The sequence below is a fragment of the Protopterus annectens genome, chromosome 14.part0 (assembly GCF_019279795.1).
Source record: "Protopterus annectens isolate FY-2018-M chromosome 14.part0, PAN1.0, whole genome shotgun sequence".
Lineage (NCBI taxonomy): Eukaryota > Metazoa > Chordata > Ceratodontiformes > Protopteridae > Protopterus > Protopterus annectens.
The window spans coordinates 980,636,257-980,708,345 of NC_056748.1; positions in this window are offsets into that span (position 1 = coordinate 980,636,257).

Below are 72,089 nucleotides of genomic sequence, written 5' to 3' on the forward strand. Positions count from 1 at the left end.
AGGAAGTACACGGGGCTACAAATGTGGTTGCAATAATACGTAAGTACTGTTTCTTCTTTTATTTAGATATGCCATCTGGCATGTAACCTTTTTCTCCTGTTATAATATACCTAGTTCTTTGCAAGGTGTCTACGTCATATATAGTCAGGCTGGTGGGTATTCTTGTGTGTGTGTGTGTGTGTGTGTGTGTGTGTGTGTGTGTGTGTGTGTGTGTGTGTGTGTGTGTGTGTGTGTGTGTATGTGTATGTGTGTATGTGTGTGTGTGCACTCATGTGTGTTTGTATGAGTATAACTTTTGGTATGTGAGTGTGTGCATGAGTGTGGATGTGCATGTGCTGGGGAGGATACAAAACCAGAGATAACATTAGACTATGCTACTAGCCTGTGGAAGACCTTTGTTTTGAAATATTTTCCATTAACTACAGCTCTTCTTGATTATAAAACAGATGCAGAATTCTGTTGTGGTGCAGGAAGTACTATGGTTATACTTCAAAATCTAGGAAACAGGTACATTTAATGTTTTCTTAAAAGGATATTTGATCTTAGCAGTGCTTTGGGGTGTTTAACAAAAACTTTATATGGAAACCTTAAGCTCTGTTAAGCTCAGGTGTCACACTAGGGTCTAACATAGACAGTGTTGTCCGGCAAAGAACAGCAGCATGAACCAAAACAGCTTTTAAAAACTATTACAACTTCAGTCTACAATGGTTACAAACAAAAACTGTGAAAGAACAGCGTCTGAAAGGTTTTAGAACTGATTTACCTTTTGCCAGAGAAGAACTCCTTTTCTACCTGCTGTACCTGTCACCTGTCCCTGATTAAGCATAACGGCCCTGATTTCTTCTTTCTTTTATTGTGCTTTGACCCTCACAACTTTTTTGATTTTCTGATAAATAGTTGAGAATTACTGATTATCAATAATGCCAGACATTAGAATTGTATACTTCTTCTTGTTATTCAAAAATGCATGTTGTTCCAAAACCTTTTGATCTATTAACATTTAAGTGAATTAGAGCAATATTTAAAATCTGTCCTGTTTTCATCCTTTGTCCTTCCCCATTATTTTCAAATTTGTTTTGAATTCTTAAACAAAGAAGCTGTATTTTATGCTGTTGCCTGTTTGACAGCACTTACTAAGTGCTCTACTGGCTTTCAAAATCAGTAAAACAGTTTGCACTCCTTCACTTTCTCTGATTTTTCTGTAACTGGTGGTATATAGAGAAGATAAAGTTCCATGCCTCCATGCAATACAAAGAATTATGATTAGGTCTCTGATAATAACTCTTTATTATGTGTTCTCAACACGGAAGCCAAAAAATTCATCTATCAAGCTATGCTCATGAGATAAATTTCTTGGTATCTATGTCTCCAACACATAATAAGCTGGTTATGATCTGAGACCCAATCATAATTCTCTATGTAGATTGAATTGCTTGCCATTTATGTAAATTAACCCAACTAGTCAGCAAATCTTAGACTGTCTCATCTGGGCACAGAGTAGTGGAGATCATTGCAGCTGAGACCATTTTGCATTATTCTGCACAAAAATATATGTTTTTTTTTCCTAAACAATACATGGGGAGCTAGAAAGGGTTAGCATTTGTCTAACTGTAAGAGATGGAGGACATTCTCATCCTACGGATCTGCCTTAACCCCCACAGACAGGGGTCATCTGCATTCAAGGTTCAGACTCTTAGTGACCAAGTCTAGAGACATTTTAGTCTTGATCTCCTGTACTGCAAATGAATACCCAGATAAAGACTGTGAAGTCTATAAATGGAAGTATACAAGAGAAAAGGCAAAAGATTTTGGAAAAGGGGAAGGTGAAATGCAATTTCATCTCTTGAAAAGGTGTGTTGCAAGTATACATGTTATTGTCCTTCATATTTTTGTTGCTACTTTGAGATCATCACAAAAGATGAGTAAAAGGTGAGTCTTCTTCCTTTGTTATTACATATAACTGAATAAGAGTGACTTATGTTCTGCACAGTGGCTTGACTTTAGAAGGTTTAAATAAGAAAATGTGTATCCATGAATGATCCTAGTTACACATTCTAGAAGTGGCATAAAGATAGGAGTAAACTTAGGAAAAGGACTTTAGGTCTCTTCATCAAAATCCACATTCCTGAATGTAACTACATTGGGTCCATATAGATGAAAAAGCATCAACATCAAATATAATTTTGTAAACTATATGAATGAACACACACAAAACACAATCATAAATCCATTTCTAAACATTTCAACAGTTCCCTTTGTAGGCGATATTCATACATAATTATAACACTAACATGTGGGGGTCTGCACCCCCACACACCCCCCCTACTTAAATATACTAACTCCAAGGTCGCACTACACAGACAAACACACAAAAATACCACTACACAAGCTACATTCCCCTTGTACACACACATCACACTAACAAAACAAATGGACATACACTAAAGCCCCTAACCAAAACCCATAAAACACAAATACTTACCTAAATCTCCAACCATCCACTTACACACTGCAACACCAGAACCGCTATTTCAAAATCTCCGAACTTCGGGATTTTGAATTTCGTGCTTCTGGGGTTTTGGTATTCTGCACTTTCCCCTTTCTGGTTTTGGGCTACTGAAATTCGGGATTTCGGTAGTTCGAGATGCTATATATACTTTTTTTTTTTTTTTGCATACATCTCCTGCTGCCATGAAACTCGACCCCGGTTTTTTCCCTTCAAAGTGGCAGCCAGGGCAAGATTAAAAATGAGGAAACTGTCATCAGAAAGGCTGCCCATACCCTGCTCCATCTCACTGCATCTGTCTAACTATAAGAGAAGGAAAGCATGCTTATCACAGGATCCTGACAGGCTGCCCATACCCTGCTCCACCTCACTGCAGCTGTCTAGCTTTAAGAGAAGGAAAATATCCTTGTCGTAGCATCCTGAGGGCTTCACTTCACCTCCACAAACTGACACCATAAAAACAAAGACACTACGTTACCAAAGATGGTCTCAACAAGTAGAGAAAATGCAGGAAGAAGATGAGACGTACCATCAAGGCTGTCGTGATCATCTTCTTCCTGCACAAACTGACACCATCTGCATTTAAGGTTCAGACTCTGACCAAGTCCAGAGAATGACCTGACACTCCTCTATCCCTATATCTGTATCATTCATGAGTCGGATCAAACATGTATTTCTGTTAGCCTAACACCACCCCATGGCAGCTGCACGCTTGTCACCATGATTCAACAGTATCTTCATGACCCACAATGTACTTTAGCGTATATGCCATAAAAACAACTGAATTGGTTTGGCTGTGCCAAACACACAATTCTGGATCCTATACTGCAAGCTGCACACACCACAAAGCTGTAATATAGTGAATGGAGCACCTCCCCCACTCCAGTGATAGATTGCCTCTCCTTCCTTGTCAACTCCTCTGACATCTGGCCCCTTAATCAAACTCAGGTCATCTGAGTCACAGTCAAGGATTTATCCATCTGTGCCACAGAGCCATTCAAACATAGAGAGTATTTTCAAAGATGTCACTGAACTGGCTTTTGACAACACTGTCCTCTATCAGCTGATGTCCTTACATTCACTGATGCAGTATTCTTAACAGATGGGATTCCTTGCCATGGAAGCCTGAACATCCGGCCAGTCAAACAAAGACTACTTGTTGCTTTTAAAAGGTATGCCGAACATTACCCAATTGCTCCTTGCTTAGCATAGGGCATAAAGATGACATTCATGCCTACAATAATCAGAACTTCTTTGCTGCCAGTCTGAAGGTATCTTTTTACCATCAGTCTTTTTACCTGCATCTGTTTTCTAACATTTGAATGCATTTTCATTCTCCAGTGGCTACCTACACCTCCTTGCCTACTTCTATTGTAGCTGCAGATAAGTGCCCCTTTGGAGATTTTGTTGTTTCTTACTTTTTTTGTGCTTCTTGGGGTTAATGTCATCCAGGAAAGGTAAATGACATGACCACACATCTTTTTCTGTTTGTTAGGTGTTCATTCTAAAATCCTTTTGCAGTAGATGCTTTTCCTTGTATATTGAGAACTAGGATCTTAAGCTTCTCACTAAAGATACAATGGAAGGAATTTCCCACCCTGAGGGTCAGCCATTAGAGAAGAAGAAGGTGAAAAAGGTATGACCAGAATCTTCCACTGTCCAGCCTCTGCCAGGTGTTTCTCCCAAGGGCATTACAAACCTGGAGGCTCACCTAGCTGTGTTGTCATTTTTCTGTATCCCAACCATGTCAGAGGCCAGTAAGAGTCTAGCTGGCAGCACGTCTGAAGAGTCTTTGCAGGCATCCATCTCAGATGTTCTGGGGAACCACTGCTGATTTTTTCCAAGAGGGCTAGGGGAGTTCCTCAGTTTTCGGCTGGGTAAGAAGTTCCTACTACAGTTCTTGACTGCTCTCCTGGGTCTAAGTCTTCTCAGTTTTTTCGAGGGAATGTTCCCTTAAAAATGAAACAAAAAATTAAACATGCTTCTTCTGCTCCTAGGGATCCACAGTGTTAGTGGCAGGCCTTCACTCAGGGGCTATTTATTGCTTTAATGTCCTTAAAGCCTCCTCAAGGAGTTTCAGTTCCTGCTCCTCCTTGGTCTTCTACTCTCCTTAAAAGGCCTAGAGAACAGGATTCTTCTGAGGATGAGTTGGATTTGGATAATGAATCCCTGACTTATTCTACTCAAATTCCTTCTCCTTTAGATTATGGGCCAGAGGAGGAGGAATCTATTAGTCCAGATGTTCCTTTTGAGGAAATTTCCTTTGGAGAAATACTCTTTAGGATGATGGATGTTTTAAGTGGGATTGTGCTCAGGTCTCTGATATCCATAGGAGGTGCTATGAGTTGCTGCAGCTGGAATCCCCTAAACCTGCAGCTATTCCTCCTCTTTTGGCTGCTTTGCTTGATGCTTTTTCCAATGCATCTCGTATGCCTGATTCTCTGCCCCCTGCTCCCAAGAAGCTGTCAGGTTTTATAGGGTGCCTTAGGATTGCTTGCTCCTATATAAATGTCCTGCTGCTGACCCATCTGTCATGTCTGTAGATGTCTGTAGCCTCTGATAAGCCATCTCACTTGCTTCCTTCATCCAAGTTATTGCCTTCTGACAAGGATAGCAGAACTACGGAAAGGTTGGGTAAAACAGTTTGCACTTCTGCCACTCTAGCTTTCAGGGCAATTAATTAGCAGGCCATTCATTCTTAGGCTTGTCAACTTATTTCTGATTTCCCAGACTCCGAGGGTAAAACTTCTGTTCTTTCCTTGCTAAGAACTTCCTCTCAAGTCATTTATCATTCTATTAAATGTAGTTATGATACAGCAGATGCCTCTTCTAAGGCTGCTGTTTTTGGTTCAGTGATGATGAGGTGTTCTTGGCTTAGGCTTCAACCTGTACCTGATGAAATTAAAGCTAAATTGATGGATGCTCCTCTGGGTTCTAAACTTTTGTTTGGGGAAGCTCCTGCTGGTTTGTTTAAGTCACTTGAGGATAAGGGTAAGGCTTTACAAGAGCTTAAACATGTCTTTGTTTCTCCTGTGCCTAAATTTTAGAGAAACTACCCCACTAAGCCTGCCTTTGTTCATAGGCAATCCCAACTTTTTACTAAAGGTAGGAAGAGTGGCAAATGGGCCCCTCCTGCTAAGGCTCCTCAGTTTTCAGGAACTCAAAGCTTCCCTTTCCAGACAAATCAGGTGCTGTATGACTCTCTGTCTTTTCCCAGCCACATTCCTCTTTCTCTTCACCTTTCTCTTTCTCTTCCTGTTTGGCTTTGGATCACTCAGGATTCTTGGGTTCTGTCAATTATTTGTCAGGGGTATTTCATTATGTGGAAATCCTGTCCTTCTTTTATGGGCATTCTTCAGCCTCCTCAGGAAAAGCTTCCCTTTTTCCAGAGGTTCTTCAAAATCTGTTGACTCAGGGTACTATTCAAGAGGTGCATGTGTCCCAAAGGGGAAAAGGTTCTACTCCAGACTGTTTCTAGTGCCCAGAAAGAGGGCACTTGGAGACCTATTCTAGACTTCTTTCATTTAAACTATTTCCTAAGAGTGTGCAGTGGTGCAGTGGTTAATTTTGTTGCCTCACAGCAAGAGGCTCTCCAGTTCTATCCTCGGCTGGGGTGCCTTCTGTGTGGAGCCTACATGCCCTCTCTGCATTCACGTTGGCTTCCTTCAGGTACTCCAGGTTACTCCAACATTCCAAAGACATGTATCTGGAGCCTTTCTCCCCGGGTCTCCACTAAAAATAGTCTCTGTCCTACTTGGACTTTCCTGTTTTACAAATGTTAAATAAATAAAATAAGAATAAAAATAAAATAAAAGTGTTTTCCTTTCGGATATTGTCTCTTCAAATTCTACTTCCTCTCTGGCTTCCTAAGGCCTATTTGGTATCTCTGGATCTCAAGGATGCTTATGTCCATATTCCGATCCATCCTCTTTTCAGGAAGTTTTTGCATTTTGCTGTTGCTTCCTAGCATTTTCAGTTCTCTACTTTGCCCTTTGGCCTTTCTACTGCTTCATGGGTGCTCACCAAATGCTTTGCTCCTGTGATTGGTTTTTGCAGGCTTTGAGGGATCAAATATTTCCTTACGTAGACAACCTGTTGATTCAGGCATCATCTCCAGAGATGCTTTTGCAAAATCTTCATTTTGCCATTTCCCTCTTCAGAGTCTGGGATTCATTATAAGTTTCAAAAAATCTTCTCTGACTCCTTCTCAGGATCATATTTTTCTGGGTTGCAGGATTCAGATGGTGCCAATGCTTGCTTCCCTGCTCCCTCCAATGGCCTTAACTTTCATTTCTTTCTTTCTTTCAAACTTTTCTTCCTCTGGCTTCCATTGAAACAAGGGAGTTTCTGAGAGCTCTGGGTTTCATGACATCCATGATTCTGATGCTCCCTCTGGCCAAACTTCACATGAGAATGTTTCAATGGTTTTGGAAGTCAGAGTGACTCCAACATGCGCATTCTCTAGACTTTGTAGTTCCTCTTCTTCCTTGTCTCAGACAGGAACTTCAATGCTGGATTAAGCAGTTGTCTCTGCATCCAGACATCCCTTTTCATCCCCCTTTTCCCTCTTAGGAATTGTTCACAGATGCTTCAGACATGGGATGGGGGCAACATTTGGCTCCCTAAAAGTTCAGGGATGTGGTCTCCTTGTCAGCAGAAAGAGCACATCAATGTCAAAGAGATGAGAGCTCTTCTACTGGCTCTTCAGACCTTTCATCCTCTGTTCTCTCCAAGGACTCTCAAGGTGCTGAAAGACAATACCACAGTGATGTGGTATATCAGCAAACAGGGAGGAACGAGATCTTATCTTCTTTGCCGGTTGGCACTTCTGGTATGTTATGTTGCTGTCAAATATCAAGTGGCTCTTCAAGCATTTTATATCCCTTCCAATCAGAACATTCTGGAAGACACTCTGAGTAGGTCTTTAACTCAGTACCACAAATGGACACTTCACAGGGATGTGTTCCTGGACATTATTTCCAGTGGGATACTCCTCACGTGCATCTTTTTGCCTCCTCTCTGAACAGACAACTTCCTCTGTTTTGTCAAGGGTCCCAGGTCTTCTGGTGTGGAAAGTGGACGCCCTCTCATTTTCTTGGAAGGGGTTGTTTCTTTATGCATCCCTCCCCTTCCTCTCATTCCAAAAGTCCAGCTCAACATTTTACAGGATGCTCCCAAAATCATGTTGGTGACTCCCTTTTGGCCGTGACAGCACTGGTTTCCTCTACTTCTGCATCTAGCCAGGGGCAATCATCACAAGTTACCTCACAGGGTGGATCTAATCACACAAGACAAGGGATCTCTCATTCATCCCCACCTGTCCGGGTCCCTATCAGATTATCAAAGTTTCAAAACTTGGAAAGTCATATGGTTGGGATTATATCATCAGAGTTTTGAAACTTTTAACATTTTGACTGGAGATTGTTGTACAGTGCAGAATGGGAAATTTACCCTTTTTTGCAATTTAGTGCGATGTCGGAGTTGGTATATTTAATTAGCAGGGATGTGGGGAAGTACAGGGGGGCTTGCCCCCCTGTGAAAACATTAAAAACAGATTTTTTTTTAATTTATTTACTTATTTATTTTTTAATGTTCAAAGTTTCGAAACTTTGATCATATGGTCTCGGCCATACAAATTTCGAAGTTTCAGATCTTCAATAAACTGGTGTAGCTCCACCTGTCCATGCTTAATTTGAAACTGTGGGTGACAGGATTTTGATTCCTCACAAAGCCTTTTTCTGAGAACATGCTACAAGTCCTGCAGGAGGCCAGGAAACCTACTGCTAGGAAATCCTGCTTATCCAGATGAAAGGGATTTTCTATTTGGTGTCTCTGTTATAACCTGGACCCACTTACTGTGGATGTTCCTTTTTCTTTCTCTCTTATTTACCTGAGTTGCTCATTGCTGGTTTGGCCTACTCTTCTATTAAGGCCCACTTACCATCCTTGCTTGTCTGCCTTTTTCTCCTCCTTTAGCTTATAGATTTCAGGTTATACAATTTCTTAAAAGCGTTCTTAATATTAGACCACTCAGGAATCCTGTTCCTCCTTTTTGGTATCTTAATTTTGCTTTGGAGAAGTTGACTCAGGCTCCTTTTGAGCCTGCTGCTTCAGTTTCCTTGCTACATCATTCCTGGAAGACTGTTCTTTTGTTAGCTCTTACTTCTGCCAGATGGATGTCTGAGTTGCAAGACTTATGGCTTGTTCTCCTTTTTTTGGTCTTTCATGAGGACAGGATGTCCTTGCCACTGTCACTCATCTGGTCAGGATAAAACAGACAAACATTCATGGGATCTGTTCAAGCAGCTTTATTACACACAAACATATCAGAAATGAGACTTTGTAACTTAAACTTAAATACACTTATAAACAGACTATCACATACATACATGTTAACACTCTGGCTGTTCTCTCAAAATGGCACTGCTGCCTGCATGTGCTACATCTGGAAATATTTCTTAAAGGTACATGCACACGCTCTGATCTACATCCTCCAGCTTTGAGAAATAGTCCATATACAAAATAACAGTATTCAATGACATGCAATTTACAGAAATGATCTTTTGACATGCAATTATACAAAACTAGTTCTTTGACATGCAATTATACAAAATCAGATACATATAAAACAATTATGTCCAAGTTGCTGTGTGTTTTACACTAGGTCTTGAAATACAACCTGACCGTGTAACATAAATGTCCAAATTGGATCTAGCAACAGGGACTGTCTTCAAGGAATGTTCAACTTTGGGGACATCTGGGACCTCAACAGGAATGGGAACTGATACTGCAACATGTTCTTTGGTATGAACATTGTATGGGTTGCTCTGATATCTAATGTCTATATCACAGGTATGATGCTGTGATATCATTTCTGATACAGGAGGAAGATGTCTGCAGTTTCTCCTGTACTGTATACCATCATATTCCACTAAATGCTCTAACACATTCTTGCAATTTTACTAGCTCACACCCTTACCAACAAAAAAAGTCACTAGTTAAAGGACAGTTGGTCATGGCAGCAAGAATGGTGTCAGTGGGAAATGACTTCTTGGAAGAATGTGAAAATTTAAGATTGATGTTTTTGAAGAGAGGGTATCCAAATAAATTAATTACAGAATTAATTACGGAAGTTCAAAACAAAAGAAGTAATGGCATGTATCAACCAATCCTCAGAGTAGTATCAACACAAGAGACACTAGTTAGTAGTATTAACTTTCATACTGATGTTAATCCAACAAATTTAAATGTTATGAATACAGATATCAAATCTAATAACAAAAGTATTTCAGCCTACAGTTTAAGTTTTATTACCACTTTTAGTATATATGCCACAGAAGTTAGAAAGGTAATAATGAAAAATTGGAACTTGTTAAGTATGGATAGAGAGGTCATAAACAAACTAGGTAATTATCCAACAGTAATTTTTAGGAGAGGATTGGTCAATTGGAAAAATCACTACCTAACCTGACACGTAATTTGGGTATGTTTTAAGTCTGAAATGTGTAATTATTGTAAATACATGGAAATTGGAAAAAAGTACCAAATCCAAAACACTATCTATTACACCTTCATGAAGTTTAATTGTAATTTGAAGTTTATTGTGTATCTAGCTCAATGCCAGTTATGTTCCACTTTCTATATAGGAAAAAAACGAACGTAAGTTCAGAGATCGTGTATATGAGCATTTATATTGTATTAACAGAAATATGATGGAGAATGCACAGGCAAGACATATCAGTAGTTTTCCCACTCATCAGTTTAAATTCAGGGTTATCAATCAAGTGACTATATATACTAGAGGAGGTCCAACTGCTATTCTCTTGGAGAAACTAGAATTGTTATGGCAAGTATGTACTAATGCTTATCAATACCCTGGTTTAAATGAAACATGTTCTATTTTATGTTATGTGAAGTTGAAAAGTTTGACTAGATGAATAGGGTTAAATAAATGTAACAACATAACAGCATATTGCATGTAATAGAAAAAAATTAGAAAAAACTGACCTAATGAATAATCTTGAAGTTTGACAGTTTTCTCATATATATAATATATACATTATACTTAAATATACAGTTTTCCAACTTACTTGTGGTAATGAAGTACTATAGATATATATGGCTTCATTGAGATATATTGTACTAACATTATATTATTATAAGTGTTAGCGGTAGATTTTTTGAGGTATAGTATGCAACATAGTTTGCTATTTTTAGTTTTTTGAGTGTTTTTTCAACTTATGCTGCTTTTGTTGACAATGTAATTTTATTCGGAAACGGTTAATGTTTTAATTAGTTATGTAAATGAGAATAGCCATACGACTTAAACCTATTTAAGTAAACCATAAGTGTAACATTTTATCTGAAGAAGTTTGCGTTATTAGACCGAACGAAAAGTGCTTCATGTTAACTGATTGTTTTTAAACTAATACATTTTTTTGTAAGCTGTGGACTGTGACTCCAGTTGCTGTTTTCGTACATAGTTTGGAGTTATTGTGGAATTTATTAGTTCCACTAAATAGGATCTCGTCTCGGTATATATACCCCTCACTTGACCAATTCGATCAAAGCCTTTCACCGTTTGCATCCTCACTGTCTTTCCTTCTTTTAACAGATGAAGAAATCTGCTCATTTTATCATAGCTTGACTTCTGAGAAGAACACTTCTTAAAAAGCTGGGCTTCAATTCCTCTGTTGCTTTTAACATTAGGCACCAACAAACTAGAACTGATAGGCAAGGTTGTTCTGGTTTGCCTAGATAAAAGTCTCTGAGCAGGCGAGTCTAGTAGGTTGTCATAGGGTATACTTCTGAGATTGTGTAAATTCAAGAAGATATCAGTATTGTCATGCTTTGAACTTTCCAGTAATTGTTTTGCACTCTGTATTGCATGTTCAGCAAGGCTGTTTGACTGAGGATATTCAGGACTGCTGGTGACATGAATAAAGTACCACTCTTTAGCAAATCTCTGAAACAATTGACCAGTAAACTGAGAATCATTGTCAAAAATAACTTTGTGTGGACTACCATTGTCTGAGAAATGAAGATTCGTCTTAGTAATAACAGCACTGGATGTTAGGTTAGGTAGCAAATCGATCTCAAACTAGTTTGAATAAGAGTCTACCAACACTAAGTAATGTTGATTGTTCCACTCAAATATGTCAGTTGATACTGTTGACCAAGGTAGATCAGGAATTTGGCTTAGCTGAAGTGGCTTTTTGGGAAATGGTGCTTAGTACTGTTGCACACTTGACAAAAAGAAAGCACTTTATCAATGTATTTTGCTAGGGAAGGCCAAAGTACTAGTCCTCTCTCCCTTCTTTTGGTAGAATCAGAACCTGTGTGGCCACGAAGTGAAATCTGAATTTATTCCCACTGCAAGAAAGTAGGAACAATAACTTTTGAACCTTTGAAAATGATGCCATCTTCCATCAGCATCTCATCTCTGTATGGAAAGTAAGGTTGTACTTCTGGCGGTACACAGGATTGCTTTGCTGGCCATCCTACATTGATGAAGTGGTTGAGTTTTTGCTAAATTGGAACAGTCTTCATATGATCTCTTAGCTCATTAAGTCTCATAGTAGAAAAATTACACACTTCCATGACATCAAAGTCAAAATTCTCTGCATCAAGCTGCTCAGTGGTATTTCTGGGTGATCTGGATAAGGTATCAACCAGATAAAGACGTTTACCCTTTGTATAGACCATTTTGAAATTATGCTTTTGCAATTTTAGCATCATTCTTTGGAGTCTTGCTGGAGAGGAATGCATAGTCTTCTTTAAAATAGTGACTAGAGGTTGATGTTACATTTCTATATGGATAGCTCAGCCATAAATTTAATCATGGAACTTCAAACATGCAAATACAATTGCCAAAAATTCCTTCTCAATTTGAGCATTCTGCATCTCAGTTTGAGTAAGAGTTCTAGATGCATAGGCAATGGGTCTGCCCTCTTGAAGAATAACTGCACCCAGACTAAACTTTGAAGCATTACAGGAAAAAAACTACTGGTTCTTACATAGTATCTTAATGTAGGCTGGTTAGCAATTCGCTGTTTGAGGTTATCAAATGCTCTTTGGTGTTGTTATAGCCATGAGCATGCAACATTTTTGCATGTCAGCGCTCTCAAAGTTGCTGATAACTCACTAAGGTCAGGGATAGATTTGCCCAAATAGTTAACCATACTAAGAAAACATTGTAGGACTTGGACATTGTCTGGAGATGGCATATCAAGAATGGCTGTTTGCTTGGAAGGATATGGTCGTAAGCCTGTACTGGTAAATAAATGACCTACATAAGTAACATCTGGTAGTCTGAATTTGCACTTCAGAGTATTGATCTTTACATTCACTTCACACTCTCTGTCCAGAACTTTCCTGGGGTTTCTGTCGTGCTCTGCTTCACCATTACCTCCAACCAATAAATCATCAACTATTATTGCACATAGGTAGCCCGAAAAAAATTTGCTCCATTGCACATTGAAAGACTTCACTGACAGAATTTATTCCAAAAGGCATTCTGAGGAATCTGTATCTACCAAATGGGGTACTGAATGTAGTCAGTAGTGAAGATTTGCTATCAAGCATCACTTGCCAAAATTAACTCTTTGCATTTAAGACAGAAAAAACAGTGACATTTGGCATAAGGGTTGCAATCTCCTCGACTGTACGCATAGGATGATGAAGTCTCTTTAATGCCTTATTCAAGTCTCTTGGGTCAATGCATATTCTGATTTCATCTGAATTTTTCTTATAAGCAGCTACCATGGAAGATACTCACTCAGTTGGTTTTGTGACTGGACAAATCATACCTTGCTGCACCATTTTGTCTAACTGGACCTTGACTTTGTCCTGCATAGCTACTGAAACTCTTTTTGCTGGTCTGACTACTGGAGTGACCTCTGGGTCTAACTTCATGGAGTACACAACTGGAAGTTTGCCTAGCTTGTCGTCAAAAACATCAGCATACTCTGGGAAATAGCATCAGTAAAGCTGGAACTGGGACATGTACTTACATGTTGGACTTCTATGGTAAAAGAAAGCAGTTTTATTTCCAAACTGTCTGTGAGACCTAATAATGACTGCACGGGTCTTCAGACTACATAAAATTGCAAGCTGTAACTGTTCCCAGCTAAATACCATGAAAGCATTGTTGAGGCTTTGGTTTGAATCTCTTCACCTCCATAAGCAACAAGCTTTGCACAGTTAACCAAATTAATTTGCTCACCAGCCCTCACTTTAGCAAATGTTTCTGCTGACTTTACATTATACTTTGAACCAGTGTCTACCTTGAGCTCTGTGGGGTTACCATTGATCAGGACAGTACAAAATAGTTTGTTCTTTGCCAATAAATCTACTGCATTAACCTTTTCACCAACCACTGTTACACCATCTACATAGAAATTAGGGTTGCAGCTTTCTATATGATCAACTTGCTCTTTTGAGTGACCTTTCTTAATAACTGAATGAGGCTTGCTTGATTTACAAAACCTTTGAAAATCGTTCCATTTTTTACACTTGTGGCATTGCTGACCAAATGCTAAGCACTTCTCTTTTGTAGACTCATTGTTGACTCCACAATTATGACAGTTAACAATAAAACTTAACTTGGGTTTTGATGACTCACTCTTATAGTGTACTTAGCATGCTCCTTTTACTGAGCTAGTGTCGGAACTTGCTAGAAAGGTATGGGGTTTCCCAGGAAAACCTGCAAGGGTTACAGCAGCCATGTGCTTAGGCCTGTTTCTGCTTGCCATGTGTTGCATGCTGTCTACGTTTGCTCTAGAGGCTGTTGAAACCATGCTCTTATCACTTGTAAGCATATTTGTGTGCCTTTCTGTGAGCTCATGGATCTGACAAATTTCTATAGCTTTGCTCAATGTTAAATCACTGTCAAGAAGCAAAATCTTTTGCACTGCAGCACTATTAACATCACATACAAGTCTGTCCTTTATTAACTCACCTTTCAAGTCAACAAATCTGCATGTTTTAGCCTTGTTTCTCAAACCAGTGATATAAGCTGCAAAAGTTTCACCTGGCTTTTGGTCTCTGTATGAAATAAGTGCCTCTCTAATGTAACATTTGTCTGGGGGTTGCACATTTCTCTAAATTTATGTTTTAAGCACTCAGGGTCTTTCCTGGATTCAGCCGGTACCTCAGTATGATGGTTTTTCCCCTCTCCTACATTTCACATATTTTGGTTTTGAATATTTAATTTAATTAATAATGTGGTTTGTGCCTTTTGTTTGCTTAATAATATGTTTTTGTGCTACTCGTTTCATTACGTCTGGTGCATACACAAATGAACTCTCTCTTTCAATGTCTTCTGACGCAGCTTAAGCAAAATGAATGTCCTTGTACGTGCATCTTTGTCAGAAAAAGCTGCTTGTATGAAAATATCATATTCCTGCTCGAATACTCTCCAGTTGTCTGCTATATTATGATCAAACACAAGTGGACCTGGTCTGTGAAATGCCTCTGTCATATCAACACACACACACTAGTGAAGGTGCTTGAAATTATGTACAAACATGCACACATAAATATATATATGCCAGAATTTTGTCAGCACTTGCCCAGTAGCACAATAATCTCTTTGAAATAACTGCACTTTTACAAATAAGTCTACATAACACAAGAACAGTCTGAAACCACTGTACTTTATGAAACCACTCCTTATTAGTGTAAGAAATACTTCAAAATAGCTATACTTTGCGAATAAACTGTACACAATGGAAAAAGTTCAGAGTAAGAAACACTTCGAGATAAATGCACTTTGCAAATAAACTGTACACAGGACAATAACCTTTCAAAATGGCTATACTTTGCAAATAACTCTGCACAGTGTAAGAAACACTCTGAAATGGCAGCACTCTGTGAACAAATGCACACAGCAAAATAAACTTTTCAAAATGGCTATAGTTTGACTGCACTTTGCAATATAATTGTACTTTTCACACAGCAAACTCTTTGAAATAACTGCATCGTAATAAAGTACACATTTTGCAAATACTTTGCACAATCTGAGATACTTTGAACAACTTTAATTATGCGTTGAATGGCTTGGTCAATGTGAAATAGTAGTCTGTGGCCAAACACAGTCTTTTACTAAAAAACATGCAGTCACCCTTTAAGATTAATTTTGTCCCTTTGTTGTACTCATTATGCCCTTTTAATCTATTATCGTGCTCATTATACTTTTCTTGTGCCTGTTTTACTTTAAACATGCTCGTTATGCAAACCAAAGTTAATTCTGAGCCCCATATGAATAGCTTTGCTAGTTTTATCCAATATCATGGTTTTGAATATTTAATTTAATTAATAATGTGGTTTGTGCCTTTTGTTTGCTTAATAATATGTTTTTGTGCTACTCGTTTCATTAATAATGCATTTTGTGCCTTATAAATGTGTCACTTCATTTTATTTGCCAAATAAATCATTTGTGCAGTTTTCTTTACCTTTAGCTTGTTTCTGGCCCTTTTTTGTCTGAGCTCTGTTTCATTCAACCTGCTTAGTTTGCCTTCACCTTCAACTCTGCACCTCATGGTTCAAAGAAATTGTTCTGCTAATCTCGTTTCTGACACCATGTTGCTCGTCTAGTCAGGATAAAACTGGCAAACATTACACACAAACATCACAAACGAGGCTTTGTAACTTAAACTTATAAACAGACTGAATACCACACTCTTACATGTTAATGTTAACAGTGGCTGTTCTCTCAAAATGGCACTGCTGTCTGTACGGGTTCTGTATTTATATGCACGTGCTACATCTGGAAATGCTTCTTAAAGGTACATACATACGTTCTGATCTATACACACTAACCCTTCTTTTTTGCCTAAGGTGGTTAATGAGCTATCATTGCATCAGTCTATTTATCTTCCTACTTTTTCCCCCTGTCAGCAATCTAACAGTGAGAGGGTGCTGTGCATAGGCAACTCAGGGTTTATTTGGATAAGACTAAGGGTATTAGAGAATCTGATCAGTTATTTGTTTCTTTTCATCCTAGATCTTTGGGACTTGCTGTATCTAATCAAACTATTTCTTCTTTGATTTCTAAGTATATTTTATTACACTTTTCATAGCAAGGGCCTTCCTTCATTGGTTAAGGCTAATTCTGCTAGAGCTGTGGCTTCTTCAGGTGATTTTTTCAAGAGCTTAGATACTAATTCTTTTCTTGAGGCAGCTACCTGGACTTCTGTGCATACCTTTACCAAGCACTACAAGTTGGATTATACTGTATCTCTAGAGCTAGTGCTGGTTTTGTTGGTGTCGTTCTTCATGGCTTTTTAGGAGCTCTTCTGCACCTTCCCCCTACCAAGTTTCCTCTTGAGCTTTGGCGCTCTCCCATCTGTTAAGAATTCTGCAGCTCTGAATGTAAGGACATAGTACAGTTTTGTAAAATCTTACCTTAATGGTAGATGTCCTTGCCTTCAATGCTGCTGTATTTGCTCCTTCCCTCCATCCCCGTAATCTTTTTTCTTACTAGATATCCAGGTTACCTCTTGGGTTTCTGGGACTGCATTCCTACTGGGGCATTCATTTCTGATTATGGTAGTCCTGCATGTCACCTTTATGGCCTACATTATGGCAAGGAGGATTTGGGTGGTAAAAAAAATAAACGGCCGACCAGGAGGATGTAAAAAACAATCCAAAAGAACGTCCGAACTTCCAATAATGTGAAAACACTCTTTATTTGCAACAAAAATAAAAAAAATAATAATAAAAAAATAATCCACAAAACATGCACTTTTGTCTCCGATTTCGGAGACTTTATCAAGTTGAATTAAATCATACACTGAAGTCCATTTTAAATATTCATGCCCACAGTCTAAGCCAATCAAGACAAGTCTCTCATGAATAAACATGAGCACATAGCATTCAAATGTACACACCCATTATATTTAAAGCAATACAGTTTTTAAGCACACTAGAACGTAAAAAAAAAAAAAAAATATATATATATATAAATATATATAAATATATAATGTACAATATATTACCTTAAAGACATCTATTAGTTAACACCTTAGGACTAAAAATCTTTTAAAATATATATGGTAAAACTCAAACATCATAAAATAAATAATGGCAATATGAATGCAATATAATATAAGGAACACTCACTGGGAACACTCAACCAGAACAAAAGGAACTACTATATGTATACAGAAACAGTATACTAAAAATATATGTATATTAAAAATGATTTTTATAAATAACTAATCATTAAATCTATAAAAAAAAATTAATATATATTAGAATAAATATTTAAACAGACCAGAATACACATTTAATATTACCTGTAAAAAATATATAAATAAATGCATACCTAATACAATCTCATAAAATCACTGCCTATATATAATGAAGAAGTTACTACCTATATATAATATAAACAACAAACAAACATACTATCATCTCTCTATTGCTTTCAATTTGAGAAAACAAGTAATAGAAAAAGTCTCATTTAAACCTGGGCATTGCATAGCATTAGTTTTAAGTTGCCATAATGCTTCACTTTTCTCAAGAAGTAATGGCCATGGTCCAGCCCTCGGATTGTGCTCCAATGGTTCAATCACTACAAATTTAAAACTATGACACATTCGGCACAGTGTTTAGCTAATGAGTTAGACTCCTTTTTTAGTCTTATGTCTCTCAAATGTTCATAAATGTGACTTTGCAATTTTCTCTCTGTCTTCTCAATGTAAAAACAGAGGCATTTACAGCAAAAAGCATCATATACCACCCTTTCGTTTGACAATTACAGTTTTTCTTTAGTTGTACCTTAACACCATTAATAATAAAGGTAGACCCTTCCAGTATATAATTACAGTACTTACATAAACCACATTTTTTCATGGATCCTCCAAACTGTGTGTGACTGCTATAGTCAAAAATATTCTTCAGGGATTGATCTTTCCTATAAATAACCAGGGGGTTTTCACCAATACATTGTTTTACTTCGCCACATGAGGACAAAATGACCCAATTTTTAAATAAAATATCCACAATTTCTCTACTCTCTAAATTATAAGTTGTAATAAAAGCTGATTGGAAACTAGGATTATTGTTTCCATTGTGAATACCCATACTCTGCATTCCAAAATTCTCATTGGGCAACAAATTGGCTGCCTCACCACTATTGTTCGTTCCACTAAAAGCTGAAATATCATCATCACAAGTTAAAATAGCACAAAAGAAACCTCTCTCTCTCTCTTATTTATGACTTCCAACATAAAGTTGTTCACCAATTCAAAAGGATAATCTCTTTTCAAAAACATATTTCTTAATAGTTCACATTCACTGAGGAATGGCTCAAAACTTAAAACCATTCGGGCAGCCCTCATGAACTGTCCCTTCACCGCCCCTCTCTTCTGCTATTTTGGGTGGTATTTGGCGTACCTTTTAAAAGCAACAAGTAGTCTTTGGTAAACTGTCCAGATGCTCTGGTTTCTATGGCAGGGAATCCCATCTGTTAAGAATACTGCAGCAGTGAAGTCAAGGACATCTACCATTATGGTAAGATTTTACAAAACTGTACTTTCTACTTTCTAGGTAAAGAAAGTGAGTAATTTCCATTTAGTAACTGACAGTATAATAACACATGAAGGCAACAAGTCTAACTAGTCCTCTCCTCCTTTTCTGCCTTAGAGTTAACCCATCCCAATGGTTCAAGTTTTAACACACACACACACACACACACACACACACACACCTAACATCCCATGATGCCACTGTAGTATATCTTCTAAACATGATATACTCCACCTCCTTCTTGATTTCTCAGCTTTAGATCTTCCCTTCTATATTCCACTCATTTTCACACTCTGTTCAAATTATTCACATACTCTTTGGATTTCTTCTACCTTGTCATCTTGCATGAACATTCCCACATGCTTAACTAAATACAGTATCAACAGCAACACTATGATTCAAATCACCTCTGTTCTCGTACAGACACACAACTCTACCTAAACAACTATCCTGGAAGACCTTTCCTTTCTCCCTTTCACTACTGCCAGTTTGTTCCACTGCTGAAAATACCATTGTCTCTAAACATGTCTCCCCTGCAAATACAGGCAATCCTACCTCCCATCTTCTCACATATTTCTTCCTCACCAGAATCACCATTAAGTTATGCAGGGGGAAGCACAGCTCTATTTCTACTTTCCATCTAAAAATCCTCAAAATTTCCAATGTTTAAGGTAACATGTCATCCAAACAACATCACAGATTTGCCTGCAAATAAATTAATATTACTCCTTCTTTCCCTTCTTCCTTTACCTGCCAAGATGCCCCTTGGCATCTGAACTAAGTTCTCCATTACCAAGAAAAAAAGAGCACAGAAAGTGGCTACCCTTGTCCTATACCATGCTTTAAACAAACCTCCTTAGAACTGCCCCACCTCCATTTACCTCTATATATGCAAACATTTCCATGTACATAGTCCTCACTATTTTTAGAAATCTGCCCTTTACTACAGTCTGTTCAAGTGTCTGCAGTATAATCTACTGAGATGTACACTTCCCTTCCCTTTTTACCTACCCATAATGAAAAAAAATCTCTTGTGGTTCTCCTGGGGATCTACCCTTTACCAAACCCACCTGATCCATGTGAACTACCATGGCAAGATCTTTCTCCAGCCTCATTAATATTTTGACATCCACATTACACAGGGAGGTGGGACAAAGGTTTGCAGGATCCTCTGTATCCCTTTCCATTTGGGGGACTACTGTAGTAGCCTCAGAAGCAGACTTGGCCAATACCCCTGCTTCCATTATATTAGTAAACATCTCAGCAAACTCCTTTGCAACTCGTATCTTTAACATTTTATAGAAATCAATAGGGAAAAGGTCAGAACCACCCACTTTTATTTTCTATTCCTTAATACTGCTACTACTTCTCCCATCTCATCGTTTCTGTTCAAATCCTCCTTATTCTCCTTTCCCAGCCATAAGCCCTACCACCTTCAAAGACCCCATGAGACATCTCTTTCTTTCCGTATAACTCAGAATAAAAATGTATCAACACTTTCTTTATGCCTTCACTTTGACTTTCCTTAACTCGTACAATGTACACATTTTTTCCTTGGGTTTTTCAGTATCCATGCCAGCAATTTTTGGATTCATATTCTGGAGCATTTCTCCCTGGGCATCCGCTGAAAACAGGCTCTGTGGAACCTAGTCGGACTTTCCCGGTCAACAAATGATAAATAAATAAATAAAATAAATAAAATATTTGCAGTCACACATCAACTTTCATTCCTCCTTTCAATCACTGACTCAGTTTATGTCTCGTCTATCCTTCTCAGCATATCATTTGACAAATCTGATCTACTTTCCCTTCCTGCATCCCATCATGTTTTCTTGTAATTACTTCAACATTCTTTCACCAGCCTTTGATTTATCCCTATTCGATCTGTTTCTTCTTCATCCTGACGAAGCTATAATCGGCCATCTTCATGATGCCTTCATGCAACCTTAATCTTGCACTCCTAAGCAGCCATCACCAGCTCTACCATACTCTGTACCACTTCACCTGCACTGATATGCACAATTAACCTGGATTTCCTCACTAACCCTTCCCCTCACTCCCAGCATCCTTCATTCCACCACTATGATGCAGTGATCTAAAATCATAGGATCATAGGAGATCACTATGCTATTGACTCATAGGTCATTTCAAGCCTAGCTGTTTCATCCCAGTGTAATACCATAGAAATTCTCTTCAATAACCAAGATTGCATTTAGTAATGACTGTTCATGTCCAGGAGGTTTGTGGGCATTATCCCTAGTAAGAGTTTATGGTGCCTCATCCACTTGCCCAGGTTCCTCTTGAACAGTGTCATTGAGGTGCACATGAATTGGTAGCTTCTTCCAAAGAAGCAGCAAAAGTGTATGGAATATATTGTAATCGAACCTAGGACCATGTGTATGGCAGTCATACACTTACATTTGTTGCCACTTTTTCTAATATTTCCATTGTGTTCACTCCTCAGCTGTCCAAAATGCATCCATCAGTATTTTATTTAATCTATTTTCCCTGCTTTGTTTCTTCTTTCAGGAATGTAAATGGTACCCTATTCCTCAATCTGCCTCCAAACATCCTCCAATGCCCTTTTTCCATCCCTTTTCCTATCATTTCCTAAAATATTCTACACTTCAATACTACCTATCCAAGTAAAGATTCAAGCAAAGTTAAAAACTTTCCCACTACAACTCTATTTCTGTCTCTCTTCATCCTCCTCCTTCTAATTTCCAAAAACTATCCATTGCTACATCTTTGTTACCATTCATGCCATAGGACATAAACACACCAAAACCTGAAATCTAAAAAAAACAGGAAACTACTGTCATAAGTATATCACAATTTATTAAACACTGAGAGTTTGTGTCTTAAAACATTCTTAAACAGACTTCATCAGAGTAATTCTGGTGAAAGCAAACTTACCACAATATAGACAGGTCGACTACCAGTGAAAGGCTGACAAACTGAATAAATTAATACATTTATGAATATTCATAATAATCATGAATATTAAAATTATGCTCCATGTTGGCTAAAAGCAAATGATAAATAATAGAAATAGTAAAAAAATACTAAAAAAATTATACTATGAAATGATGTTATACCACCAGTTCACTACAAATGTTTAATGAAACCCGAAATAAAATGCTAAGTAATAAATAAAATACGTTTAGTTAGAATTAAACAGTAGCTGCTTTGATTTTTAAAACACTTGCCAAGGAAACAGAATCGTTTAGGTCAGTTGCAACTGTTGCATTCAGCCTAAGTTGCCAATTAAGTTCCTTTAACTCAAGCAAGTTATCTTTTCTACTATTTATCATTTGCTTTTATACAACATGGAGTGTAATTTTAATATTCATGAATATTCACAAATGTGTTAATGAAGTCAGTTTGTCAGCCTGTCATTATAGGCATGTTAAGAATTATATACACTTCAGATGTCTGACTGCAATCAACAAGGCCAGACTTAGGTAAAACTGAGCCCTAAACAAAAGACTAGATCCACTGCACCCACTTGTATGATTGTGAATGCACACATCAAAAGCTTGGTTGCAATGACATGACTAAATAAATGTAGAAATAAATGTCAGCTCACTGCTGTCAGAATACAGTGTGCAACCTACTACACCCCCATACGTCTTAATATCTTAGCTCAAAAATCAATGATAAAGTTAAAAAATAATGGAGAATAAAGATCAAAATCAGGGACAGATTAAGTATACTGTGTACACTGTATACTTAGAAATTTACTAAATAACAGACTTTGGAATTAGAATGCTTTTTCAAAGGCTATTAATTCTCAAACACAAATGTCTGTCATTATTTAGTGACTGTATAGTTTCATAGGCATACACTAAACTAATGACTACTAGAGCCGTTATAAACCTAGACATGCAACCCAAATGTGATCCACAAATCTGATTTGTATGCAGTGTGATTTGCTGATTGATTCTGCCATTCAGAGACATGAGCGTTAGGCCAGGGGTGAATTTCTAATTACTTATCCATTGTTTCAAGTTACTTTAATAGGGATAGGGAAGAACTCTGCTTCACATAGATGGGGAGCCTGTTCCAGAGAATGGAAATTCTCTGAGAACCATTTCTGTCTCCCCATCATGTTTTATTTATGTCGCAAGCAAAATGTAGGTCTTTTAATCTAGTAGTTCTGATGCTATTCATTTTGTGGATGTGCAAAAGGTTTATCTAAGCAGGGTTCAAGGATGCCTTGTATGCCAGGCAAAGATCACCTCTCAGAAATCTGTATGATACTGAATAAAGAGGCAGGCTTTGAGGTGATCAGTGTAAGACACTGTGTCTTCTCTTTATTCTTTGTGTAAGGAGCCTTTGTGAACGTTTAGTTTGCTGCATGTGTCTTATCAGGTACATACTACTGAATGGGGCATTATATTGTATGCAATCTTCATTAATTTGAAAAAAAAATATGAAAAACAGACCAAATGCAAGGCAAAATTAGAGACATTCTGTGAAGTGAAATCAGGAACAGTTGAGAGCAACTGTGTCCCTCCATACACACACACACACACACACACACACACACACACACACACACACACACACACACACACACACACACATAGATCTGTGACAAAATCTCAAAACATTGATTCCAAATGATCACACTACAAAACATGACATTTATATACCAACTTTGTGATCGTACTGCAGTGTAGAAGGGGTAAACTATTTCTCCATTCTGTACCATGACCTCCCACAACCAGATATTGGTATTCTTGAACTTTTTCAACTTTCAAAGTTATCAGTGATTTCCTAATTCATTCAATATTTTGAACCTTTGACTAAATGATTGACACCCTTATTAATAAAAAGAAAAAGTACTTATCTTCTTATGTGCTCAATAAGTGGGATGCACAATGCTAGTTAAAAAAACATATATATATATATATATATATATATATATATATATATATATATATATGTGTGTGTGTGTGTGTATTTTGCTTCCATGCTTGTATCTCTGCAGAAGTTCATTACTTTCATCTTTCATTTTTAGTCAGACTACCTCAGTCACCTGAAGAAGCCTGAACTAATAGAAATGGCACCTTGCTGCTTCATACAGCTGCCTAGTGATCAATGTTTCTGCCTTTTGTAAAAATCAGGAAGACATCTAATAAAGCATAATTGTCATTCTCTGTCTGGAGTAGACATTTTGAAAATAGCCTGGTGATCAGAGTAAGACAATTTCCTTTAATGAATTACATGCACGGAGTTCTGAGCTCCACAAAGGAATGGGAAAATAAGTTAGCTAGTACCACAAACTCTCCCTTCTCCTGTTTCAATAATCTATAGCTTTTCACTTGCTCTTTCCACTCCAATGCATACTTGAAAAAGACCATACAACATGAAGGGTCAACTTCTTCAGATGTTTTGCAGTTCGAACATGTAGGATTGATATTTTGAGATTTTGTCACAGATCTATATATGGTGTGCTTACCTACATCATTCTTCATGTGTGTATCTCCACCCCTCTTCTTCCCTTCCTGTCAACAGGACGTCACTTCTCTTCTCATGCCCAAACATGCTCTGTCAAATGGAGCAGGCATGTAGCAAAACAGAAGGAGAAACAGGCAAAAGCAAGCAGATTAGACAGCAGAGGTTAAAAATGACACCACAACAGACTATTTCCCTTCTAACCTATGGAATATTCTTACGTTATGCACTTAGGTGCTTGAGCTGCAAACCCCTTTTTGTTTATCTGGTTACTGGTCCTTTTCCCATTGCATTTCCTTTTCCATGATCCTTCAATATATTCCCTCCTATATCCAGTTCCTTATCACTCCCTTTATACTGTAAATCTTAAGGAGTGAACTAGCCTATCACATATGGGCAGTGCCATTCCCCTTCTTCCTTATTTAAGGGATGTCTGATCCCTATAGTCATTATTGTAATGAGATCTAACATCTCTCTTCCCATTTACCTTTTCATAAGATAGCTGTCTCCTAGGAGTCTCCATTATGTGGAGATTGTTTTCCTTTGTACTCATCTGTCCATCACTTTCTGTTATCTGATAATCTATTCGGTTGCAATTGCCTACTCTAGCTTCCTTCACAATGATGTGTACACCTGTATCACAGTGATATAATGTTTAACTGCTTCTTTCAAGTTCTGGCAAAAATATGTAGTTCCTTTCCACATCACAAACAATAAGGCTGCTTACTTCCTTTTGAACACTACCCCCTTCGTTCATACGTTTGTGGCTACTGGGAATAACTGAACTTATTTTTGGAAAATCCCGGGTGCCACCTTCACCTATCTGTCCTTCTGCTCCTCTTGTTTTAACCCCTTCAATACATCTGATCACTGCACCAGACATCCCTTTGTCAGGTATGAGTGGAGTTTTACAACTATGTGGTTCAGTCTGTTTACATAGTTATCCCTTCTGCTTGTTTTTTATGCCATTTCTACCTTATTGCTAAGAAAGGAATGATCTTAGATGAGATCAGCAACACAATTTACTATCAAAATCCTGAAATGCACTTTGTCAACTAGTGTTACATACAGTTTCAAAGTGTCTGGAAATGGAACATAAACTTAGCAAACCTGTATCAATGAACACCGAACAGCAAATGAAATCCAACGGTCACATTTTCATAACAACAAATTTCGAACCATCGGTATTAACATGGTTCGAAATTGAAAATGAAATTGTTTTCAATTTCGATAATATGGTTCGGCGATGTGAATAAATGCACAAGTGCACTTCAGGATTTTTATAGTAAACCCAGCAACCCATTGCTCTATAAACTCAACTATAAGTGAGACTTCCTTCCCATCCTCCAACCCCTCTTTTCTGAAATTTGCTGGTCCTGAGTGCCCCTTCAGTTTATTCAGCTGCTTCTGCACACTTTCCGGATCATATTTCTAGTGTTTAATCTCTCTGTCATACCTGTCTCCTCCATCTCAAGCCTCACCACCTTACTACCACTGCCACTGCCACCTCCTTCAACTTGTCCATGTCTGACCAAGCTGCTTTCACTTCTTCCATACTGCTGTTACTTCTAGTGCCAAGGACTTCCCAGCCTGTTTAGGATCAGGTCTAATGTCTATACTATAACTCTTACACACTTCATTCAGACTTCATGGTGATCTCATTGAGATATTCACTGCTCACTATCATCCCAAAGTAATTTTTTCACCTTTACATCACTAAAGATACTAATTGAAGCCATCTCAGAATGTGGCTTATATATCAGCAATCCAGAGCTCTCCTGCTCAACAGCATCATCTGGAAAATATGGATTATCAGAAAACATGGATTATGCCTTCACTGAGGTAATCAGAGGAAGAGTATTGTAATCTCGATCATGCACATGGGACGTCACAGAACAAGAGGAAGGTTATGCATTTGATAGTATGGAAACTCAGCGGGAATTACATGAAACAAGGGAACAAGCAAATTGGATAGGTCTGTTGGACTTTATCTGCCATCACATTGTCTCCTTCTGTTTTTGTTGATCTTTTGCAGTTTCTTTTTCTTTGCAATGACTTACATATCCCTTAAATAATGATACATTACTATAATACAAGACATTTTATCTCTATCTGATCATATTGTCTAAGTTTTTTTTTCATATATTTCATTCACTGATTCTCTCATTTTGGTATTTCTTCTTCTCTGAGTAAGGCACCCTGCTCAAGTCATACTCCTTTGTGTTTTGAACCTGCAGCCACCTTTTTAACCACCAGCAGAATACCTCTGTCATAGCAATATGTTTTCCTATGGTATACCACTAAAAGAGCCTGTCAGTATGAGTTATCTTGATTTTCGTTCTAGCAAGCATCAACATTGAAGCAAACATTTTTATATGCTTACAAAGATAGCATGGTACTGTTTTGCTGCTGTTCAGCATTTGCGTCTAATAAGAAGAGTGCAACAATTTATTTATGCAGAAGCTGCATGTCTATAAAATTATTTAATTTTGCTTTAGTAAGTCTCATCTTGCATTATCACCACATGCTCATATGTGTTCCTCTGACCTAAAATGAGCTTCCTGCTCTGTTCTGTCAGGGCATTACTAAAGTGGTGACCTTTTGTATTACTCTTGTCAATCGGAAATGCTAAGATGGCTTTTAGATAAGTTTTATTTCCTGTTTATTGACATTTTAAGAGCTTCTGAACTGAAAAGAAAAATACACATTTCTTAAGGCATTTGCTTTATGAGTTTTTTTTTTCAAAGACGTGATCAATATAGTTTGTAAGCGCAGACTATAAGGTCGTGGTTATCAAGTACAAATAGGACAACATCATTCAGATAACCATGATCCTGGACATTATATGTGATCAGACAGGGAAATTCTTAACTGCAGAAGTTGAGCTTGACTGAAAACTTTATTATTTTTTTTTTTAACAAATTGTTTTGTGAATTAATGCAGTAATGAATAAAAAAATATGAAAGAAGACAAGAAAATACTGTGTGACAAAAAAAGCCAACAGCTTATTTTTTCTTTCACACACAAGGCAAAAATCTGGCATAACATTTCTCTTTATAAGAATTCAAGAGATGTAAAACATACACGGTAGTTTTATTTTGTGTATGATTCAAAACAAAAAATGAAAAAATGGTAGGAGCTAGCAAATAGTAGACTATGGAGCCTTCTGAACATAGCCAGTTCCAAACAGAGGGAATATATGTGGTACAAACAAACAAACATGACAAGCTGATGTCCATCAACATTAAACTGCCTGCATCCAAACTAAAGAGTAAAAATGTAATACAAACCAAGCATTCAGTAAAAATCACAAGGAAAAACCTAGTCATGCTAGAGTCTTCATTGTTGCAGAGCCCAGTTCTACACCACTGTCACCCAAAAATAGACACAGGAGGGTCACTTACCTTTCATTAAACATCTGCAAGCAATACCCACTCTTATTAGCCTGAATGTACACTTAAAGACTGAATAATTAAAAAGTCATGGACATTCAGAAAACATAGATTAAACTACTATATGTCCTTAAGGGAAAATGTGCATATATCCTATGGGTCTCAAGGAGGTTTAAATACTACACAGTGAAAATTCTAGTTCAGTTGCGTCTTTCCTGGAGATTTTTACTGAATGATGTGGCTGTGTGTCCTTTTTACACTTTGGTTTTGGAAGGTCACTAACCTAAAGGGCTTATGGCAAATATACATTACTGCCATGAGAACTCCAGACCAGGGTTATAATGCCTGAATCCCTTGGATTTCATTCACCTCTGACTCAACCCAGTGCCTTCTAGTGCCAGCATACCTGTAGTAACTAAAACTTAAACAAACTGTTTTTCACGCGTGCGCGCATACACACATACACGCACACACACACACACACACACACACACACACACACACACACACACACACACACACACACACTCACACACACACACACACACACACACACACACTCACACTCACACACACACACACACACACACACACACACACACACACACACACACACACACACACACACTCAACATTTCACAAGTGTATAATTTTCACAATGTATTTTTCAATGCATTACATCTGCATTACACACATTGTGCTATTGCACCCAAGCCATGGTTGAAATGGCTCCAAGGACCAGTCCACCCACCTGGTTAACAAACATGCATAAATAAACAAACAAAACAGTGGGCACTTAAGAATGTTGTTGTGTCTTTCGGGTTTTCCCGGTTAGGGGTCACCACAGCGGAACTCCGGTCCACTATTGATTGGCAGTAGATTTTTTTTTTTTTTTACGTGCCGAGTTGCCGTCCCTGATGCACAACCTTCAACAAAAGTACACCCATTCACGCATGTCTCCACACAGAAGACGCTCTAGCTGCACCACCACCGCAGTTAAGAATAGTATCTATAAATGATATTTAATAAGCACATAACAATACGACTGCTTCTAAATTAGTATTGTTTTCAATACATGCCACCTTTTATATTGCAAAGGTTATTTTTCTGCTGTTTTATTTAAATCATATAGTATTGTATGATTGTACATATACAATCTGAAGAAATAAATTTTAAATGTGAATGCACTGGTAGCTTTACTTACTGGGACAGTCAGAGATGTACCTATGAAATAAAAGAAACTTTCACACAGTGACAGCTGTACTACAATTTAATTTGCCTGAACAGATTTTATCAGATGATTTTTTATCCAGTAAAACATTATGTTCTTTGTAGCTTGGTACATCGTAGTGACTCTTCTAAACAAACAAGAATCCACCTGTCATAAAACTGAATCTGGTTGTTCTGAGTCTCCTGAGAATAAACTGGCATGATTTTATACTCACTATCTAACATTTCATATATAAATGGCACTCCAATTCATTTGAACAGAAATAACTTTGTTTCTGCAGTATAATTAGATGAAATACCCATTAATGAATTTTAATGTCATTTTTGTGGCAGAAGGATGCTAGGGAAAATTACACTGTCACTAGCAAATCAATAAGTTAGGTTCACTGAACTAAAATCAAATCAATACAATCTGGGAGACAGAGGAACTGGTCATTTCTAAGGTGTGCAGTAAAAGTATATACCACACTGCACACTTGGTATGACTCCTGAATTAAGTTTTCACTGCCACAAACACTGATTGTGTCATATTTTCAGACTGCACTTACACTGATGATGCATTCTTAGTTTGAAAGTGTGTTTTATCATTGAAAGCTTGGTATCACAATATGAGTTGTACTTTGTGGTGGCATTGTCTAAGAGCATATAAAGAAAATCACTTAACTAAAGCAGATTAACAACGGTCGTTATTCCAATTTATTTATTTGTTCATACATGTTTGCCTACTTGTTAGTCTTGCTGGGTGTTACACAAAGATTCCTTTTCAGGAAATACTTTTAGGATTAACAGGAATCGAGAGATGTAATTACACAGTAAACACAATAACCAATTAAAGCAAATCATAAATCTACAAATATTCTAAAAGTATAGCATAAGGAAAAATAGCTAATAATAAACAGCACAGGAGTAGAGTTATGTACAATACTGTGCAATAATATACCACGGAGAACATTTAAAAGAATAAAATTTCTCACAAACAACAAACAGACACATAGTCTCAACTCAAAAGTACAGATATGATACAATACCCTACTATAACATACAACAGACAAATCTGTAAAGTGAAGTCACACAGATTAGCAAAGTAAAGTCTGCAAGGATCCTATGGGTACAATTCTGACTTCATACTGCAATGTCAAGTAAAGATATTTTTTGAGTACTAATTAGGACATCTTTATTTTATGTACTAAGACTTTGTTGCTGGATTGATCTCAGTAATCAAGTGTCCTTTTTAGTGGAGGACATGAGATGGTATTCATACAGATGAAGGAAATTGCTATGACACCGTATGTACATTCCCCTATTCTTTTCTGTCATTTATAAATAGAGTAAATATCATTTACTGAAACCAAGCAGCCCTATATATCAGAAGAATACAATGTACTCAAACTTTATAGCCTCATTTCAGCAGAACTGGAGCAGCTGAATCTCTTTGCAGTGAACACCTAGTGTTGAGTTATTTGATGAGAGAAACTTCCAGCACTGGTCAGACACTTAACTGACCATCCTTTGTTATGCAATAGCCAGAGCTGAACTTAGTATAGCAGTTACAAGAAGGAATGGCAAGTGTTTCATGAGGAATCCATCTGTAAAGAATGGCTTGGGGCTGACCCACAGCAACTCAGACAGAACATATTTGACCAAAGAGAGACAACTAAATATCAGAGGGTAATCAGAAGATTTCCTGTGTATCACCCATTCAGAACTGATAACAACTAGAAAATTGGTGAACATTGTTCATATCAGCTGCTCATGATGTAGCCAGTTTGTTGTTCTGTTATTACCCACTTCATACAGCAGACTATATAGCACATACATTTCAGGAATGTAAGTCTGGAAGATATTAGTGAGCCAATAATATATAGCTGCCTTTCTTAAGTAGATATGAATGCTGCCATGAAGAATTTTCTCTAATCAGTCCTTGCATCCAGTCATGCTGACAGGAATTGTGTCTTCAAAAAAGCAAGTGCACTAACTCCCACTAGCCCAATATCCTGTAACTATTTACCGCTAGCAGCACCCAACATTATAAAACTGCATAGCCCTACTAGAGCCCTAACTCTAACCCTAAAATTCCCACCTTTTTCTTAACTGGACTACTCACTCCCTTACTCTAAAATTCCACCCCCTTCCTAAACCTAAATTCCCTTCCTGCTCCCTAAACCTAAACTGCTTCACCACCCCTAACCTGGTAAGTCCCTTCTCATTGTCTAACCTCCCACACTCACTAAATCTACAACTAAATCCTCTTGCTGATTGCTGTTGTAAGGTACACTCCCACCCCATCCCACTTCCTCCCAATGGCTACTGCACGTACCTCACTAGAACTGAAATAATAAGTTTGTGTGTGCTACAGCAGATGCTTGCCTGAACTTGTTTTAAAGTTTGAGTGTGAGACACAGCCTACACAAACAACAAGATGCTCAAATCCTTGCCTTCAAGACAGTGGTCTTCAAGTGCTTGGGACTCAAGTGCTTGTAGGAGAACCATAGGAGTACACATAATACCCCTGTGGAATCTATATATCAGAATTGTTATCATAGTACAAAGGACAGACAAAGCTGATGGTGACCCCCTTTAGGCAGTGGGATGGGCCTTGTGTAAGAAGGCTGAATGCAGCTTCTGAATAATATAACTCCAGTGTTGTAGGCACAACTATTATAAAGAAATGCAGGAGATACACATAGGATGTTTGGCACATTTTCTATAATATCTGCTTCCTGCATCTTATTTAGCTAGTAAAATTATTATTTTTTTAATTAAGCTTTTTCTCCCCATATCTGCCAACCATCAAACCCTCCCCCTATATGAGGGATGTACACAGTTACATTCAGATATGAAAGCCATCTAAAGAAGCCATCATTCAGGTAGTCATGACATTGCTTGTTCTTTTGTTGGCTTCCTGACAACTGAGGGTATCACAGTTAAGCTGTAACCACTCCCCTGCTAGTGACATGATCATTTGAGTTACTGGAGAGATTATCTATGTCCCCCTAGCCTAATTCTTTGCATATATGCACATGGACTACTATAACTGGTGTGGACAGCCACAACACACCTTCTCCCAAGCAATGGCATTCTACTTACTAAGCTCTGATCTTTGCACTGGTAATCATGGAGATGGCTGGGAAAGTGGGAATCACTGCTCTCGCCCCTGGATGGGTAAGCTGTAGTTATTCACTTTCCATGGTCCCTTGCCCATGATTTCACTGTTCAAGCCACTACTAGCACTGCAGTTACTAGACATTAGCCAGGTGTTTATCATTTTGTACCATGGAGTGGGCTGCTGGTTAAATTATTACAATATGTTTTGCAGCAATTTTACTTGTACAGCTTATATACTCTAGAGTCAGTAGTAAATACACTACAGAGGCTGTTAATGGCTGTCCACTCTAGTCAGAAATGTTGAAGCCGTACAGTCTTTGGAAAGACTAAGTTTCGTCTACCTGTCTGTCCACAAACTTCACATTATAGGGCCACCCAAAGTGTCTTCATGAAGCTAAGTTTACTCATAGTGTATGCAGCCTGTCAAAGTATAGCTTCTTTGCAGAATTTCTGTTGAAGTGTGAGGCTCAAAGCCTATCAGCTCTTCCCTTTGTCCTATCATTAGAGTAGAAGGATAGCTACTACCTTGATAATCTTGTTCAGTGACCATGTGAATTAGTTTATTCCACAGCAGCAGCTGCAATGGACATTATATTAGTTATATTAGTACATCAGTACACACCACGGTTAACTATGGTATCATTGCTAAACACAAATCTTTCTGAGTAGTTAGCATTTCTACCTTCCTGCCTCCTGTTTTTATTTCCATTCCTCCCGTTAATTCCATGTATATTCTTTTATGCCCTGTCACCATCCCCACTTACTGATTTTCCTTCTTCCTTTTCTTTTTTTCTGTACCCCTCTTAAATCTAGCTGTACTCTGTGTCCTGTTCTCCTCTCATAAACATTATGTACATATGGATTCTGTATTACTTTATCACTACTTTTAGTTGTCGTTTGTAAAGCCAACTACAGCTGTTATGGATTGCTTTGTATCTTTGACTGTTTACTATGTTCTTTATTTTTCCCAGGTCCACTCTGAAAATGTAACCTGGTCAATAACATGTAAATAAATAAAACAAATATATAAAATGTCTGAGGTTTGCAAAGTATTAATTTTGAGCCATGAGGATTGCATCTTGATGACATTGTTTAATTAATCAGTTTACTTCCCCTAGTAAATAATAAACATACATATATAAATCATGTTGCCTTCTTAATTTCAAGAGACTGTGATGTCTAGCAAAGTCTGGAGCATTTTCTGCTGATTGTGAAATACCTAGGATGAAAATCGATGAGAAGAGATGTCCTTTCAAAAGCGTCAAGTAGCACCTGATTATAATGACCCTCTTATCTCCTTTACCAGCAGGTTCAGCTAAGCTTGATGCAACTTTATCTTATTCTCTTTCTTCCTTAAATTGGGTACCACAAAGCTTTATCCTTGGCCTTCATTTTCTTTTACATTGTATTAGCAAACTATGAATAGATACCAGCACTAAACTTTACCCTGTAAAATACCAACCTGCTTTCTATTGAAATCCCTTAATCGTAGCTTCAATTATCAATTAATTTTCTGTGGCTCTAGGATTTGTTTATTATTGTACCATGTATAAAGAACTTACTATTATTAGCAATGAAAAGAAGGCAGAGTCATTTATGTCTCTGTGAAGCTATTGCCAGAGTTACTGAACTGGTGTTGGTTTATAGGGCATCGAGTATATCAATTTAAATATGAGAAACACAAAAGCACAGGATCGCAGACATGATGTAATACCTTTTACCGGTGATGATATGCCCTGTGAATCCTGCTAAAATTTCATACACCAATGTTTTTTGTACTTCATGGCTTGCTCACACAAATTAATCACTTTTTCAAGTACCAAAATGGTTTGATTTTTGCTTTACTGCAAGTCATATTTTTCGCTCAGTATGCCTTCATTACAGTCATGAATGTCTAAAGTTGCACAGTATGTTGTCTACAAACTAGTAAATTTGTATCCAGAAGTTTGAGTTATATGTCATTAAAAGATTAGATGTACAGAAATCAGAAAATACAGTATGTAGCTTTTTGACATATACAAGACAAGGAAGTTATAAAGGTATTTAAAACTTGTATCATCAAAGAGGGAAAAAAAGACAAGTTAGCAAACTGCAGGCAGAAATTTGAAGTGTACCGTGGGCCCATAAAAAAAAAAAAAAAAAAAAAAAAATTACAAATGCAAAACATTACTCTTCACTAGAAGTCAAGTGGCTCAGGAAACCACAGACACTTATGTGAGTTAAAACAGATTAAACTGTGAGTTAGAAATCTGCATGATTCACTGATAAGAGCTAGAATTGCTAAGGTTGAGAATTGCTATGTCATAGCATACAGGTATGTGTTTTTGTATGCTTGTTACTCCTATGTTTGCTGATCTGTCAATATTTAACTCATCTGTTCCCCAGGACTTGGTACCTGAAGCACACAGGGAACACTTCTCCAGGCTGTCACCATCATTGTTTGTGCATTTACCTGCATTCAAGCAATTCAAGGCATTTCTGATGAAGCATCTATGCTGGCTGACATGAACATCTGGGTCATTATGAGGCATCCTAGACCCTCTTGCTGCATGTCTGTGCTTCTATCCATATGCTTATGAGGGCTACAATCATTATTTTGGAATATCCAGGCTCACATCCTTAGCCTTAGGTTTTCTGGTGCATTTATATTGAGGCAGGCTGGTTGTTTTTATCTAGCAGGCTACATGAAATGGCATCTGCCATTTATTCCCACCCTCCCCCATGAATCTTCCAGTATCCAGGCTGTTACTTGTACTCAGATTGTCTGAGTCATAGTCAGGGCTTTATCCCTCTGTGCCACAGAGCCAGAGTCTCTGCAGCATAATACATGATTAAGTAAGGTGCATAGTATTCAGAGAATTACAAATGTCAGTAGATGCAGTACTGGGTGTGTACATTGAGTGAAACTACCAGTATGTAAGGGATGTTCTATGAGTGGTCGAGGTACCAGCGGATGATGCTACAGCAGCCTGATCAATACTGCATGAGTTTCAGCTCTTTTATTGATGTTTGGCATGTTGTTTTGTTTGTATTACAACATATGCAATGTGCCACCATATATGATTTTATAGGAGTTTCAAGGCAATTCATTCCCCTGACCAGCAGTGCCTTGCCAGTATATACCCTTAAGCTGTACCTTATTTCTCAAAGAGAGCTAGGCCAGTTAGTCCTGGGGTACATTTGAGTGCATCCATCCAGTCATCTGGGCTCTGTTTGAAGGTTGATAATCTATTGCATTGCTTAACCTGAAGTGACAGCTTATTCCAGAGATGGTGGAGGTGCTGTGTACTAAATCTATCTTCCCATCATGTTTTATTTATCTGCTAGTGAAGATTTAGGTTCCAGGTTGTAGTGTTTGCTAAGCTATTAGACATACTGTGCTGCAGGAGATCAAGTGCAACAGGGTCTCTAATGGTCTGGTAGATGAGGCAGATCTGACCTCTCAAAGCCTATAATACACTGAGTAATGGGACAGAGCTTCTAGCCTTTCTTTAAAGCTCAGGGTATTTAAGCCTGAACTCTTCTTAGTTAGGACATTCAAGGGTTTCTCTAGTTGCTTGATATGTCAAGTGAGAGTCATTTACTTTGCAATTTTTATTTACATAAATCAGTCTAGTTATTTGTATTGTTCTCCTAAAATAATGATGATGTAGGATTCTGAGTGTTTTACTTCAAGTATGGGTTTTACTATTATTGGGTTGCATGACATGTGCCTGCTAGTTTTCAGTCTTTGGAGTAAGGATGTACTTCATGCCTCTGTCTTTTCAGTGAGATGACCATTGACCATACTTCACCAAGAAGTATTACTTTTATCTTTTCAAGTTCAGGCTTGTTCATCCATACAGCTATTCAACTATCCAGACTTTTGCAGAATCTCCAGATTTTGCGTGACATTTTGGGTCTGTACATCATAAAATTTGTGTTTTTCTGGCAAATTACTGAGAATTGAAGTCACTAAATCATGACATACATTTGAGTTTCAGACACAAATCCAGTTAGTCTAGCAAACTTCTAAGTTTACATTAGCAATACTTAAAATCTGTCCCTATTTTTGGGCCTTGGTCCCCCAAATATTTTAGGTTTTGTCCATGTTTCTTGCTCTAAGAGGTTGAGAGGTATGTGCATAGCCTTTCATTTACATACCTCCTAGAGCTACATGGAAAATTTACCAAATAGATGAGAGCAGCCGGTTCTGCTTCCCAATCTCCCTACTTCCTCAGTGCAACATGTTTTATGATGTGTTGACTGTAGCCCCACAAGGTCACCCTCTTAATGGGATTCACTTTCTTTAAATTAAATATGATCAGTGAATTATAGCCATAACATCTGTTGACTCATTTATCATTGTCTCAGTTGGAACATCTTTGTTCAACCTCAAGGAAACTGATTACCCTTTTGATATAACAAAGTGTGGCAAACCCTTTCACATTAAATTTAGTCCATCTTTAGGTCTGTTATCACCCCTTGCATCATGTGTATACTACATGGTCTGTTCACTCTCCTCATGGAATGATCACAGGATTCCATGCAGTATTAGTGAGATCTTTCTCTTAAAAGGACCAGTGTTTTGCAGCAGTCTTGTTATCATATTCAACCACACAATATTCACCAAAGAATTCCCGGGCATAGTGGAATAAATGAAAGAGAAATTCTGTACACATTTGGCACATTAATAGTATATCTGGACTACTGGATAATCAGATAATGTATAATGCTTTAGTCTGACCTGTTGCTGACACTCATATCATTAGTTCAGATCTGCCTCAATGTATTTTAATTCAATCATCCATCCATTCATTCTTTCATTTTCAGGTTACCCACCAAATCCAATGCAAAGTCACAGGGGATCCACAGCCTATCCTGGCACTCAGTAGTCTAATGCAAAGAAACGTATCCTGAATGGGACACTGATCCATTGTAGGATGCAGATACACAGAGCTGCAGCACACATATTTACTTATGGTATGTCTTTTAGGTAGGTGTTGAAAATGGAGCTCTCAGTGAATTTACACATGGACTTATTGGGAAATGTGCAAACTCCACACAGAAAGTGTTGCAGCCGATATCCACATTGAAGAACCAAGTGCTGTGAGGCAGCAGTGTTGACTACTGCGCCACCACTGCATGTGAGGCAGCATTGCTGACCATTGCACCACCACTGCATATGAGGCAATGGTGTTGACCTTGACACCACCACTGCATGTGAGGCAACAGTGCTGACCATGAAACCACCACTGCATGTGAGGCAGCAGTGCTGACCATGAAACCATCATTGCATGTGAAGCAGTGGTGCTGACCACTGCACCACCACTGCATGTTCTAATTCTGTACTGTACATCTAGGTCATAACTGAAAATTGCCCTATTTACTTCAAGTCAGTTAGCTAGTTAACCAAGAAATAATAAAGAAACTGAGAGGAATGCAAAGATGGGATTTTGGAAAAAGTAAGATTGATTTATAATGTTTGCTTAGTAGCTGGAGATGGTCAAATACTACTGCATCACTGTATAAAAAGTTGAAAGATTGTAGTAGTAGTATATAGCAGGCTCAGTTGTATAGTTCCTTAAAATACTTTTTGTTAAATAGTTGCACTGGAGTGATTCTAAAGAGATCCTGGAACACAGCTGCTAGTGGGAAGGCAAAGCCAACACATGAACTTCCTTTGATATTTTCCCATTCATCTGCTGGGATGAAGAAAAGGTAGAGGTCATTGACTTAAATGCATACAGCAAGAGCCCTGCAATTCACTTTCTGTGAAGGAAAGCAGAAAGCTAAAAAAAGTCTGCACTGTACCCCAGAAGATCTGAGACTGACCAGTAGCTCAGACACTGAAGGAGCTCTAAAACTGGCCTTTATTTATTTATTTATTAATTTATTTACCAGGTAAGTAGACTGCTCTGTTGACCCATTCTTTCAATCAACAATATTATATGCAAAATGACACAACAAAATTCAAAACATAGTAAGATCGGGGTTAAAACACAGAAAAAGTAGTTAATTGATATCATGTGTTTATGTGTTACATAAAGAGTTTGCAGTGGTGATTGTATTCAGTTTGAGGAAGTCTCAAGCAAGAGAGGAAAGTGCTTATTGGATGCGTAGCTATTTGTATGGTATTAAACAGTTTTATTAAAAGTTCCCTTTGTTTTCCTATCAGCTATTTTGTTTTATCTGAATTTGAAATAACAGCTTTATGGTTTTGTTGGTTTTTCACTGGTTTGACGGTGTTATGGAGAACCAAGCCAGTTTGAGTTTTATGATGCTGCCATCAGGATTTATGCTGCATGACACACCAAATGGATCAATTATCTTGAACCAAGAAGGTTGTGAAAATGTAACAACAATACCTAAAACTAATAATAACAATTCCAATGTGTTTTTTTGTAGAAACGACAAAGCACTAGCTGGATGCTTAGCAGCACCTATAGACCCCTTTGGCTTGGCTGAAACTACCAATGCAGGAGGGACAGTATTGAATTTAAATTAAACTTTTCATGAGCTTGAACAAGACTTGCTCAAATTAGAATGCCTGCAGTGGGACAATCTGTGCTTTGAAAATTGCTTAACAGCCAAAATTGTACCTAAAGAGCTCAGAGTCAGGTTTATATTAGTTTGCTGAAATGGTATTCTGGCGAACAACTAATCATTGACCCATAATCAGTGAAAACTGCTGAATTTACTAAAGACAACAAAATAGTTGCCCAAAGCACAACAGACCAGCACACAGTTAAATTGAACCCACCCCCAACTATATATACCACCTCCAAGATTGCACTACAGTAGAGAAAAAGGATAAATTTTGTACTTGTCTGTTGTGCTTCGGGCAACTATTTCATTGCCCTAAGTTAATTCAGTGAACCGCTGATTATGGGTCGATGATTAGATGTTCACTGGAATGCCATTTTGGCAGCTTAATATAGACCCCTCACAGTCACTAAGATGCCCATTTGGTGATAATATCCCCAGAGAGTTTTTGGATAAGTGGATTGAGCTGAACCCGGAAATAGGTATGTTAAAATATTGATTACTCTAAATAGATAAAAGATAGGCATGCTGAATGAAAACATGTACAACTTTTTTTTATTGCAAAAGATAACACAACTGGAGAGAATTTTGATAAAAAATTCAGTTTAATCTATGATAAATTAATAAGAGAAAAATGAAGTCCTGCAAAAGAGAAAATTTTCAAAGGGACTGCTGCGAGTACGAGAAAGGAGTGGCATATCTGTTTCTGAAACCAGGGTTGGCTACAGAGGGAACAATGGGCAGAGTTAGAACAGCAGGAAATGACATCAGCACCTCAGAAAATGAAAGTGGAGGTGCAATAAGGTGGTTGGAAAGGATAGCAGGATAGCACAGCAAAATGCAAGTAACAAAGCTCAGCATCAGATTTCTACAAAAATGGTTCCAATAACAATGCAAATGCCAGCAGCGTGCAGGGTTTTCAACCTATACAAGTCTACCAGCAAGGAGGAACTTCAAACAGAATGTGGGCGGAAGTAGTATCATCAGCAGCAACACCACATTACAAACAACATCAGAAAAAGAACTGGAAAGTCGAGAGACAATTGTGGAGAAGGTAAGAAAGGCAGATAACTGTTTTAAGATTGTTAATCTGTCTTCTCTATCTTTGTGCAATGAATCATGTAAAGTGTTAAGCAAACGGTGGAATTTTGTTCCAACCCAAAGAGCGGACAAATGTGAAATTATCAACAGGCTCAAAGACTACGTATGGAAGTTGAATCTAAAACTGTTATTTAAGTCTAATATTCAGAGCTCCAATGCTCTTCACAAACCAAGCATATTCAACCCACCATCAAGAACCGAGTTGGCAATGTTTTTGACTATGACAGAGTTAGAAATTATAGAAATGTTAAAAACAAGCCTGTTAAATATTATAATTTGTCTAGGAAAGAAAGGGAAGTTTTTTATAGTCTTGTAAATAATAGAAATATTACCATTACTAAAACTGACAAAGGCAATGTTTTAGTAGTGTTACATAGGTCTATGTATGATACCAAGATGTTAGTGTTATCAGATGTAAATCACTACAAACCAGTGACTTATGGGGAAATTAAACAATCTTATTCCCATATAGATTTGTTCATTGAGGACTGGTTTAGTACTGGAAGAATCATTGAAGAAATAAGTAGAAAATCCAAAAGTCAGCAAAATCTTTGGATTACCCAAAATACATAAGAATTTGGATAATCCTTTTTTAGGCCAATTATTGCTAGCAACTAAAGCAAAACAAAAGGGTTAGCCATTTTGGCTGTCAAACACTTACAGAAAATGGTAGAAACAAATAGCTCTTATATAAAAGACACTTTTGATTTTCTATCAAAAGTAGAAAGTTAGAAGTGAATGAAAATTACATTTTGGTAACACTGGGCATCAAATCATTATATACAGTTATTCACAATAAGGAAGGTATGGATGTAGTGAAAGGACAACTGATCAGTTCAAAGCTTTTCTCAACAAATACAGTATACCTAATTATACAATCAATTGATATAATTTTAAGATACAACTATTTTGAATGTAATAATAAAATGTACTGTCAGATCAATGGGATGGCTATGAGTGCAGCCATGGCATCAAGTTATGCAAATATTTTTATGCATGGCTGGGAGAAAGTAAACATTTTGATAGTATATACATCCAGAACATTCTCATATATAAATGCTTTATTGATGACATGTTTTTGATTTGGAGAGGAAGTGCTGAAGCGCTAAATGACTTACATATGTACATCAATACTGTCAGTATGTTTTTAAAATACATTATAGAATACAGTGACACTAGTATTAATTTCTTGATGTGACAGTGCTCAAAGAAAATGGGGGGCTTATCACTAAAATCTATAAGAAAGAGATCCAAAATAATGCTTATTTAAATTATTCAAGCATGTACCCCAAGTAAACTAAATCTAACATAGTAAAAGGGCAGTTAATGAGAGCCAATTGGCTTACAAAAAAGAATAAGATTTTTTATAAGAAGGTGCTAGTCTATGCAACAGATTTATAAACAGAAGATATCCAATGGAAATGGTAGAAGAGAAATTTTTGGAAGTATACAACTATAGAAAAGAAGGTAGTAATGAGAACGAAAATGTTAAAAAAGTGTTCTATATTAGCTCATCAACAGCAAAAGTCAGGGAACGCCTGTTCGCCGACCAATAAACAGCAAACTGTCATTTCCGCGAAAGGCCACTACAGCAAATTTGTTTCTAGTGGAAAATATCGCTTGGCCATCATCGTGGATTTTCCTTTTTTCCCACTGTAGTGTGATCTCGGAGTTGGTATATTTAGTTAGAGGGGTGTGGGGGGTACAGCCCCCATATTAGGGTGTATGTGGGGCGAAGCCCCCCCAATAGGTTTGTAATCCTAGTAACCAAACCAGAAGCTGAAAAAACAGTGAAAACTGTTTATTGGAACACCAGCAACAGAAACATAAAGGTTTAGCACTTTCATCCATCAGGACATCATCAGAACAATGAACCAGCCCATTCAATCAGTATAAATAGTAATTAAAATCATCACATGACTCTAAGCTCTTTAATTAAACAAGTATTAATAAAAACTGTGAACAGTTCATACTAAGATAAAAACTATTTAAATTAAAAATACTAAATGTTCAAATACAATCACATTAACATTCTAAACTTTTTAGAAATAAAATAGGTGAAATGGGGCAAGTGTCATTAAGTCCTGGCTCCACTATGGAATTTAACTTGAGCTGCCATTTTAATTCCCTCACAAGTAAATGTTCTTCCACAATTCTACCCCTATCATCCCTCTTAAGCTGTTCTATGACAAAATACCCAAATTTATGTCCAGAATTTTTTTTGGATATGTCTAAACAAATCATTCGTGCCTTTAGAGAACTGATAGAGCAGTTAATTAATTTTAATGACCAGCAGATCAAGGTTTTGTCCAATGAAGTGGACACTCTTGATGCCAGTATCACTTTTGATCTGTTATTTTTCCAGTATAAACATAACAATAATGAGATACTTAACAAAACTGACACTAAATGCAGTAAAAATATTCAAAGGAAAAAGAAAAATCTTCAACAGGACGCCGAAGCATATGCCAGTGGGGGAGTTCTGATGATGTCCTGATGGATGAAAGCGCTAAACCTTTATGTTTCTGTTGCTGGTGTTCCAATAAACAGTTTTCACTGTTTTTTCAGCTTCTGGTTTGGTTACTAATCTGTGAAGTGATAAGGTTTGTAATCCTGTCTCATTTCTGCTTGGCCAAGCAATTTTTCCCCTAGGAAGAAATTTTGTGAAGATGCCATTTTCAGAAATGACAGTTCGCTTTTTATTGGTCGGCAAACAGGTGCTTTCAATGTGATAATATAGACCCAAAAAAAATGAATTACAAATTGACAAAGCAAGTAGTCAATAGTGTTGATACATGGGAAATCAAAAACATAATAAAAAGGGATTAGGAAATAATAAATAGCAATTTTGAACTAGCTAAAGCTAGAGGTGAAACTCCCATGTTTATACAGAAAATAGGGAAAGGTTTTACAAATTATTTCCCAGGAAATCTGTCTGTACCTGAAATAAGGAACATGAGAAGAGGTATGTTCAAATGCCAGAATTGCAATTTTTGCAATTATTTGTATAGTGATGTTGAAGAAATAACTATCAATAATATTATTGTCAGAAGTAAAGATAAGTATACTTGCAAATCAATGTTTGTTGTTTATCAAGCTGCGTGTATGCCCTGCATGTCATTTTATATAGGACGAACAACAAGAGAGCTACACAAAAGAATCTATGAATGTAAATATGCTATCCAAGCTGGGAATGACAAAAATGCTTTAAGTATGCACTACAATTCAAACAAATGCAAAGTAGACTTTAAATTTATTGTGTTAAACCATGTTGTTTGATAGTAAGTTTGATATGGAAGAATTGGGGTGGAAAGAGTATCATTGGCAATCGAGGCTGAATGCTTTTTATCCACCTGGGTTAAATAATAGAGAAGATTTTATAGCCTATTTGTAAAACAAAGAGTTAAAGCATTGAAAAAGTAGTTAATTGATGTCATGTGATTATGTGCTATAAAGAGTTTGCAGTGTTGATTGTATTCAGTCTGAAGAAGTCTTAAACCAAGAAACAAAAGCACTTACTGGATACTTAGCTATTTGTATGGTTTTAAAGAGTGTTATTAAAAGTTTTCTTGGGTTTCCCATCAGCTATTTTGTTTTATCTAATCAGATAATGTATAATACTTTAGTCTGACCCGTTGCTGACACTCATATCATTAGTTCAGATCTGCCTTAATGTATTTTAATTCAGTCATCCATACATTCATTCTTTTATTTTCAGGTTACCTACTAAATCCAGTACAAAGTCACAGGGAGAACCACAGCCTGTCCTGGCACTCCGTAGTTCAATGCATAGAAATGTATCCTGAATGAGACACTGATCCATTGTAGGACACACAGACACACATAGAGTTTCAGCACACATATTTATATATGGCATATTTTTTCGGTAGGTGTTGAAAATGGAGCACCCAGTGAAGTCACACATGGATATGTTGGGAGATGTGTAGACTACACACACAAAGTGCTGTGGCAGATATCCATATTGAAGAACCAACTGCTATGAGGCAGCAATGCTGATCACTACACCAATATTGCATGTGAGGCAGTGGTGCTGACCAGTGCACCACTACTGCATGTGAGGAAAAGGTGATGACCACTGCACCACTACTGCATGTGAGGCAGTGGTGCTGACCACTGCACTACCACTGCATGTGAAGCAGTGGTGCTGACCAGTGCACCATCACTGCATTTTCTAATTCTGTACATCTAGGTCATAACTGAAAATTGCCCTATTTATTTCAAGTCAGTTAGCTAGTTAACCAAGAAATAAATAAATGGAACTGAGGCAAAAGCAAAGACGGGATGTTAGAAAAAGTAAGACTGATTTATAAAGTTTGCTCAGTAGTTGGAGATGGTCAAATAATACTGCTTCATTGTTTAAAAAGTTGAAAAGATTGTAGTAGTGGTAGACAGCAGGATCAGTTGTATAGTTCCTTAAAATACTATTTGTTAAATAGTTGCACTGGAGTGATTCTGAAGAGATCCAGGAACACAGCTGCTAGTGGGAAGGCAAAGCCAACACATAAACTTCCTTTGACATTTTTCCATTCTTTTGCTGGGATGAAGAAAAAGTAGGGGTCATTGACTTCAATGCATACAGCAAGTACCCCACAGAGGAGAATTTACCTTCTGTAAAGGAAAACGGAAGGCTAAAAAAGTTTCCACTACACCTTGGAAGATCTGAGACTGACCAGCAGCTCAGACACTGAAGGAGCTCTAAAACTGGTCTTTACTTAGTTATTTATTTATTTATTTACCAGGTAAGTGGACTGCTCTGTTGACCCCTTTCAGCCACAACCCAAAAAAAAGAGCAGAACATTCAGCCCGGTCTTTCAGTCAACAATATTATATGCAAAATGAGTACATAGCAAAATTCAGAACATAGTAAGATTGTATGCAAACAGAATGCTTTGAAAAATGCTAATATACAAAATTCAGGCTAAGATGAGCATAAAGTTTAGCCATGTCATACATATAATACAAAAGCTCCTATATAAATGTGACATATTTGCTTATAAAATGCCACATTAAGAGGCTGAGAAAAGTTTAATAACTGTATTTTACTAATGATATGGGACAATAAGTTACCTAACCATTGTCATGGTAGCAGTTGCAGGTATATTCATGTAAGAGATGCTCTTTAAGTACATCTTTGAAGCTTTTAATTGTTTCTAGATTTTTGATATCTGTACATAGGTAGTTCCAGGTAGCAGGTTCCTGTCTAGAGACAGCCCTCTCACTTAAGCAGTTTTAAATGGTGGGCATACTAGGGTGGAAACTGATGTCCTGCGTACTTCTGAGTGCATAACAGTTGTCTTGTAAAGGTAGTTTCACTCTTTAAGGGGGGCAGTGACCATATTTTAGACACATTGTATATTAGTACTTATGATAAAAGTGGCAGTATAAGGCACTGAAAACCATTTGGAATTTTTTAGCAAATTGCAATGATGCATCTAGGATGTCTGCTAATAAAATGAATCTGCAGTTGTTATCCTCATTAGTCTGTATTCTGTGAGTACTGTGGGCTAAAAGCATAATGAGAAAAGGAAGGCCATATTCAAGTTTGAGTGTTAAAATATTTTAGCAATGACCTGTGAGCAGCAAGGGAAAGGAGGTATTTGATTTTGTAACGCAGTTTTAAATGAACAAGGATTTTATTATTTACAAAATCTGGTGTGAGTTAAAGGAAAGGGTAGGGTCAATTACTAGGTCTAGGTACCTCTTTTCATTCATATTAGGTATTCTGTTCAAATTAAGATCTATTAAGACAATAGAAGGAATAGTGGATAATTTCCTTGCTGGGGCAAAGACCATGATGTTGGTTTTCTCGGGGTTAAATTAGTAGTTTTTTCATAGCGGAAGAGGTGCATAACTGAGTGAAATTGTCCTGCAAATTGCTTTGCAGGTCAGAGTGGATAGTAATGGATTGTAGGAGCAGAACATCTTCTGCATACATTATTAATTTAAGATTTGGTAATTCTAGGAGGATGCAATTTACAAAGAGAGGAAAGACAAGAACCTAGCACAGATTCTTGCAGTATACTTGTATTACGTTTGCCAGCAGTAGAGTATGAGGCATTTCTATGGACTTGAAAGGTTCTGTCTTATCAATAGCTTCAAAACCAGCAGATAGTACTATCTCCAAAGTTGAGTCTTTTGAGTTTGTTGAAAAGAAGGTTATGACTGACCATTTCAAAATCCCTTGTCATGTCAACATAGAGATCTGCTGTAATAAGTCCATCATTCAGGTTGCAATAAAAGGTATCAGTGGATATTACCAGGACACTAAATGTACTGATGGCACTGCAAAAGCCATGCTGTACATCATATAATAGGCCACAGTTTTTAATGCGTTTGAGTGGTTGCACAAAGTAGAAAATGGTCTATAATCCTTCAACCCATTAGAAGAAGTAAAGGTAGAGGGATTATAACTGTGTGTGTGAATGCTGGTGAAACTGTGCCTCAGGTGAGAGGGAGAGATGAGTAAAGGGTTGGTGATTTTTATCAACTGGAAGGTGGGATGAAGATTGCTGGATTTAGATCTTGAATTGTTGATTTTGAGAGTAGGTAAGTAGAGACTTGGTTTGTTTTACTGAAATTTCAGAGAAATGAAGGGTTCCTGCATAAGATCCTAGATGATATGTATCAGGGGATGAGAGTTATTGGTCTTGTTTTGGTAGATGTGTAAATTGTTGGAAATGCCTTAGTTATGTTAGTTATGGTGGAGTGCATAAAAGTGAACATAATCACTACTAAAAGTGCAATGATTCAATGTTAAGGGTTCATTCTTGGTAGCTGACAAATTAATTAATGTCCCTGTTAAGTGTTTTATTTCCTTCCAAAACTGATTGGGTCTAGATCAGTTTGCTTCCTGTTTCTGGCTAAGGTACAAGGCTTTTGCATTATTTGCTGTAATTCTTGTGGTATGCTCACCTAGAAGGAGGGGGCTACACAGCTGGTCCAGCAAAAGGGCCATATTATGCACTTGCATTAGCATCATGTAGCACCACAGACCAAAAGCAGCATGACAGGAAGCACCACACACATCCTGAGATGCAAGCGCAAGGTGGACATTACAGTCATGATGGGGATGCTATGGCTGAAAGTATAAAATCCCAACCCCCTGTAGTTGATGGGGGTCTAGCTGAGCCTTTATAAGGAATGGCAAGCTCTCACCCCTCTTTTGGAACCAATGTGTCAATAATGAATCTAATGGGGAAGTAGATGGTCAGAAATGGGGGAGGGGTGTCAGACCTCAAAAATGTATCTGCTAAATACAGGAAAAGCAAAGATATGAAAATATTTTTAGAATTGTTCAAAAGCCATTTTTGTAAAACACAATACAGAACAAAATGAACAAGTGTCAGACACAGAATTGAGACTCAAAGCAATCAATGATGTATTAAGGAAAGAGGTATTAAGGAATAGATCCTAAAGGTGCTGTACATGAAGCTACTGAGAATTTTTAAAAGCATAGGAGGTCAAAGAGTGACAATTGTATAAGGAAAACTGAACTTAACAGTAATAACAAAAATCTTGGTTATTAGCACGTGGAGAATAATATGAAGACAGTTAAAGATGTGCAAAAGGGACACAAGGTCATGACAGTTATGTAGGTGTAAACGTGATAGGCACAATAAAGATTACTGATCTTTGGACAAGATGGGTGAGAATAATCTGTATTATACCATGACCCCCCCAAAACGTGCACGCTGATTGGCCAGCGTGCCCATTGTAAATCGAGTTATACTAATGGAAAAAGGTCCGGTCGCCCGGACTTTTTTCCATTAGTATAACTCGTTTTTTTAAAACACTGTCTCGCTATGTTAAATGGGTTTAACATAGCGAGACAGCTTTAAAATAAGCAACGGAGATCTCCGTTGCTTATTTTAAAGCTGTCTCGCTATGTTAAACCCATTTAACATAGCGACAGTGTTTAACGGAGAAAGCAAGATCTCCGTTGCTTTTTAGTGTCTCGCTATGTTAAATGAGTTTAACATAGCGAGACAGTTTTAAAATAAGCAACGAAGATGTCCGTTGCTTATTTTAAAACTGTCTCGCTATGTTAAACTCATTTAACATAGAGAGACATTAAAAGCAACGGAGATCTTGCTTTCTCCGCTTTTGCTCAACTCTGATGTACTGCGCAGGCGCGCAGTACATCAGAACTGCCGCGGATGCCAGACATCTGCGGAAGGGCAGTAAACAGGCATTATACTATGCCATTATTTAAGAAAAGTAACAGTTTCTTTTCTTAAATAATGTCATGGTATAATAGCAATAACCCACTTCTGGGTGTGGGTAATGCTACATTTACCCACGGTTGGCTTTGTTTGGTCCCTCGGGCTTCGCCCTCGGGACCAAACCACGCCAACCGTGGGTAAATTTAGCATTACCCACACCCAGGCGTGGGTTATTGCTATAGTAGCTCTACAAGCATTAAAAGCATCACCCCATAAAAAGATTGACTATAGAATAGCATGCTTATGTAGATGATCCACAAGAGGACCCCAAAGGGAAACTTGCTTGTAACAGGGGATGGCTATCCCATGAGGATTCAGTGCCATTACTTAGTTGCTGAATTAAAATAGGTGAGAATGCATTTTAGTAAGTACTAGGCTAGCTGCCCTTGCAGCTATTTATGCTCAAATTAACCTATCCTATATGGTTAGAAATCAGCCTTACCTATGCTATGGTCATTAATTATATATTAACTGGATCATACCACAGATAATTTGAGGGGACCCAAGCATGGGATAAAGCATTTAGGAGCTGCCTCTGTCCATTACTAGTATGGGGGCAGTCTCAAGATAAATTTTCTGTGCCCCATCCATAGATCCATGTAGCGCTGAATTGGCCAAGGATGAACTTTATCTTATGTGGATGGAGAGTCTGTTCCAGATCAGATTTGTGTTATATGCCTGTTATTGTGCAAAAGAAATATTCAACAGACAGATACGAGGGCTATAAAGTAATATATATGGCTGCATATCTGCAGAGAGGGGTACAGTTTTCTGGCAAGTTGACTTGTAGCTAAAACAAAACTTTAAAGTGGTCATTGAGTTTAAATAGTGTTAGAATGTTCTTTATGTTTTTGTTAGACAAGAGGCTGGAAGGAACAGCTGTGTATACTGGTGGGAAGTGAAGAAAATGGTAAAAAGAGATATATTTCCCCTATAGACATGTCAGGTATATTTGTAGTTGATGGTCTGCAGATTTGTTGACACATGGATATGGAAAGTGCTTCAAGGTGTAAGCTACTTTTTGGGTTATAGGTGGGAATGAAACTATAATTCTGGTAAAACAATGATTATATTAGGCAAATAGTCCTGATCAGTTATTCACAGATCACTAACATTATTTTTGCCTCTGCCATACTGGTGTCAAGGAAGCTTCTTTTTATAAAACGTGCATATAGGTGGCCTTAAACATTTGTACAGTGAGTTTTATGTCTGAATTGTTTAATGTTCCCAAGGATTAGTATAGAGAAGCAACAGACTTGTTAGGATGTGGAGGCTGGCTCTACATGGGTTCATGGATGAAAAAGTTGATCAGCCTAATTTAGTGCAGTTATATGATGGGTTTGTGGATTGTTAAAACAGACTAAAGTAGTCAATATTAGAAAAAGTATTTAATCATTTCAACATCCCTTTTTGATCTAAACTCAGGACTGATAGCATCATGCTCAACATGGTGGAACATTGGTTAAGATTTATGTGTCTTAGTACTAGGATAGGAGGTTCATTCCTGAGCTGCATGTACTCTCTGTGTGGGGTTTGTCCTATGCATGTGTTGCCTTTTCTCTGTCTACTTCTTTTTCATTCCCTCCTACATACCAAAATGTGCTAGTAGGTTAGTTAACTCTAAACTATGCTTATAGTATGTGTATATGGTCTTAATCCCAGCATATAATGGACTGCATTAAACCATGTGGTTTATCTGTATTTAGAACTTAATTAAAAAATACAGTTTTAAAGAAGCAGGACGCTAAACGTGGCTATGAAATGTAATATGGCAGTACCATCAACGGCTTTTAATATATAGTACACTTGCCAGCTAGGAGGTGCTGTTGTATCCTACTGCAAAACACTGGCTGAGGATATGTAGGCTTTACCTGATGAAGAAAATGATGGTTAAAGGTCAAGCAAATTCCTTTGACATGTGAAAGGAAATATTGAATAGAGCTGGACTGTCTAAAATTCAGAAAAAATAGGGATGATATGCTTAAGGCAAAAACCTCAGTGAAAGTTAATAAAGTATGTACTAAACTGATATTCAGCACAATGGTTACTGACAGAACTAGAGTCTACATTTGAAAAATGGCTAAGTACAATAAAAGGAATGACATTTTTATTACTTGCTCATATGTAATGATTTGTCATACATAACCCAATGGATAAGATATCTAGACAGAAAGTGTGTTTTTTCTTCTTTTTTTCCTGAAGGGATAGAAAGTCAAGCAGTCTGTGTAGTGAGCTCTCAATTATTACAGTCATCTAAATGCTTAGGGCATTTTGTAGAAAAGGACTCCTCTGAATCACTTTTTTCCCTAGTGAAGTGTCCTATTACACAGTCATTACTCATTTGAGTGAGTTGAGAAATGGATCATTTGGTCAAATTAAGCAATGCTAGCTCAAACAGCAGCTGCTTTTAATAAGGTAGAAGACATGAATGGGTCGTGCCACAGTACAGGCTGGTAGAAGACATGCATGGATTATGCCACAGTACTAGCTGGTAGAAGACAGGCATGGGTTATGCCACAGTACAGGCATGCATGGGTTATGCCACAGTACAGGCTGGTAGAAGACATGCATGGGTTATGCCACAGTACAGGCTGGTAGAAGACATGCATGGGTTATGCCACAGTACAGGCTGGTAGAAGACATGCGTGGGTTATGCCACAGTACAGGCTGGTAGAAGACATGCATGGGTTATGCCACAGTACAGGCTGGTAGAAGACATGCATGGGTTATGGTTAAGGCCTTACAGTACACTACAGGCTGGTAGAAGACATGCGTAGGTTATCCCACAGCACAGTCTGATAAAAGACATGCGTGGGTTATGCCACAGTACAGGCTGGTAGAAGACGTGTGGGTTATGTCACAGTACTGGCTGGTAGAAGACATGCATGGGCTATGCCATTGTACAGGCTGGTAGAAGATATGCATGGGTTAAGCCACAGTACAGGCTGGCAGAAGACATGCATGGGTTATGCCACAGTACAGACTGATAGAAGACATGCATGGATTATGCCACAGTACAGACTGGTAGAAGACATGCATGGATTATGCCACAGTACAGACTGGTAGAAGACATGCATGGATTATGCCACAGTACAGGCTGGTAGAAGACATGCATAGGTTGTGCCACAGCACAGTCTGATAAAAGACATGCATGGGTTATGCCACAGTACAGGCTGGTAGAAGACGTGTGGGTTATGCCACAGTACTGGCTGGTAGAAAACATGCATGGGCTATGCCATGGTACAGGCTGGTAGAAGATATGCATGGGTTATGCCACAGTACAGGCTGGTAGAAGACATGCATGGGTTAAGCCACAGTACAGACTGGTAGAAGACATGCATGGATTATGCCACTGTACAGGATGGCAGAAGACATGCATGGGTTATGCCACAATATTGACTGGATTCCTGTGGTAGCATAAACGTCAGGACAGGTAGAGGAAGTACAAGGTTTCCTGTTTGCACTACAGACTTACAAAATGCATACCATGAAATGCCATGTTTTTGCTCTCTGAAGCCACCTACTCCTTTCCTTTCCATTTCTTCTTCATTGTATAACATAGGGCTTGGACATTGTTAAAGACATCAGCAGTCATAAAAACGGGTTGATTTCATAGGTCTTTTTCTCTGCACACACTGTAAATTTCTTTGCCCTCACTGCTATCTAAAATAATTCAGTGTGGGGTCTGCTAGACAGAAAAATATGAATGTGTATTTATGATTTGGTCTCATACTGTTAACTGATCAGGAAAACCACCAAGGTAATTGACTTTATATCTATAGAGTGTCCACAACGAAACAACATTCATGTAAATAAACTCACAACGGCATATGTCTTTTTGAAAAATAAAGTCAAAAGTGGTAACTGCCTTATCAACTGTACTTCTTGAAATTAAGTGCTACCAATGCAATGTTACTATTCTTAGGGGTATATTCTTAGGGGTATAACATGTTATAGCAACATCAGGTGAAAGAAAAAAAAAACTATCACAAATTAAAAACTGATTGTGTTATCATTCCAGTAACATAAGAGTAAAATCGCAATACAAGGCACCAACAATCTCTATGGGTTACACTGCAAAATGTACTTCACCTTATAGTATCTCACACTAAAGGAAAAAAAATCACTTCTTTTTCAAGTATTAAGTGCAGTTATTTATATCCTTGTTAAAACAGTGCTCACTAGTTATCTTGAGCAGATATGCTCATTACAGATGTTACAGACCCTACATAATTCCCATTTACAAACAGTAATTCCTCATGGCTGGAAACCAGCTACATTTTATTTCACACAGCTAGTCATTTGTTTTACAAGATTTGAAGGTCTTTTTATCCCTAGGTGGTGCTCTTTTCTCATGTTTCACTCTACTAACTTAGACATTCGCTGTAGAGCAAAAGACTGACTTCAGGCAAAACAAAATGATTGTGCCATGTCAGTCTCCGACAGCCTGCTGTGCTGAAACATGACAACACCTCCTAAACACACAAAGTGCTGCTATATAAATATGTAAAACAGAAGAGACTCAGACAGCATATGCTAATAACCCAACAGTTTATGCACAGTGTACCAGCTGTTTAAATTTTTATCTGCTGTGATGAAATGTGTCAGTTACTGACTTCACATATTACACAGAGCCACAAAATTTGCACTGTAAGATAAAGTAAAGTATAACTGGTCCATTAGTTAGGCTAGGTTTTCTAATTTTTTCAAACAATTCCTTGATTAATAGAACCCAGCTTGGCTGTGCATTAACTAGTACTTATGGTCAAACTCTAATAAATAGTTTATTGACTTACATGTCATCATTTGTTAATTCTTGTCCACAAAACAGAGTATGAGAAAATGTAATTTATTATTAGAGCATATTTTTTAGTAATTTATCTCATATCCTTTTATTTTTCTGCATGATACATTGTGAAACATGATAAAATATACTCCTCTCTTACAAGAAGCTCAAACTTTCCCCCGGATTCAGCAAGCAGCCGTGCAGGAATAAGTTATTCCTGCATGGCAGGGACCATTTCGCTTCAGCACGGCAGCGCACCATGCATATGTATGAAGGTGTGCTGCCATGCTCTAAAACAGAAATGGTTCCATGTATGAGCACAGGTGGTGTGTCCGAGAGCAGAGCTCTCACAATACACATGCCCTCTGCACTCCAGAATTGCCTTTTGGCAATTTAAAATGAGAGAGAATGCTGGTAACACCGCAACCCATCAGGGTAAGAAATCTGGTCAAAGCCATAAAGGACAATCGTCCCTACCAAACCAAAAGTGGATAGTATAACACATTTAGCATAAGCACATAGCGCACACCTCCCAACCTGTCAGAGTAAGGAATGTGGACAAAGCCAAAAGTGACAATCGTCCCACAAAGCAGAAAGTTGATAGAAGAACAGGTTCAGCATTAGCAGGGATGTTCTGAAGGCTACAAATAAAAAAACACAACAAATATTTTTTTTTAAACATGCAATAAAGTTTAAGCATAGCTGTGCGGGTGTGCCTGTTGCTTAGCTACGCTTAGTCCAGCTTAAAACAGCTCAAGAAGTTAAATAGCAAGAGACATCCAACATAAGCAGTACTGCAATAGTGTAGTGATTAGAGCATATGATTTGCAAGCAGCCATTCCCAGTTCAATCCCCACTGTAACCAATTTGCATTTTACATGTGAAAGCAGTACGTAAACATTTTTTTTTATAATTAGCTACTAAATAACATATATTTGTGAACCAGAGTACTGTAGTAGGTCCAGATGTGAGGTGTCAGTTTAATAAAGTCGTGCGAAATCTTGCATATTTAAACCCCACAGGTGGGAATACAGCTCATAACTGATTGCAGCTTCCCACTGTAGGCAGTATGGCAGGTGTTGGTGAGGGCATGAGCTTCCAGGTGCAGTGCTGGGGCATACAGGAGTCCAAGGTCATGGCAGGACTCCTGGTAAATAACCATGATGAAAGACTGCTGCATGGCCAGTACCAAGGCTCCCAATATAAAGCAAAAGCCTGGGACCATCTCACCCATGATCTCACCAGTGCCACTGGTATCCCACGGACAGGTGACCAGGTCTGGCACTACTATGCCGACTTGAAGCAGAGGAAGAGGGAGGTCTTGGACGAGTGGGTCCAAGAAGCAAGGCAGAGGGTTGATGTCCCAGCAGTGTGTAAGTATTCACATCAATAACTCTTTACCAGTCCAGCCTGTGTATGTGATGGATAGGTATGGCTAAATATGTTCTAAAACTGCAACACCATAGCACATTTGGTAAGACTGGTCCCAGCAGACCCACCTCTCCCACCTCATCCGGCCATGGCACCAGGCCCCAGCATGTCTGGGACCCACCCCAGGACCTCCTCATTCGCTGGTCCTGCACCATCTTCAGGTGGAACTGCCTCAGGGGATGGGGATGGGGCTCAACCCCCCCGGGAGCAGGAGCAGACAGGATACCATCACACGAAGTCAGATCCGGGGATTGGTGTGTAGCAAACTCCGAAGGGAATTTAGAGATCTGCTACACCAGCTGGAGGGCCACGTGGCACAATTAGAGGGTTAGCATGCCCTCCTGCTCAGCCCCCAGCAAAGCCACCTTCAGGGCTGTGAAAGTGCAGTGGTGACTGCCCATGGGTGGGGACCTCAGTCCCACTGTTTCCATTTGGGGGCTCATGAACTTCCAATTTCCAAACACTCTTCCCTGTCCAAGGTGTTTACCCCCCACATGTGTCATATACCTCCCCCGTAGGCTGTCTTGTCTGTCTTCCTACCCAACCTACCTCCCCAAATATACCTACTGTCCTTCCCCAACATCCCACTGTCACCTTAAAAAAAAGGGGTAATCTGTTAACAAAAAAAAAATTTACATAGCTGTCCATTTCGCACACATTCCACTGGACACATGTAATCTGGTCTAATTGGCTTCACAACACATTACTGTTTTCCTCACCCCTCTCTCAGGGATTTGAGTGTCAAAATATACCTCAGTATATATGCACAGCTGTTGCTGTAGAAGAAGTGGACAGTTATGGACCTTTTCTACACCCGTCCTGCACATCCCTAGCTACTTTCCCTATTGTCTTTCTCTCTTTGTGCCCCTTTTTCACCACTTTCCTATCACCCCTTTTTTCTTTTCTTTTAAAGAAATTAGCATGAGGCTAAGAGGGAGTAAGCACTTTTAAGCAGTAGTAAGCGGGATTAAGCCTTTTTGCATGCCACTAAGCAATGCCCACACAATGTAAGCAATTTTCAGGCTGTCTGTAAGCATATTTAACCAGATGTTAGCATTGCTTACTGCCATGCAAACCCACTTACAGCTGCTTAAAAGTGCCTTAATCACTCTGTACCCAATAGCACTTGTTCTGCCCAGCAACAAAATAATCATCCCTTGCAAGTCTCGAACCCAGGACACTGCACACCATAACCACAGCAAGTTACCATTATGCCATCTGAGCTGTAGATATGTGTGATGTTTTCTCAAACATATGCAGCACAGTCATTCAACAGTAAGGGAAAAAAAAAAAAATATATATATATATATATATATATATATATATGTATATAAACATACATGTCTATATATATATATATATATATATATATATATATATATATATATATATATAGGTTACCTTCATTATTTCATTGACAGCTCATTTCACTGACAAGCAAATCAGCAAGCCCAATTCACTGAAAGTTAATTTCATTGACAACTCATTTCACTGAAACTCATTTCTTCGACGGTTATATATGGCCTGTTCCCCACTGTAGTGTGATCCTGGAGTTAGAATATATAGTAAGGGGAGTTGTGGGGGGGGCGAAGTCCCCCCACATATTACAAACATTTTAAACTATACAGATGGATACTTACAAGTGCAATGAATAACTGTTTTGCAGAAAACAAAATACAGCCAAAGTATGTTGGGGGGGGGCTTCACCCACCCACACCCCTCAATGTGGGGGGCTGTGCTATATATTCTAACTTTAAATTATTGCATGAAACATATACCCACACTCAATGCAAAGGACATGACACCACACACAGTTTGCATACATATAAATGTTTATTTGTGCACTAGTTCAGTTGTTTATGCCATTTCTTATAGCATTTAGGTGTTTGAAATACATAGGAGAGTGATGCAACTCTCAAAGAAAACATCTGGTACAGTAATCTGCAAAATATAACATACTTTGCTGTCAAAGCTAAAGCCTTCAAGTAGTACAACGGTAAAAAAACACACTTGCCTTGAAGATAAGAATCAATCAACACTTAATTACAGATGTGGTTCAACAGCCTCTAATTGCACTCTGTACTCAACCACCCTAGGGGGAAAAATATCAGTTGTCACAATGTAAATGTATCCATTACATAAAAATGCTTAACTTAAAATGTCACTATCACACTGACAAATAGAACCATGTGTAAGACAGTAAGCTCTAGCCCACCACTGTTCCCATGGTGAAACATATGATAATGTACAGCCATATACCTTAATGTTTCTTATTACTGATATCCCTCACCTGCGGTGGTGGTGCTGCGGTAGCGTTGTCGCCTCACAGCAAGACGTTGTCCCGTTCGATTCTCAGCTAGAGTGTCTTCTGTGGAGACATGCATGAATGGGTGTACCTTTGTTGAAGGTTGTGCATTAGGGCCGGCAACTCAGCACTTAAAAATCAACTGCCAATCATTAGTGGACCGGAGTTCCGCTGTGGCAACCCCTAACCGGGAAAAGCCGAAAGACATTACTGATATCCCCCACATGTTGTAACAGCCTAGGTTAAAAACATTTAATATGCCTCCCCCATAAAATGTCTTACAAGGGCATATAACAGTGTTCTCCATACACTGACCTCCAGACTGTACAGGGTCACACATATTTTGTCCAGCTATAGCCCTCATATATATGGACCCTATCCACCAATTTGTGTGGGAGTCCACAACATCACTGGAATGATAGCAAGAATTTCAGCACTAAATAATGATAGACCATTACTGATCCACTTCTTACTGCATGACATCTGGACAAAGCTTAGTATATAGGTGGAGGACAGAGGCTGAAACACAGGGCCATATTTGAAATATTGCTGTTATACACTGTGAAAGTTGCTGGTGTTACAGGATTGGTTGCAACATACCCTTACTCAGGAATATGAAGTCAGAAACACAAATGGATGTTGCCATATACTGATAGAAATCAACAGAGAGAATGCCACTGATATGTCAGGGACAAGACCTGTGTGGGGAACAGACAAAACATAACAGCCAATCCTCTGGCCATCATGTGGATAGGCCCACAGTTGAGAGCTATGCAGACGGACTGCATTCCATGCAAAACTAGCATGTACACACAAACCCTGTAAAACTAGCAGTATTCAATGCATATAACAGCAATACTCACACACTGTCCCTAGGTCTGTAACCTTATACAAACATGTAGTTGGCCTGTGTCCATAAGTCCTGTTGTAAGAGGTATTGCTGCCTGCTGTCTGTAACACCACTGCCCACACACAGGAAGGATGTCTTCCATACAGGAAAGGCAAAGAGAAAATGCCCACATGATGTAGTTATTTATAGTAGAGGGTTGCTATGACATTGGCTATTGGAAGACCTGCACAGCCGCCTGCATGCAATTAGCAAGTGGAGAACAGCAATTAGTGCAGAGGCAATCATCGGAACATGAGCATCACTTAATAAAGCTATGCTTCAACCTAGTCAAACAAGCTCGATCCCAGTAGTGGAAAGAGAGAGAGAGAGAGACACACACACACACACACACACACACACACACACACACACACACACACACACACACACACACACAGAAGGAACCTGAAGATAAACCAGGTATGTGAAACATGTAAACATTTAATTTAATGTAGTACTTGGTCTGTAATAATAGGATAGACTATTTATTTTACATTTGTTAACCGGGAAAGCCCATTTGGACATGTGTCCTTTTTCAGTGGAGGCCTGGGGAGAAAAGCTCCTCAAAATCATACAATGCAATACTGCATAGACAGTGCAGTGTATAGTTACATCATAGCATATTAGAAAAAAAACATTGAGTTGATACTATTCTAATATAAACAAAGAATTAGTTTTAGTTAATAATTAGGTAAGCAAGGGACTGAATAACAAAGAAGATCATTTAATGAAATACTTTCTGAGGGGGTGTACTTAGTTCATTTTAGGGGGTTTTAAGTAAGGGAAAATAGAGAAGATGAGATATAAGTAATAGACGGATGGAGTTAGGATACAGGCATTAATGCTTTAGGAAAAGTTCTATAGTAGAAGTGAGAGATGTAAGGGAGTGGTAGGAGTCTGGAAATGCTTTAGGAAAAGTTCTAGAGTAGAAGTGAGGGATGTAAGGGGGTGGTAGGAGTCTAACCTGGGGTATGGCAGGTGTATAGCCAGGTGTTTGTAAGGTGGGTTTTTAGGAGTCTTTTAAACTGTATAGGTGAGGAGGCATTCATGAGTGGGGTAGGTAGAGAGTTCCAGAGTTTGGAGATATAGTAGGAGAATAGAGCTTCACCTGCTAAGTTTTTTACTTTGGTGACTTGGAGAAGTAAATTGTTGTTCTAGCTAAGGGATCTGGATGCTATTTATGGCTAGATTAGGTTTTTAAGGGCTGGGATTTTTTCTGGATGGTGGAGGATTTTGTTGGCTAAAGTTAGTTGATTAAATTGAAGTAAGAGTGAGAGCTCTAGCTAGTTCAGTTGCTTGAAAGATTGACAGTGGTGGGATTTGTAGTGGGCACCTGTGGCAGATTTGGAGATTTTGTTATAGCAAGTTTCAAGCTTGGTGAGGTCGTTTTTATGGAGGTTTTTTTAGGATAGGGGATGCATATAAAAGTGTTAATAGTAGATGTGTTCTAGCAATTGTACTTTTTGTATTTTTAGTTAGATTTTATGTATTTCTGTAAAGGAGAGTGAGTTTTTTGTGTACTTTCTTAATGGTTTGATCTATGTGGAGGTCAAATTTTAGGTTATTGTTGATAATAACACCTAGAAGTTTGGTATGGGGGTAGACGTAATTGGGGTTTGGTTCATAGAGAAGATGTGAAAGTTTGCTGTAGGAGGAGGGTTTCTGGTAGGGTAGAAAAGCATACGTTTAGTTTTAGTGGGATTTAGTAAGAGTTGGGAGTTGGTTAGACATTTTTTAACAGATAGGAAGGTGTTTTGGGTGATAGCTTGAAGGTTGTTAAGGAATGAAGCAGAGCAGATCAGAGTGGAGTCATCAGCATATTGAATGATTTTGGCTTGGGGGTTGCAGAGTGCAGGTGATTGGTAAATAGGGAGAAGAGAAGGGGACCAAGGATGGAGCCTGGGAGACCTCTAAGTTAACTGGTAGGTGGGGTGAGAAGGATTCTTGCCAGAGGATAGTTTGTTGTCAATTTGTTAAGTAGCTTTGGAACCATGCTATAGCAGTGTTACTGAGGTTGGGGGGAGAAGAGAATGTTTATGATTTTGGGGTGGTTGACCATGTCGAATGCTTTTGACAGATCCAGAAATATTACTGACATGATCTGGGAGTTGTTTCTCAGCTGATTTATAGTGTCTGTGAAGAATAGTAGGGCTGTTGTGCTATGGGCAGGGCAAAAGCCATGTTGAATGTGTGATAGGAGGTTGTGAGTTAATAGATAATCCATGAGTTGTAAGCAAATGACTCTCTCAAGGATTTTAGAAAGGGGGAGAGTATGGCAATGGGGCAATAGGTAGTGAGTTCACAGGAGCTGCCTCCTTTGTGCAAGGGTATGATGTGTGATATTTTCCAGACAGTAGGGACATAGGACTCAGTGATGGATCTATTTATCAGTAGGTTACTAGGTGGCAGATAGCCTCTGATGCTAGTTTTAGATAGCCTGCTGGGAGGTTATTGGTGGCTAAGGTAGTTGGTTTTAGTTTATCTAATAGCTTTTTGATGTAATGGGTGTGGACTGGTTTTATTTTGAAGAAGTTGTTGCAACTTTGTGGTTGGGTATTTGGGTTTGTTTCGGGGGGGTAGTTATGTTGTTTAGATTGTTTTCTAGAGATTGAATGGATTCTGTAAAGTTTTTGTTAAACTGTGTTGCAATGCCTTCGCAGCTGTCAGCTGTATTAGGCGTAGGTGTGGTATTTTTACCTGGTTGTAACAGGTTGTTTACAAGCTGTCCAGAACTTTTAAGGGTTATTTTGATGTTTGATTTGGACGTTGTGGTAGAAGTTAGTTTTGTCAGTTTTAATTAATTTCTTAGCTTTATTTCTGAGTTCCAGGAAAAGTTGTTTATTGGTGTTGGTTTTGTTCTTATGGAACTGTAACCAGGCCTTGTCCCTGTATTTGAGTACTTCTCTAGTTTCTTTAGTTAACCAGGGTGCGTAGTTTGATTTTATTTGAATCTTTCTAGTTGGTGCATGGGAATTAAGGATCTCAAGGAAGGTGGTATTGAAGGAGACTACTGCCTCATCTAGTGGTAGTACTTTGAGATGTGGCCAGGAGCAGTGTTTAAGATCAGAGATAAATTTGTCTGGATTAAATTGTTTTTTGCACCTGATTGTGTGGTAAGTAGTTGGATGGGGTATTTGATTTCGGTTTCTTAAGAGAAAAATAGGGCAGTGGTCGCATAGGTTGTCAGGGAGGGTACCTGAGTGGGTTACTTTGTGGGGGGAATTTATTAGTATCCAGTCCAGTATGGAGTCACGTTTGGAGGTTTTATTAGTCCTGGTTGGGACTGAGATGATTTGAGTATAGCCATACAGGTTGATGTGCATAGTGGGGTTAGGAGAGGAACATAGAAGCCAGTCAATGTTAAAGTCCCCCATTAAGATAGTCTCCTAAGGGAGAGCTATAGTACACCATTGCAATAGATTTTCAAGAATAGGAATGTTGTTACCTGGTGGGATGTATTCAGCTACTATATTAAGGTGTTTTTTGGGGTTGATGGTTAATTTGGCTATAATTAGCTCAGTATTTTCGAGGTCTGGGGGTGAGGCATGCAAGAGTTCGACTGTTAGATGGTCTTTATATAGGATGGCTATTCCACCTCCTTTTTTGTTTGTTCTGTCTTTCCTTAGGATATTGTAACCTGGGGGGATGATTTCATTATTGCTGATGTGTGATTTTAGCCATGTTTAGGTTAGAGTAACTATATCTGAAGAGTAGTGGGTTAATAGGGCATGTAAGTTGTGAGTTTTATTGGCTATACTGTGAACATTAATGTTGAGGAGGAGGAGGGATGATTGTCTCCTTTTGTGAATTAGAGTAAGGATAATATTGGGGGGCTGAGTAGAATCACATTTCAATTCGAGGGGCCTGGATTGGGGTGGATGTCCCCTGCCAGTAGTAATTGTTTGTGTATGTGTTGTAGGAGCATAATGGTTTTACTAAGGATGTTACAGAAGCTAAGAGAGGTGGTGGACTTTGTTAGTTGTGGTAGGAGATTGAATGTGTTAGAGTTGGTGTTATGTAAAAGAAAGCTGCAGTAATAGGCCAATGGTGAGTGTTCAGTAGTAATGGTGCAGATGAGGTGTGGCATGGTGGTGGTAATGAGTATTTGAGAGTGGTCTCATATAAGGATAAGTTGTATAGTAGAAGTAGTAGAGAGCTTGATGTGAGGATAAGTAGTGCTAGCTTAGACGGCAGCATAGTGAAGAGTATTGTAAAGTTCAATGGAGTATTGTAAGTTAGGGGTTAAGGTATAGGTAATGGAGGTTGTTAATTGATGGGAGTGGTGAAAGTAAAACAATTTAAGTGGGATTGGTTGGATGTTTGTAGGTGTGCTGGTGGCTAAAAATAAATGTAAATGTAGTTGGGTGGGTGGGAATAGGGGGTAAGGTAGGGGTGTAGAGTGAGCCCAAGCATAGCGAAATGATTATGAAAAAATGTATATGTGCCATCAAAACTTGCTCTAATGATATCCTGCTGAACAAATGCTATGGACATAGCATCTGGCTCTGTTTGCACTGGGCCATACCTGTCAACTGTGTAGATCTGCACAGAATGTCAAGATTTAGCCATCATAGTGTTTGTTCTGTTCCTCCAAACATCTATATTAGTCTGGCAAATAGCTGAAGGTGGAAGTAATGAAGCCATGACAGACACATGAGTTTCAGACCCCACCACCTTCAAAACAGTCATGGTCATGCAAAATGTATCATGCACAAACTTCATAGGTTTGTAATAGGCATATCTACGATCTGTCCCTATATATCCCCCCTCATGTTAGGCTTTGTCCACATGTGATGCTCTAAGAAGTGGATAGGCTGTGTCACAGTGGAGGAGCCTGACACACCCTGGGAAAGGACAGCTCACATATGGCAACCACTAGAGTGTCTGTCAAACAGTCATGTCTGTGCCACTGCTAGGCCAGTTAATGGGATGTTGCCCATATCTATATGTTACCTGTGGATATGAGTATTATACATGTTTGTATTGTAAATCTAGGATACCTATATAGGGCATGAGCATAGTAAAGCACTGTTGCAGATGTGTGTGTTAAACTGCATGTGATATATTGAATTAACAACATTCAACTTTACAGTGTTCTTTTAGACAAAGTTCACAGTTGTGACAGATATCTGTAGTCACTTAGACATATACTTGTGTTATGGCAGCAATATTGATATGTTATCAAAATTGACTTCCCTGTTTTGTCAGCCAGTGAGGTGGACCAATAACCAGAAGTCCTAGTATAACAGTTTGAGATGTATTATTGAGCTGCAAGACTGTAAATACAGTGTGCCATAATGACATAGAACACAAACGTGTGCCAGGTATCCCCTGAGCATGTTTATGTATGTATATGTTCAGCTGAAAGGCACAAAAGTAATAAAATGGGTCACAAGCAGTCTGTAAAATAGGATGTGCATGTTGCACATGTGTGTAATATCACTGTCACTGCATACAACAAAATAAAATGTGTAGTGCTACTGATTGTTGCATTGTCATGACACTGATATGGGTACTACAGTAGGCATGCTAATCACGTAGTAATTAGAGAAGTGTACAACTGTGTTATGACCCACTGTCCTGCCTACCACTAACAGCTATATCAACACCCATATATACTGGATGTCAACGTGTACACACTCCTGTTGGAATGCCAGGTCTGTATGCTGTATGCCAATGAGACTACAGGAAGTCATGTCAAAATGTTTCTCACCTCAAATGTGACCCATAACCTGTACAATTCTATTGAAAAAGAAACAAAGCTGTTTCATGGAAGGTGAGCAACCACTGCCAAGTGAAGATGTGATATGACGTTAGAGTACAAACCAAGGCAAATGGATGATGTAATCATCTCACCAGGTGTTTACACAACATACCAGTGTAAGGGTGTGTACACACATTCAACTGGCTTACTGTACTGAGTATTACTTCCCATAAGCTGGAGGGATAGGTTCATAACCCAGAAACTACCCATGCTATGGAATAGACTTCCCTTACATGTCAAGCAGAGCACCTCACTGGCCCTCTTCAAGAGAAATCTTGATGAATGGATGGGCAATAGAAAATTTACCACAGGGATCAGTCCAGTGGTTTTACTCGACAGAGGCACTGGGAACTAAGGTCGGGTGGCACAATGCCAAGGTAATACCGTGGGCTAGGCTTGTAAAGGCTCCAGGGCCATTGGCCTAGTACACATCTATGAACCTATGAGCCTATATGTTTTCACAGGACAGGTTATGTTCCCTATTGAACTGAGCAGGCTATATGACACATCACAGGTGGGGATTGTGTTTACATGTGCTTTTGTGGGGTCATGTTCCAATTGCACAAGTACCATGCATTCTAACAGGGGTATCTACACTTCATATCCACTGTAGCTATATGGAATCAGCAGTACCTTACCTGCACAACCATCCTCCACCAATGATAGATTAATCCACCTTGGTGGACACCACTAAGATACAAAGCACATAATAGGTTGCTATAGTGGCTGTACAGGGACACATAGGTGCAGACCACAACTTGTAAGCAAGTGCACCTCTATCTGAGCAAGCATGTAAATTCACAGGTGACCTCCTGTAAGGCTGCCTATGATTAGAAATCAAACATATCCAAACCACCAAGGCCAACTGCAACCATGTCTACACATATGTACGCGGTCTCAGATCCAATAACACAAGGCAACCTGTACTGGGGTAAAGCACACCTCATACACATATGCCATGGATTCAGGCAAGCTGCATCAGACAGGATAGGTGGGAACAGTGGCACCCTGTCCACAACAGTAGTACAGGGGGATATGCACATCACCCACACTCCTGCCCACATCACTGGTGAGCATGGACATAATGCTGACTGATGGTAACAACAGCAAGTCTCCATGGGGCATGAGAACATCACAGTTTGCCTCCTACATGAACACAGGCATGTGCTCACAGTCCCATCGCACACTACAGTCAAACACACTCATGCCACCATCCACACGGAAGATGGCCAGTGTCATCCCGCTACACAAAAATGAATGATGCATAGTGGATTATGCCATTAAGTGTACAACACTGGGGAACTGGGCAGGTCAGGGCCAGGAGTGTAATGCAAGATGTACAGGCCATGATAGCTTACAGTGTTATGGTATAGTCTGGATTATTTGCAAGTAATACCCACTGTTGATGTGCACCTGGACAACTGTATGAGGTCCTCTGACCTTTTTTACTGTTTATGTCTTCCAGGTACAATGTCCTGGGAATGTCTGCCACATACACATCCCTGGAAAATGATGCAATAATCCAGTTCCTTGTAGTCCATCATGCCATCCTCTTCGGGCACAGGGCACAGAATCTGCAGGAGAGGACCGCCCTGTGGAATGAGCTCATCCACAGGATAAACAATGTCGACCTGCACAACTGCAATTATGAGCAGGTGCAGCATTGCTGCACAGATCTGATCCCCACTGATACATACTGAGGAGCCCCTCACTAGCCTTGGGGTACCTGCCTGCCAGCCAAGCCAGCAAGCTGAAGACTGCATTGTGGAGGTGGGTGCCACCTACACAATGGATGAAAAGCATGCATGTAAGGTCCCAGGCACATTAGTAGACCACTGTTGCTTATCCATTTTCATCTGTAAAGTATCTGCATGCATATGCCAGATAAGATGGTCTGTTGCTGCAGTGTAGTATTGAACAGATGCGCATAATCTTTAGTATTGTGGGTTTGTACTGTTGATGTCCTGAAATGCTGCTCCCACCCTGTACCAATGCCACAGGTGTGGCTACTGACATTATATCTCTCACACAACTATTTAGGTCCCTCTGGTATACAACTGGGGCAGCAGTCTGTAGCTGGTGATTATGGAGTTGTTTTGTTCAGGTTTGCCAATACACTGGCCATGTTATGCCCATGTAATTTACCATTCCCACATTTAACACAACTATCCATAATGCATGCTGTACATGTTCACTAATTGTTGCTATTAACTACACTGCATCACAGTGGTCACCATGGTAGCATATCTGAAGGGTATGTAAGAGTCCTGCAGTATACCTAACAACCTGTCAGTGCAAGATGTGTGGACAGAGATGAACATAATGGTGGGACAAGTGGCCTACAGTAGGGACATGTCTGAAACATTACCCTTATACAGTGGCTACAACAGGGTATACACCACTATTACAATGGCAACTGTTCCTGATCTAAACAACAGCAAATCACAATACCACATTCCACACCTTTTACAACCTGTAATGTGATCCTAACATGAGCAATGAATGTGTAATATGGAATTCTATGTTAGGACAACAAATATGGGGAATACATATCTTAACAAACACTGGAAGCATATGTATGCACACACTCCAAATAACATATTGTGGAAGCAGCTTGTGAGGTACTGACAGCATTCACTCTTCTTGAGTACACACTTTCCATCAAGTACAGGGACACAATGTCACACCAAGTAATGGTCTGCTGTCCAAGAAGTATGTCCATGACATTTGCCCACTCACCTGCAACAGAGGTAGCCATGGCTTGCACACATCTTACAAACCATGAAATGTATCCCATATCCGAAAGGTAGCACTCAGGAGTGGGAAAAGTAGCCTTTCCTCACCATTGCATATACCATGGCAGACAGTGCAGACAGGCATGTATGTGTATATGAAGTATGGGACAACATGAATGTAGAAAATAAACAGATGCCCATCTAAAACAGATGACAACACATGTTACAAACTGGTCATGGAGGCTACCCAGAAACATGCAGCAACACTGACGGACTTGCAGGAATGTCTAGCAAGTACTGCCTGTGCAGTATCTGTGTTGACAATTGCCTGGAATCTGCATAAGTGTGGCCTATGGGTTAGGGTAATCAGATGGAAGAGTTGTTCCACAGAAAACATCATCCAGGGCTCTCTACAGGTAGTATATGCATAATATCAAGTCTCCCAAAGGCATGTGTTGCAATGTGTAATGGTGTCACGAGATCAAGGCTAAAACCTACAGACAGTATTCATAAAGATACATGTCGTGCACAAGCAACATCTCACTCCACCTCAGGGCCACCATCCCCATTTTTACCTTGCTGGTGCCAGTGTACACCTTTAGGTTTGCTGTTCATTAGCAAGAACTAGGCCAGTAGACATGGCATTTGGAATTTGGAACACTGTAAAATAACACTTGTGTGTGGCTCATAGTTGTCAAGCATCTGCAATAAGGCTAAGGATGGGGAGGGGTATCATCCTGAAACACAACAGTGAACTGAAGCATACTTCCAAAACTCAATAAGAATGGCTGTATCTGAACACAGTCAAGGTCATGAATTGTGCCAGACATAACCCTGACTCCACAGTAATACTGAAGGCACTGTGTGATCTCCAAGGGCTGTGCACATGAGCTGACCTTGCAATCTGGCAGAGTTGGGGAACATTTGTAGGGTGGAGTGATCAAATAATGGCAAGTGAAGATGGGCCATGCTAGTATACCCCTTCCAGGAATAGTGACTGCTGTAGTTCACTTAACAGGTTCTGCAACAAACCATTGTGTTAAGGGTGTGCACACTTATGCAACCCACATATTGTATGCATCTCATTCAGCATCTGCAGGACTAACACATTTGTTTGATACTGCATTGGACTGCACAGGTCATATGTCACATATCAGGTGTGTGTAATCTTAACATATGCAGTATTGTGTCAACAAGGGTGTGTACACTCCTCATATCCACAAGGGTGTGTACACTCCTCATATCCACATTAAGCTTTGAAGGTTGTCAGTGTAATCCGATTTTATTGCTCATACATGCACTGCTGATGATGAGATCTGTAAATCAGAGGTCAGGCATTACCTATTGACATCAGTCCTCATATCGTCCCAGGTATGTGTCAGACAAACATATAGGGGCTGTGAGCAACAGAGCAAACATAACTGCCACACATATACGCATTCAGCAATGGTATGTACACTCATGAGGTATGCTGCAAAGCACATGCCAATGTACTGTACAGGTGTACAGCAATACTGTGTACATGGGTGCAGTGTGTTCCAGGGGAAGTAGCATCACCTACTAATACAACTCATGCATCACAGAGATGTATAATGTTGGTAATAATGATTGAGTATGGCTGCAGTGCATGCTGCTGAGTGCCATATGTCATGCATGTTGACTGTTGGGTAATGAAAGGTCTGTGTAATATTTTTGTGCCACCTCACCTGTAAGTGTGTGTGTGTGTGTGTGTGTGTGTGTGTGTGTGTGTGTGTGTGTGTGTGTGTGTCATAATGTACAGGTCTTAAATTACATTTTTTGTTTGCCCCTCACAGGTGGCGAGGTGGGTCACAGTCCTCCTGCAGGCAGACTGATGTTAGTGTCCATATAGTCCCTGACAATGATGATAGGCATGGTGAGGCACAGGCAGGGCTGTCAGGGGCTGAAGCTGTGCCATCGGTTGACATCCCACTTTTATCCACCCCATCCACGCATACAGTCACAATGTCCATACATACCCCATCACCAGTGGCCAATGATGAGGGACAGTTTGCTGGTGGTGGCATGGGACAGGACAGTGTGGGGACTATGGCAAGTGTGTCTGTACACAGCAGCCATAGCCAGATGACTGGCGAGGTACCACACAAGCAGATGTACAGGGGTGCTTGTAGGAGGGCTGCTGGCCATCATGCCCTTGGCAGAAGTGCCACAGGAGGTGTCACCAAAAGCATGCTTTGGGCCATCAATGAGGTACAGGCATGTATGGAAAGTTACACCAGACAGAGTCTGAGGCTCCAGAGGGCTACTCATTCTGCTGTTCTTGACAACATCCTGGATCTTGCAGGTGCCCACCATTCTTTTGCAGAGGTCCTGGATAGACGGTTGGGTGAGATGGTGGGAATCCTAGACCATTTGGTGTCTGTGGTACAGCATGTGGTGGGAGTAGAGAGGTGGCCATGTGGACATAGGTCAGCAACACCAATAGGTGGAGGTCTATGTGGACATGCAACAACTCATGGCAGCTCCCATAGTGGCAGTACCAGCACCAGCACTGCAGAGGGGTGCTGTCCACACCACACCACAGCAGACCACATGCACGTGGTTCTGGTTGTTCCCAACAGGGACACAGATCCAGTGGACAATTGCCATCAGGGGAGAGTACCATATCTGGGCTTCTGCCTGGTAGTGCCCGTGAAACCCCTGGCAGGCACAGCTCCCATGTCTGTGGCCGGAGACAGTGAACTGTACACCCTACCATGTATGGTCTGCAGCTGTCCAACAAACCTCTGTATAGGGCAGCCACATGGCAGACATGTGTGCATACATACGCACACAATTCACCAACACAGCTAGGGCATCTCCATACCTACACACACCACATCTGCACAGCTCATTTAATAAAGAACCCCCTAACCCACACACACATGATGTCAACCAAATGGCTCAGCCTAGGCCTCTAGGAAACCCACAACACACCCTGTGCATATGTTGATACCTGTGCTATATCCCTGTCATCCATACCATCGATGCAGGGACATGCTGATATGATTCTGATGCACAGGGTGAATGTCCTAAGGTTTAGCAATGTAATGGTGTTTAACGTGTTTTCAGCTGGAATGATTAATGCTTACACATCATGGTGTATCTGTCCAGCCATGATGCATCATAGCTGTTATTAACACTGACTGATTGTGGTCTCCATAATGTATTCTGTTTGTGTTCTAGGTGTCTATGTGCCAGCAGGATGTTGGTCTGTTGTCCTATCCTACAAGGGGTGTAGCACTGTGGTGACACATTGACTGTGTCATATCACAGGTACAGCTGAACACAGGTAACAGGTCTGTATAACAGTTACTGCATGTGCCACATGGCTGATAGGTCTGAGGAGTATATACAGGTGAGTGCATGGTGGCTGATGTCAGCAGCTCTTTTACAGTGGACAATTGTAAGTTTACTGGGTAGCACACAACAAATGTCCATGAATAACACACACAGAGGCTTTGGTGTTGATGCAATACACAGAAAATACTGTTCACATGGATGTATTTCATTTTGCAGTGAACTCATTTTGGCCTATGTAATTCCACCCAGACCAAATTGCCAAAACATCACATCAGGAAATAATCAGTTTGCCAGTTTAATGTCATTGACGATGGTACTGGCAGGATATGTCCTCTTCCCCTATGTAGTACAATCCTGAAGTTGGTAAACATAGGTGTGCTGGTGTGGGTGGCACAACCCCCCCACTTTGGAGCATGTGGGATGGCGTAGAACCACATATAGTGTGATTAACAACTACTTAACATGTTAACATAAACTGTACAGTATAACAGCACACTAAGCGGGGGATACCCACAACAATAACCCCAATGTGGGTGGCTGTGGCCACAACAACCACACCCATATATATATATATATATATATATATACCAACTCCTGTATCACTGTACAGCTGTACAGTGGGGAAGAGGGAATTTACGCATCCACTACTAATTTTGCTTGAATGTATTTCTACAAGATGATTGCTTTAAAATGTTACCTTTAGCCAGTTAGTTCTTGGACAAATGATCTCCTGGGACATATATTGTGTGAAAACTGAAGTAGATTCCTTCACATACACACACACTTACTTGGCAACACTGAGAGTAGAAACCCTACCTAGGTACTTATTGCTATTTATGTGTTTGGCTTTAATTGCACATACCACAGAGCTTTTAGGGTGAGGTGTGTTCTGATTTTACTGTTAAGTGAAGAATATCACCAGGACTTGTACAGTATGGTAATGAGGGATTTACTGGGTGTTAATGAACAATAGATAGTATGACATACTGTCATATACACATTGACAAACACATACAGTCATAGACACATTTGACAGACCTGGGTTTAGCAGTGCTAGCTACCTTGTCAGTGAGTCCATTCTGTTACAGAGTTTTTGCACACAGCACATGCATCATTGGGCTGGATAGTGTAATCAGTTACCTGTATGGTTGATGGTGATAGGGGTCCTCATACAGTGGACCTTGGGACATGTACTGGGGGTAACATGGTGTAAAGACAGTATACTAGCACCACACCCCACATTGGATAGTGTACTCACTGAAACCCATGATAATGCTCTGACATATCCACAATCACACATTGACCAGGACTGCAATATAACCCCTTGTCTATCTAATCAGTGCTACTACAGGGATATGCATTTATTTCACATGCTACAGGGATAGTAGGGTGAGGATTTGTCATGGCACTCCTAATGTCAGCAACATTACTATCCCTTATAATGTATGGCAAGGTTTATTGTATTTGGAGAATGTGGCCTCAGAATGCTGTCTCCTACAAATATGCACACTCACACACATAAATACACTTGCTGGGACTCAGAAGATAACCCACGCCTATCTACCCATTTGTAGGACAGTGTTAGCTGGTACTGCAAGCTCCAGGTAGCCCATAGGGTGAAGAGTGTAACAAGGTACATTTAACGTCAATTACAGCAGCAGCCATTTCTAAGTATGGTAATGGGGGGTGTAGTGGGTGAGAAGGCCCTCAGAGTATTGTCAACTACAAGTTTACAAACACACAGGCACTGTTATTCTCAGTAATGCACACGGACACATTTGTCAGTACTGGGGTCCATAGGTGCAGGTGTTCCTAGGTATGTACCAGGCTAATGTCCATGGAGAGATGAGAAGAGTAGGGCATGTGAGTACACTGGTATCATGCCACCTGACATTTTTCAGCAGGCCATCTATCAACCAATGCCACTTGAGTGATCCCTAGGGTGACAGTTAAATTAAACATCCAATCATCTGGTTTTCTCTTGCAAAGGGCCAGTGAAATGCTCCAATTGACATGTATGCAACATATATTACATAACATGGCCAGTGTCTGAGTTAGAGACCAGTACCCAAGCATGTTCTGTTGGCTGTGGTAGTCTGGTTGAGGTATCCATGGCATGTGGTGCATACAGGGTGGGGTTTCCTAGCTGTGGCATTCATAACACAGCTGGGCAGACATGTCAGTGTCAGTCAATCATAGATTGCCTGTAAGCAGCCAAGATGGATACCTGACATCTGTACATCTGTACAGAGGACAGACAGAAATTAGCTAGCCAACAAGCTATGCATTAGGATGAATGTTTTGACAGATAGATGTCTGACACTGATATGTATGCCATTACTACACGACAGCAGCCAACAATGACATGTCCTAAGCACATAGTAGTCTACAGTTAATATCCACATATCAGATCAATATCCAATAGGAGATACTTAATAACATACAGCTCACACACCAAGAGCATGATAGTAAGTACTCAGAGTGCAGCTTTGCATGCAGGGGTGTATGGTTGCAGTACTACAATCTGTGATCTACTCTTACTTGGAAAAGCACTGTTAAAGTATTAATGTAATGATACAATACATGCAAGTGTGACTGCATATAACCTGGGATACTACCCATGTATGAAACACATACAAACAGAAAAGATTGTGGTACTAGACATGTATACTCAGGTGTCCTATATAGTATTCTCACATTCCCTGCTACTGTAATGATAGCACACAGAAGCATGTTATGTACATGGAATTAGATACACTT